Here is a 72,089-nt window from a genome sequence, read left to right as displayed (position 1 = left end):
GTAATAAATTGAAGATTGGCGTGTTGTGTATATGTTTCTCATGTGCTTGATGATGATGTTATGTTGTGTTGTGATCCATGAATAATTTACAAATGTGATTGAAAAGTATCATTTGTGAAAATTGTATAATCTGGCCACACCACTGATTCACCCCCCAAGTAGTGTCCTGGTTTCCATTGATTCTAAAAAATCTTAAAAATCAATTCCTTGAACTTGAGCATAACCTTTTCATACTAATATGGCATTATTTTGAATAACTTGGACCTCATTTAATTTATTCCTAAAACCATTTTGTGCCAATGAAATTTTTATTAATTAGTCTTGGAATTAATTCCCTATTGAGAAACCAAGAATGATAGAGATTGATGCTTGATTCCTCTTCTTGATAATTTCTTATGAATGCTAGATGCCTTCTTATTACTTATTACATTTTCTTCATCAAGAAATTATACAAAAGTACAAGACATAAATATCACCAAGAAACAAGAGACACCAAAATTTAGGCTCCAAGTCATTGAAAAACCCCACAAGGGGGAAAACCCAACACTCCTTATATTATATAATCAGATAAAAATGAGTATCCAAGGCCAACACAAAGACCAAACTACTATAAAGGTTCCAAGTCATCCCTCCTCCAAGTATCCTCCAACACGTCAAAGTAAACAAAAGTCAACACTAGTCAAACTTCCTCAAATTTGGTCAAAATAGAAAAAATTTTGGCCCTGCAATAGAGCCAAATTTTGGTCTTGTAATTACCTCAGAGATGCCACAGAATGTGTTAATAGAAATAGGTCATAAAACTCGACTTTTCCTCTCTCCTTTGACTTCCCTCTCATTTGAACTCAGCTCTCTTTCTTCTTGATTAGGCGCAGAGATAGATAGACTATGTGGTGAATTGAATTGATCTCCAAGAGGTCAAGTTGAATCTTATATATATCTAGAAGGGTCGAATAGGTGCCACATAAGAAAAATTGTCCAAGGAGGGTCAACTTGGTATTTGTATTGACTCTTTGACTCAAAAATAAAATTCAAATTATTTTCTTTCAAATGTCCAAAAGGGACATGACTCAAATGCAATTTATTTTTACTCATAATAAATTCTTTTCTCTTTTTGACTCTTTGAGCATGAAGAACATGCTTTGATAAAAAATGAAATATAATAATAATGAATATGATAAATATATCAATGATAAAATTATATTACATTATGAAGACCGACACTAGTTACAATTTCAACACCCCCTCTTAACTAAGGGGGCATTCATAATGACACAACATGATATTCTCATGTTGAAATATTCACATAAGAAATGACTTGGATTGATAAGCACCAATGATGATAGAATCATCATAACCAACATTCTCAAATTACCAAGGTCTTGATAATTACACTCTATCTCTCAGCTAGATCAAAGCACAATGCTAGAAGGCATTAATTTGGTCACCACCACCTCTCAAGGAACATACCCCACCTAGGTGTTCCCATCTATGTCCTCACAGGACCATTTCCTAGTCCAAGGAAAATTTCATCCTCTAGACCATTCTTTACCAAGTCCATGTATTCAACTTATGATGTTGTTGTAGCAGCTACAACCACCCTCCAAATTTTTCCCTTAGTTTCGTTTTGGAGCCTCCATACCAACCTTTCATAGCAGCGTGTCTTGCTTCGTCAAGTACACAAGAATTAGTGATTTTCTTGCAGAAAGACAGCCTGCCCATCAAATATTATTTCATCCCCCTCACAGGTTGTGTCTACAAACTTGGTCTAGATGCATGCTGAGTATCTCCCTCAAGAAATTGTGCAATTCTGGAGGGAAACTGGCCTTCCGTCTAGAAATTGCACAATTCTGTCTGGCAGACTCCTGAGCTCCAGAATTGCACAAATCTGTCAGTCAAGCTTCACCCAGAAAATTGCACAATTCCTCTTAGCAGGGATGCTCAGCCTAAGAATTGTGCAATCTTGGGCAGCAGTCAGCTGCTCTGCATAGAAATTGAGCAAATCTCTTGGACAGCTAGCCTAGCTTGCTCCTAGAAATGTGCATTTTTTCCCAGTAGTTGAGCAGGCTCTTGCATGTGAAGTTGGTTTGACCGGCTCCACTTGGGACCAAGTAAACTTCACTTGCATGCATGGGCTACTTTTTCTTAGAATAGAAAAAGAAACATGCAAAAAGCATCCCGAGATTTTAGGGAGCTATTTTTTAGCAGGTAGAGGTTACATGCAAAGATCGTTTTAGAATCTTTCCTCCAAGTGTCGCCTTTTCCTAGATTTGTGGCATGCATGTCATGAGCTTCAAACTTATTTATTCGACACTTCAGAGCTCATTTCTTCACATCGATCTTGGAGCTTTGACATCCCACAGCACATCCAGGACTCTTCAACACATTCAACTCAACTTGTCTTTTGCAACATTTCTGTCACTTTTTGTGTTTTCTCTTATGTGAGTGCTATTTTCCTGATTTATTTGAATGCTTGTTGTCGTTTACATGCATACTAGCTTGTGCTAGCACCGTTTTAGTTTTTGTTAGCATCTCACTGCTGTCACATGCATGAAACTGTTTTGTAGGAATGGTTGCCGATTCGGTGACCCTCTTCACCCACATGCATGTTGTTCCATTTTCTGAATTGTTCATTCACTCTTTGCATGCATGATCAATTGCTTCTGGTTACACTCACTATCTCCATGCATTGACCATCAAATTTTCTTTTAGTTGCTCGTCGACAGGTTTGGGTAGCCTTAGCTTGGACTCTACCTCACCAAGACAACATTGTGAAATCCTGAGAAGGAAGGCTCTATCTTCCTCTCTGGAAATGGCATTCCTTCCCAGGAGATATCCTCTAGGCTTGCATTTCACATTTATGAGGGACAATGGCTTCTGGCCAATAAAATTGCACAATGCAGTCACTGGGCCCATAACCACTGCTAGTTGAAATTGCACATTTCACAATTCAAGTAGCCACCAGGTCAGCCTGGATTTCGTATTGCGCAAATACAGTAGCTAACCAACCTCCCCAGACAGCCTAGACTACCTTTTTCATAGTTCTGGCAGCCAGTCAGCCAGCCTCCTAGAAGAAATTGTACAATCCTTACCTATCAATCCCCATGTATGTTGCATGTCTTTCGTCAAGTTTCCTTTGGTTTTCGCTGACATAATTCTTTCCATGCATGTCCTTTGTCTCTAGATCTAGCAGGTGTTCATCTGCCTCTTTGCAGTTTAGGATCAATGGCCTCCAAGAGAGCAGGATCAAAGGACAAGCTATGTCCTCTCATCTTGTTTTGAACCTTTGCATTTCTATCATGGACTCTTGCACTCTCCTCCCTCCACGATGTTTTTCGTATTCTGAATCTGGTACCATCACGAGGGATTTTTTTGATATCTTGTCCACATACACATATGATGGTGAAGAAAAGTGGCTTGGCCTGAATTCTTACTTGACTTCCTTTCCATGCTTCATGATGAAGATGGATGTTTAGATGAATAGGCTAGTCTTTTTCTTGCATACACACTTCGTGAATCTCCACATCGATGGCTTTGCAGCCTACCATCTGACACCATGCACTCACTTGAGAAATTTTGTGATCTCATTGAAGACACTCTCTATCATTTTGACGTAGAACATATTGACAAAAAACTGTTACAACAATGGAAGACTCCACATGAATCACCTATGGATTTTTGGCAGTGCTTCCGTGATTTGTAGTTTCAAGCTTCAAAGAGCTAGATGAATTTTTTATATCTTTAGGATTAATTCAAGTACTGTCTTAAGATATCTGCTCATCTAAAGAATAATTTTGAAATCAAGCCTCGCGCAGTATTCTTCAGTGATGGAGCTGCACAATCACAGATGGATGCGGTCACTGTCACAAGTGACTGTCCTCCATCCCCTTATCAAACATCTCCACCACTGCAGAGTGATGCAGGAGATCATGCTCACACATATGTTCAGTTGTCACATCCTCCCAACATCACTTCGCTTAATTTTTGTGCATATTTGGTTGTGAGTCCACCGAGTTGTCATATGCATTTTGTACCACAACCTCCATCTTTGTACTCAGTTGTTCCTATGGATGATACTGTCTTGTGTTCTTCCATTCCAAACTCTACACTTGTTGTGAATGAGGATCAAGCCACTGATGGAGTTGGTGTTGCACAACCAACATGCACTATCATTCATGAAGAATATGACTGGGAGCTTGAGCATCAACACTCAACGAAGGATGACTCCTTTCCATCCGAGCCTCCTCCGTTCTTCCCTGACATCTTTGGTGAACCTGCCATCCATGATTTCACATGTGTATCTTCATCCATGGATGCACCCATTGTTGATCACTTGTAGGACACACCAAATGTCAGTCCATCATTCGACAATAGAGAGGATGAGTTATTCATTAAAAATCCACTTGATTTTTCATCTGCTTTTTCTAGAAACACAAAGGATGAATTTGTTTGCTTCTCATCTACCCCTATATTTGATTCATCATATCATGAGGTTGCCGATGAAAAAAAATATTTTTTTTTTATCATGGATGTCATGATCTGTTTACTCCCATATTTGATCACGATCATGATTCTATCGCAGTTGATTTTTTGAAGCGACCAATTTATGTTGATTTATTTGAAGATGAAGTCAAAACACCCTAGACCGTTGAGGCACTTCAGCCCGAGCTGATGGTTATGTCAGGCTCTCGCTGTCGTGAGGTTGGTTTCGCTTCCAATCAGGAAATTGTTCAATCACTTGAGGCTCCTCATCACTCATCTGTATGCATTAAAGATCAATCCCACACACAGATCATGCTTCCTCCACTCAAACTGCACAATCCCATCACTCATGCATTGGAGGAATCTTACATTGCAAGCATGCATGTGCGACACAAGTTTTCTTTATTTCTTTTGTTTGCTTACATGTCACAGTCATGAGTATGCGTATGATTCAAAGTTGCACACAATGTTACACAACACTGTGACAAGTCCATGGACCACATGTCATGTAATTGCACTCACTTATGTCCTGTGGACACTTTGAAACATGAAGTGTGTTTGTCTTCATTGTTATATCTTTCTTGTCTACTGGTTCACACAACCGAGTTGCTCGCGGACCAAGCCTTCACCAACATGGGTCAACCAATGCACTGATGGCTGCATTGGAAATATCACTTCATGTGATCGGTCCCATGCACCGTTAGCTTAGGAGTAGGAGTAGTTTTGCCTTCAGTTTGTTTTCTTCAATGATTTTTTCTTACCTGCCTTGCTTGTTTGTTTTCTTGCTTGTTTACTTACTTTTCTTCCACATTTTCTTCTACTTCTGCTTTGCTTTGTTGTTTATTTTCTTATTTTGTTTGTAGGTTAGTTTCAAATGAAACCATGTCTGACTCTTGAAACAAGCTGGGTAAAGTACAAGAGGCCTTGTGCAGCTATCACTACTTGGTTATCTGTTATCCTACCTTTGTATGAAGAACTTGTTACTTTTAGTCCATGATACATCGATGGAAAATACATACTGTTCGAAGTGAACCTTGGTGAAAACACAACGCTTGCATGCTAACTAGTGTCACCTACTCTAGTTAGTTTTTTTTGGGTTAATCCTTGTCAGCTCAGTCAAGTAGAGTAAGGTGAGGGGGGAAATCTTAACAAGCATGCCAGAGGTATATAAGAAACTAATTCTCTGAAGGAAATACATCTTCTGCTCTCAATAAGTCAGGATCCCTCTTCTGCCTTTGAAATGAATAAGTGCTATGTAGAATTATGAAAAAAAAATAAAAAATGAAAAGTAAAAAAAAATAAAATGAATAAGGTGAAAGAAGAGAAAGGCTTCCTTCATAGAGAAGTGATGCAAGTAACTCTGTTGGGGTACTAATCAGGTTCGGTGGCAGTGGCGTGATTCTTGTGTTCCTCCGCGACTCCGTTGGGGTACTATTTAGGCCTACTGGTAGCAGAGCAACTCCAGAGATGAAACTAAGACTCTGACGGCTATACTGCTTCTGCACCAATATGGCCTGGAATGTGTGTCAATCGAACAAGAGCTTGGAAGATGCTACATCTTACAATCAAGCAAGTGTGGAAACCAAGATGAACTAATAACAAAAAAATACTTCCGGAGGTACTAGACTTGATTTTCATGAACAAGGTCCATTCAGAGAGTTGGAGTTTTACCGTTGTGTCGCCAACTGTTGTAGCGGCTACAAGCACTCTCCAAAATTTTTCCTTAGCTTCATTTTGGAACCTCCCTACCAACCTTTCATAGCAACATGTCTTGCTTCATCAAGTACACAAGATTTAGTGATTTTCTTACAGAAAGACAGCCTGTCCATCAAAGATTGTTGCATTCCAATCACAGGCTGTGTCTTTGGACTTGGTCCAGCTATAGGCTGAGCAGCTCCTTCAAAAAATTGCGCAATTCTGGAGGCCAACCAACCTTCCCTCCAGAAATTACACAATTCTATCTCACAGCTTACTGGGCTGCAGAATTGTGCAAATTTGCTAGTCAAGGTTCACCCAGAAGATTTCTCAATTCTTATTAGCAAGGCTGCTCAACCCATGAATTGTGTAATCCTGGGAAACAGTCAGCTTCTTTGCCCAAAATTTGTGTAAATCTCCTGGGAAGCCAACCCAGCTCCCTCCCAGAAATGTGCATTTTTTCCCAGCAGTTGAGCAGGCTCTTGCATGTATAGTTGGTTTGACCGGTTCCACTAGGGACCAAGAAAACTTGACTTGCATGCATGGGCTACCTTTTCCTGGAATAGAAAAAGAAATATGAAAAAAAAATCCCTATATTTAGGGAGATATTTTTAGCAGCTGGAGGTTACATGTAAATATCGTTTTAGAAACTTTCCTCCAAGTATCGCTTTTTCCTAGATTTGTGGCATGTGTGTCATGAGATTCAAACTTATTTATTCAATGATTCAAAGCTTATTTCTTCACATCGATCTTGGAGCTCTGACATCCCACAACACATCCAGGACTCTTCGACACATCCAGCTCAATTATTCATGGGTTAGTGGTCTTAACTTGTATTTTGCAACATTTCTGTCGCTTTTTGTGTTTTTGCTTGTGTGAGTGTTGTTTGCTTGATTTATTTGAACCTTTTTTGTCATTTACATGCATACTAACTTGTACTAGCACCGTTTTAGTTTTCATTATCATCTCAGTGCTATCGCATGCATGAAACTATTTTACAAGAATAATCACCGATTCAACGACCCTCTTCATCCACATGCATGTTATTCCATTTTCTGAATTGTTCATTCACTGTTTGCATGCACGATCATTTGCTTCTGCTTACACTCAGTATCACCATGCATTCACCATCACATTTTCTTTCAATTTCTCATCGGTGGGTTTGGGCAGCCTTGGCCTAGACTCTGCCTCACCAAGATAGCATTACCCAATCCTAAGAAGTAAGGTTCTATCTTCTTCTCAGGAAATGTGCATTTCTGCCTAGCTGTCCTCCAGGCTTTAATTGCGCAATTTTGAGGGACAGTGACCACTAGCTAAGAAAATTGCGCAATGTAGTCATTGGGCCTGCAACCACTGCTAGCTAAAATTGCACATTGTGCAATTCTAGTAGCCAATAAGCCAATTTGGATTTCTCATTACGCAAATCTAGCAGCCAGCCATTCTCCAGGTATGTTGCATGTCTTTCCTCAAGTTTGCTTTGGTTTTCACTAATATATTTCTTGCCATGCATGTTGCTTTGTCTCCAGATCTAGCAGGTTTTCATCTTCCTCTTTCTAGTTCAGGATCAATGGCCTCCAAGAGAGTAGGATCAAAGGACACTAACAGAAGTGCAACTGGAGCAGCAGTTGAGCGAGTGTCCTCAAGTCTACCTATCTATGAAGATACCAAGTTGATTCTAGACAAGGAAATCAAGTTGAAAAGGAAAGAGGTCAACGATGCATTTGCAAGCACATTTGGGCAAGACCTCGAAGACCACCAGGTGTATGTGAACATCCACAAGTCCGACTTTTACTGGATTTCATGCAGGTATCCCGTGTTCCCATGTGCAGACATGATACATTGGATCGTCTTGCACATTGCTCTTGAGACGATGACATTGAGCGATGTCAACGAGACGAAGATTGCTACTTTTAGGGCATAGGATTATGACAAGATGTATCAGATGTCGGAGCCCATGACCATCATGGAAACTCCCTTCAGCTTACCCAACAACAATGCCAACTCCAGAGACATTTTGAAGAACTTGATGAAGGAGCTGGCTAAATTCAGGATGACACCCAACCATGTCTACAAGACGAAGATACTGCAAAAGGTGTATCAATACTTGGTCACTTTTTCATGTCAACTGTATGGCCAAGAAAGCACAAAAACCTTCCCACATAATTGGGTGATCGTGCTGGACCAACTGGCCAAAGAGGGAAAAGAATGTAATTGGTCCAGTATGTTGGCTCATCAGTTGAAAGAACATGTAACAAGGGCTCGACAACAACCCAAAGGTATGCAAGCATAGATCTACATGTCTACCTACATCTTGGATGTAATCTGTGCCAATAGGAGTTCTCGGGCTTTAAGTGGGCATGGACACCGACAGAGACTGTTGTGAACACTTATTGCAAGATGTTATCCGAATGTAACTTTAGAGGAATTATCACACAACTATCCTATCATTTTGTCACCCCGGTTTCCAAGATGATATTTGAACAGGATCCACTGTGCATGTCGAAGGTAGTAATGGAGGCACTGATAGACAATCCTAATTGGCATGCCTCACCATTTGGCACCTTCATATAGATGTACAACGCAGAGAAGCCTCCACATGTTCTACCGAAGTTCTCCTTGGACATACTCATCATGCAAGAAGTAGCATATCACATCTCGATAGGATTGACAGCTAGGCTACACCGGAAGAAGAAGGCACCTTGGCCCACTCTTCCGATGTGCATTGGGTTATATGAGATCTGGAGTTTCAAGAATGTGTTTTTTGAAGTAGAGAAGATGAAGAAGTATCCATTTGACCTCCGAGGTTACAATCCGTATGACCTACATTACCTTATGAAAGATCACTGCACGAGAGTACAGTTCAACTGGATCCATGGGGCATGTCAATTAATGGGAAGAGGAGGACGCATGGAGATATTGTTACAACTCCTCCAGACTCAGTGAACTAGTCAGCTTCGCTATGGAATGGTTAGTGAAGCAATGTGAAGCAACATCCCAGAGAGCACCAGAAGTAGTAGCAACAACAACAAAGGTGAACATACCATTGTGTGACAAGGGCAAGAGGAAGATTGTTGATCGCATGGAGGAAGAGAAAAGCTGCAAGTTTTGAGCAGATCTACTTATGGAGAAAGTATCTATGGCTATAAAGGCAAAGAGGCAACAACGCAACAAGTGAAACGCATAAAGGAAGAGAGAGAAATAGAGAATGGAGGAAACAAAGAAGGAGTTGCATGAGTTGAAGAAGCAACTCCAGAGAGAATAGGAGCTCCACAAACAAGAGAGGGGAGAGAAGAAAGAATTGGTATAGGAGGGGGTGCAACTTGTGCAGACAGATGAAACAACGCCCATACAGGTAGTGGACTCATCAGAATAGTTGGCATCAGCCAAACAGGGTGAGCCATCGTAGGAGCAGGACTTCGCTAAGGAGATAAAGCGAACACTTGAACAAATGGATACGAAGATGGAGCGATGGGAATTAGAGAAAGACAAAAAACTCATGCCTCGGAACCAAGAGGTCGACCGACTAGCTTCACTACATCCAGAAGACGAGAAAGTCCCAAGCGACCAAGGAGACATTGAAATCCTTGGAGATTAGCCAGAAGGATAGATGCACAAAATCTCATTCAACGAGTCTCAACATAGAGTTATGTAATCTCACATAGTGTCTACTCCGGAAGATCATACATCTCCTGCGTAGTATGAGGAACGAGTGATCATGTCTGACATACACAAACATCCAACTGCATTGGTCGATGCTACCAGAGCTTATGCCAAAGCCACTAGCTCAAGTGTTCGCTTTCAGATAGTTGAGAATGAGTGAATGGTGAAGGAGCTATAGACGAACAAGTAGGGAGGTGAGTTGGTTACAACATTCGCTCGAGCAGAATTGAAGAAGGCAATACTAAATGAAGTGTTTTCCCTTGACATAGTCATGCGGGCATTGTATTCCAAGTTTGGTACTATGCATAAGGCAGTCATCCATCTTAATGGATGGCAGCAACGATGTGCTAAAAGAGCATGTATCTTGTCGAACGTGCATGGTACTTTTTATTACATGCAGACATGGACAATGAGATACAAGGGAGCCTCGATTCACTTTCCTAAGATGATGAAACCTAGAGTGGTTGAGCTGAACGCAAGAATCCAGATTCAAATCCAGAACAATGAAGAGCTCCAGCAGCTCACTAGTAGTCTACAGGCTTCCCATGGACGTGTATTCAAGATTATGGATGTTGTGGTGTGTGCACATGTGATCCCATCTATTGGGACTCTCACCCAAGTGAAGACAAAGGCACAGGTCTGACTAGAGCTTGACTCGTACATTGACGAGTTGATGCACATAACAACCATATCAGACTTACCAATCAGTGCAGACATCATGCAAAAGTATGTTGTTGGTCTGGCCGCGTTGAAGAGAATGATGCGCATGCTTTCAGACAAGTTGGACAGAGGAGCCCGAGTAGTGTACGCGGATGTTATGGAGGCAAGAGTGAGGTTGCAGAGAGATGTCACCTTGGAGTACATGGACATCATCGTAGACTACCGATCTTGGCATTAGTTCGCTATTATCGATCATAGCGAGGATTTCAAAGAGTTGGACTTCCCATGGTTGTCCATGTCATAATGATGTCTTGCATGGCTTGCTCGAGCCATTTTGTCTCACATGGTTACATGTGCATTGTAATGTAACACCTTTTCAAGTGTAAGTTCAAGTGTCGATAGTTGGATGTAACAATCATTGAGTAGATGAAGTGTCATGAGGGTAGGTAAATTGTCACAAAGGGGAATGTTAAGGGTCAACCTACCCTTTACTATAAATAGTCCCTCATAACTCATTGTATAGGCTTTTGGTCAGCCAAGCTTCGATAGGACTTTCTTAGAGAAAGCTTGGACAATATTGTAATGCGCCTTGGCTTCTCCATTGTGTAGAGATAGTATATCTCTTTGGAAGAGCAGGTGGTTGTGGTTGTAACGTTCCACTATTGGGACTAGCGGTTGGACATGGAAGTATTGTATGAATGGAACTTACACTTCTTAATATAATAGAGCCAACACGTTTTCATGCATATGTTGTTACTATAGTTGAACTATTCTGGTTCCTATAGTAGTGTATGTTGTTTAACTTACGCATTTGTGTATGCACTATTTTGTATGCAGTTGTATGAATCTTGTTGCAGATGTGCTATTGGTTTAAACATCACTTTATATTTCTCGCTATCTTGATTTACAATTGGTGATGCATCTTTTCTCGTGTGTTCCCTTCCAGGCTGAGTACTATGATAGGTTTCCAAGGGGCACACTCACCTCACTCCTCGTGTGTTAGAACCTCTCATGCACCTTCCTTGACTCACCGCATATGTCACACCCTTGCTATCAACATGGACATCTTACTTGCCTTTGTGTGAAACCATGGTCAAGGGATTGCCGTACAACCCACTGCTGGGACTCCTACACCAAATGGTCTGAGGTCTAATTGGGACTTCTTACCGGGGAGATCCCCTGACATGTTGGTGGGTCCAACACCATCAACATATGTTAATCATAATCAACCACAATACTTGACTCAAGAATATACGTCCCTAATGTATATCCAATCCACCATTCTCCCTACTAGTGTTCATTCACTAGACTTATAGTGATTAGTCCTAGCCATAATACATGACACATGGAGAATAAGGTGTTACTCATAATTTTCCATGATAGGATTTTCATTAATACATCTACTATTTGTTCGACATTGAAGATATACTTGTAGCTTCATAACTCCATCAAGTCACAAATCATAATGTGCTTTGACCTTCCTGGATCTTTGACAATCCTCACATAGCTTTAATCAATTGAATCCAACTTGTCATAAACTAGTCCATCAAACATTTTACAGAGCCAAACTACTTCCCATCTAATTGTAAAAACTTCCATGTTCTCTTCCTTCACAGTGTAATAGAATCCAACTTCATGTTTTTTCAAGAAATCATATCAAATCCTAAGCATAACCATCCATCAAAAACACTACCAAGCAAATTAATGTGTTCTTTTGGAGGATTTTGATAACAAGATTATCTTAGTTTTTCTGCCACACTTTGAGTAGTAATGCATCCATCCAAAATATGCTAGATTTTTCCTTCAACTCCCTTTGAAGATAATATCGCTAATTTGTGAGTTCTTCTTGAATCAATTGATTTTATTCAAGGTAAGAGGTTTTCTTTGAGAGACTTCTTCCTTACATCTTTCAAGAATTGGGAGCAATCTTTCCAACTGAAGTAAATGAGATCCTTCCTTTAATTGTAAGAACCTTCTCAAGTTTAATTTTTCATGCTTCCAACCAGTGCTTAAAAGTTGATTAATTTCTTCAAATTTCTTGCTTGTATTGTAGACTATGCTCCATTATATCTTGTTGTATATATATGCTTCTTGAAGTACTTTTCTCTACTCATTGTAGTATCACTAGTTCATTCTTTGATGCATAAATTTGAATTAGCTTTAGGTGAATATTAACTCTTTCTGACTAGAAGAATTTCTGACATGCTGCAGGCTAGATTCCAATTACCACGGATATACTTGAATATTCTACCTCTTCGCCTTACTGCCATCTGGTTATTTCCCTTACTCCTTTGAGAGAAATGTTAACTTCCTTTGAATATTCATGATGAAAACTTGTAGATATGAATATATCTATATTATTTACAAATGTAATTATGAGCTTCTTCTATACTTTTGATATCCCATAATTGTCTTGCCAAAAGAAAATACTATTCTATCTGCCATCTAAGAATAAGAACTTGACTACAAACCTGGTACAAAGGCAGACTGTTGAGCTATGTAAATTTGTCATAATATACATTAATGCTATTAATAAAGATCCTTGTTGTTCTTAACCTTAGGTTTTTTGGAGCTTCTTATCAGTTATTAATGATTAATTTCTGTCCTTTCTTTTTCTTCTTTTGTTGTTCTTAGCATTCTTGGGACAATATATCTTGAAATGTCCATATTCATGACAACCAGAGCATTGGACTTTGGACATATCCCTTTTTTGTGATACTTGTTTCCATTATTTTTGTATTGAGATCCAAACATTCCAAAGTTCTTTTTTGATATGGTTTGAAAATCTCGAGGGTTCTCATTATTTTGTTCAGTGTCAACTTTAGCCTTCAACCTTGTTTCTTCTATAACACATAGAGCCCATAGTTCTTCAAAATTTGGAGTGTCCTTTCTTACATAGATATGTCCTGCAAAACCATTCCAAGGTAGAGGTAGAGCATCAATTATAGAAGCGATTAATTCAGATTCAGATAAGGTTTTTGCAAGTCATTGAAGTTGATATTTGATTTTTTATATTCTAAGCCACATCTTCTTCTTTTGTCATTTTTTTTCCATAGGGTTGATTCCTTAGAGATATCTTTTGGTTAGTTGTGTTGATGGAATATAATTTGACCAATTTATCATAGAATTCCTTGGATGTAGACAAATTTGAAACAAAAGAAATGAGATGATCTTTGATGGATTCAAAGAGAATCCTTTGAGCTCTAATTTCTCCTTTATTCTATTTGGGTGTTTCTTGGTTGTTGTTCTTGTCTGGTACTGGAATTTTTTCTTCAATGAATTGCATGAATTCATTTTATTTAAGAACTAAATCTATGCTCTTTTTCCAAGCTTTGAAATTCAATTCTCCATCAAGATTATTGCCTTCCTTGCAAATATATGTCATTTGATTAGGAGTATTAAACATGGAGAATAGAAGAGTACTTACTTGTGGGTGAGAGAGAAAATTGTTGCAATAATATCTTCAAGAATGGATGAGGGTTATTAATGGTGTCTTCAAGAGATCTTAAAGAGAGTGATCTTAGCTTTGATAGAGATAGAGATAACTGCTGCAAGGGTGTCTTCAAATACGCCAACAAGTTGTGATCTTCATGCTGCCCTCCTTCTCCTTAGCTCTGATACCATGTTGAGAAACCAAGTATAATAGAGATTGATTCTTAATTCCTCTTCTACATAATTACTTGTGAATGTTAGTTACGTTCTTATTACTTATTATGTCTTCTTCATCAAACATTTATATGCAAGTACAAAACATGAAGATCGCAAAGAAACAAGAGATGCAAAAATTTAGGCTCCGAGCCAGGGAAAAACCCCACAAAGGGGAAAACCCAACATTACTTCTCATTTAGAATTATATCAAAATGAGATATCCAAGACAAAGACCAAGCTGCCACAAAGATTCCAAGTCAAACCTGCTCCAACATGTCAAAGTCAACACTGGTAAAACTTCCTAAAATCTGGTCAAAATGAAGATTTTTTCAGCCCTATAGTAGAGGCCAAATTTCAGTCATGTGATTACCTTATATATGCCACACAAATTTTTCATGTGAGAACAAAATTAGGGCAGAAAACTTGACTTTTTCTCTCTTCTTTGAATTGGATTGATCTCCAAGAGGTCAAGTTGATTCTTATATATAGTTGTCCTCGAGAGCGAATAGGTACCACATAGGCTAAATTGTTTAAGGAGGGTTGACTTGGTCTTTGTATTGACTCTTTGAATAAAAAATAAAATTCAAATTATTTTCTTTCAAATGTCCAATTGGGAGATGACTCAAATAAATTTTCTTGACTCATAATTAATTCTTTGGACTCTTTTTTCCTCTTTGAATAGAAATAACATGCTTTTACCAAAATGAAATAAATAATAATGAATATGCTAATATATCAATGATACCATTATATTACATTATGAAGATCAACACTAGTGACAATTTCAACATTCCAAACTATAATGTTTCTCAATTTAATATAATTAATCAGTCATGTAATTTATCTAATGTTTATCTTGAATTTTCTAAGAAAAGTCTTTGGAATCAATCATGGATAACATAACAATGTGTGCTTGAATAGAAGGGCTTATCATTTTTCTTCTAGTTTGTACTCTTGCTTCTTTATTTCCAACAATTTGATTTGCAGGGTGATGCTTTTGTACATACCTTAAGGAGGTTTTGGGTGAGAGCACATTGCCTCTTGTTTTCCTTCTTCTTGTTCTTCTCCCTATTCTTCATGTGTTTCATCTTCATATTCATTGTTGGTCTGATTAGGTGTTTTGATATATATTTGTTGCTTTCTTTTGAGAGGTAACTCCTCATCCACCTTCACATGAATGATGTCAACTATCTTGCATAACCATTTATTATAACACCTATAGCCTTTGATTTTAGCTAAATATCCTAAAATTATCCCTTCATCAGTTGTAGCGCCACACCAAGATTGTTATCATTAATTTGGATGTAACACTTACTGCCGAAGAATTTGAAGTGCTTTACCAACACTGGTTTTCCATGCCACAATATGTAGGGAGTCTTGTCACTCTTTGGCATGCGATGTGCTTTATTTAAAATATGGATTGTTCTATGAAAAAATTCATCCAAAAAAGTTTTTCGCATATTTCTTTCATTCAACATTGCTCTTGCCATTTGCTGCAATGATTTATTTTTCCTTTCAGCCACACCATTTTGTTGCAGGGTGTTTGTGATTGTGAATTATCTTCTTATTCCATGTTCCTTACAAAAAAAATCAAAATCATTCGAAGTAAACTCCCCACCACTATTCTAACTTAGAAACTTTAGTTTATAATTAGTTTGGTGTTTAGTGACGACTTTGAAGGTTTTTAAAATTTCAAATTCTTCAAATTAATCCTTTGAAAATGCAACCCAAGTTATCATAGTATAATCATCAATAATCAACATAAAGTAGCTCACCAATTAGGGTTTTAGTTCTTGAAGATCTACATAAGTTTATATGAACTAGTTGTAGAGGCCTGGTAGATTAATTTTCTTTGGTCTTAAAAGGAAATTGTACTTTCTTTCCAATTTGGTGTGCTTTACAAATTGTATTGATTGACTTTGAAATTTTTGGGAAGTCCTTTGTGACTTCCTTTTTACCGAGATTTACTATATGATCAAAGTTTAAGAGTCGTAAAATTTTGTTCCATAACCATATCTCATCAAGCTTCCCTAAACAACATTTCTCATTTTCTTCATTTAGTATATATACATTACTTGGTGTTTTTGTAGCCTTTACCACTACTTTCCCGTGTTTGATGTTTTTAAATCACATCATTTAGAGTGAAAGGTGACATCATATCCTTGGTAACACATTTGAATCACACTTAAAAAATTGTGTTTGATTCCATCCACAAAAGAGAATGTCCTCACCCTTTCCTCTTCCACTGACCAACCTAACTATGCCTTTTCCCATGATCTTTCCTAAATCATCATTTCCAAAAGTAGCAATGCTTGACATCTCTTCTCTTCATGAAAATAATTTTCTCCTATCACTAGTGATATATTTATAGAATCCATTGTCCACATAACAATGACTGCCTTAGTTTTGAGCATAAAAAATGCCACATTATTCATTCTTTTCTTCCCTTTTATTCTTCGATGTATTGGGTTCCTCTTGAGATTGCTTGATATGAGGAGTTGATTTGAATTTTCTAGTTCTATAAGTAGTTGCTTTATGTCCATAGTTATAACAATTATAATGTTCATATAAGTAAAAAAATGATGAAAAGGATTGTTGTCTTTGGGATTGTTCCTATGAGGATATACAAATATGGTCTTTGTTTCATTTTCACTAATAAGATTCATTTATTTTATTATTGATCTGATTATTTCTAATATAGGCTCTACAATTTACATTCTTATGACAAAAATTTGTACATGAATAAAAGTAATCATAGAAAATATTTTTATACATGGGAGTAATTTTCCTTTGAGTATATGATCTATTGATTCTTTGATGACTTTCTCTTTGAGGGAGATTAGGTCTTTACTGATTTCATGCTTTAACTTTGTGATTGTTCGTATGGTTGTAGCTTTCACTTCTTTGCTGCACCTAAATTTGATTAATGTCTATTATTGCCTTATTGTTCTGTTGTTCTCTTTGTCATTATTGTTTGTTATCATTTCCTTGGATTCCATTGTTGTAACGTCCTTTTAGTGATTCAATGAAGTTGAATCGTTCTTTTTCTTCAAGTTTCTTTGTGCTTGTCTCTCCTTCATAGCCCAAGCCAGTTTTGATGAGAGGAGATATTTGAAAAAATACAATTTCATCCAATTTGTTACATCCTTTAGTAATATTTAATTTATGGTTCAACGAAGCCTTGGTTTTCTCTAATTCCTTTCTAAGGGAGACTACTTTCTCCTCTATCTTTTCACATTTCATGCCCTTTTCTTTCAGTTTTTATAACATAGTTTCCTCAGTCTTCTTTACTTCCTCCAACTCTACTTTCAAAAGAATAAGTGATGAATCTTCATATTTTTTCTCATATCTTCCATACTTGATACATCTCTTTGTGCGTCTTATTCTTTTCTCTAAGATTTTATATTTCTTCTAAGGAATTGACTAGTTCTCCTTTTAGATTACTACAATTTAGTCTTCATATAAGTCATACTCATCTCACCTTTCATATTGGTTTTGTATAGCTATGAACAAGAAGTCATTCATTCTTTCTTCATCAGAAGGTTGTTCATCTTCATATTCAAAGGAGTTGATGTCTTCTTGCGTATAGAAATTCTTCTCTTTGAAGTTAATTTCCTTCTTTACTTTCCTATATCTATTCTTCTCTTTATGGTCATATATTCTTTTATTTCTTATGTGGAAATTTAGATGAATAGTTACCTAATTTTCCACAATTGAAACATTTAAACGGTAACTTACCTTTGTATTTGCCAAGCACTCTCTTTAATAATACGAAAAACTTGGCTTCTTCTTCATCACATCCATATATTAAATATTATTGATATTCTTTTGTCTTCTTATCAGATTTGAAGGCTAATTCCTTTGATGTATATATGCCTTTTGATATTATCATTTCAGAGGAAGTTTGTGTTCCATGCAGTTGATCCAATGTTAATGTGTTGATATTTTTCATTTCCCCAATGGTTGATACTTTGGCATTGAATCTACAGAAAGATATCTCAACACCATTGGAACTACAAAGGAATTATATATAGGTTCATCAAGACCTCTTATGGTGTTAACTATTGCATCCACTAAAAGAAAGAATTTGGCTATGTTCTCATCCTTATTCATTTTTAATTATTCAAATTGCATTCTATAGACTTGGAGTTTGGCTTTCTTTGCCTTACTATTACCTTTATAACAATTCTTTAACTTGTCCCATATCTCTTTGGTTGTATCACAATGTATGAATTTAACAAATTATCATTAGACAACCCACTTAAGTTTGTATTCATTTCTTTACAATTTTAAGAAAAATCTAGTTTATCATCTCTGTCAACTAGTACATATGGATTTTTATAGCCACAGAATTTCATACATTTACACCAAGGGACATTATGTAATGCTAGGTATGTGTTATATACTTTGCATGAGTGACATAGGGTTACAGGGAGTGGTAGTACCTCTTTATGGGGTTCGGGGTACTGCCCCAATTTTTTTTGGGTGGACTCACCAATGGTTTTACGTATGGTTTTGTAGATTTGGTCAAAGGAACTACGATTATGTTATAATCTAGGGTTAATGGATTGTGGTTTTATAATGAGTTGGCATGTATATAATGTATAGTAACATTGAAATGAATAAACTAAAAAATCAATCTGGTTTTCCCGGTTTTGGGTTCAAGCAAAAATATATATGTATATTTACAATTATTTCCATTGTATATTTTTTATTTTTTAAGAATTTTTTTACAAGTATTATCTGTACAAGGTTAAAGTGTTCATTTGGTATCAAATCAATTTTAGCTTCAAGGGGACGACTTTGCATCTAAGGCGTTTTTTTCTCAAGCCAGTGGTAGACCCTATTACAAGGGGAGATACGCGAGATTGATTCTTGTGATGAAAGGAAATTGTGAACAATGGAAAGATAGAGATCTATAAATTCAATGAACAAAGTTTTGAGTTGTGGAAGCTCAAGATGAAGGATCTATTGGTGGATAACGATTAATGGATAATTGTAGATCCAAGTACTAAACCAACAACAATGTCGACAGAGGATTGGACCAAGTTGGATCAGAAGGAAAAGAACACAATACGATTTTGTCTCTCAAAATTAGTATTATTGTATGTTTTAGGAGAAGATACAACAAAATATTTGTGGGATAGTTAGGGACTTTGTATCAGTCAAAGTCATTAGTAAATAAATTATGCCCACAGAAGAAGTTGTATAATCTAAGGATGAGGGATGGATACTTGGTAACAAAGCATTTGAATGCCTTCAAATACTATGGTAAATTAGTTATTATCTATTGTTATTGATATTCTAGATGAGGATAAGTGCATTAGTCTGTTATATTTTCTTCCAAACTTGTGGGATAGTCTATTTTTTTCCATAGTTTGTAATGAAACTAATTTGAAATTTGATGAAATAGTCTCATCCTTTGTATCAGAGGAGATGAGATGAAAAAACATGGAAATATATAATGGAGATGCATTGTCTATAAGAGGACTCTCCAAAAACATAAATAGAAATAAGTACTCAAGTGGGAGATTTAAGTCTAGAGGGAGATTTAAATCTCTAGGAAAATTTGTAAAGGTTTGCTGGAAATGTGGAAAATAAGGGTGCTACCAGAAATATTGTTGATCTAAAACTATTGATAAAGGGATTTGATGATGCTCTTTTTGTAGAGGCAAAAACCACCTCATATGAAGGTGGGGATGTTTACTTGGCTTCTTCAGGTACACGTGTAGATCACAAGGCATAGTTAATTGACTGAAGTGCATTCTTTCATACGAGTCCCCATAAGGAGTGGTTCTATGAGTATGATAAATATGATGGTGGTGATGTATTCCTAGGTGATGAAAGGAAGACCATAATAATAGGATGGGGAAATGTTAAGCTAAAGTTGATAGGTGGAAGGATTAGAACACCCGTTAGAATTTTTCACATTCCAATATTGGCTAGAAATCTAATTTCTATAAGCAAGATGGATGATGCAGGTGTAAAAACGATGTTTGGGAAAGATACCTACAAGTTGGTTCGAGGAGCATTGGTATTGATGAGGGAAATTTAGATTATAACTTTATACAAGATATTTAGAAATAATATTATTGATGGGTGCAACAGTTCTATTGTTCCTGAAAGTGGAGCAGAAAATATCGTAGTCTATGGAGAAAAGACTATCCTATGGCGTGAAAGACTGGGACATATCAAAGAGAAGGGAATTCAAATAATAAATGGTAATGGTATAGTAGAAGGTAGCTCTATAGATTTTTATTTCTATGAACATTATATATGTGGGAAGAAAAACCACGTGAGGTTTTCATTTGGTGCTAAGAAGACAAAAGGAATTTAGAGCTTATATATAATGATGTGCTTGGACCTATGTTGGTTCCATCATTGGGTGAATCTGTATAGTACATCTCATCTATATATGACTCTTCAAAGAATACATGGATATATTTCCTCAGGAAGAAATATGAAGTCTTTGATAGGTTTAAATAATTTAATTGTCTGGTGGAAAATAAGATAGAGAATAAGATTAAGGTGTTGAGGATAGATAATGGTGGAGAGTTATGTAAGACGTGTGGTATAACATAACAGAATACTACTCTACACACCTTAATGAAACAGAGTTACAAAAAGAATGAAGAGAACGTTGATGGAAAAGGAAAGAAGAATTTTTATTGGTGCTATATTAGGACAGGAATTCTGAGCAAAACTAGTGGATACTGCATGTTACTTGTTTAATAGATCACCTTCATTAGCATTGGAGGATAAGAATCCACATGATGTATGGACTAGTAATAAACCCTCTCTCTCATATCTCAGGGTATTTGGTTGCAACACATATGTACATGTTCCAAAGAAGAAAAGAACCAAGTTGGATAGTAAATTTGGAAGGTGCATAGTGTTAGCACCAAGTTTGTACCTTTTCTATAGGTCTAAATGTTATGATTATCAGTTCATTGTGCAAGGGGTTATGTAATGGCCTATGATTTTTTTATTTTATGGAAGGGTGAAATAAATCTTAGAAATATTTAAAAAGACTTTATTTAAGTTATATCTAAGATTTCCTTAAGTTTTGTAGAAAATTAGAGTCTATCGAATGCTACAGCTAGCACTACAAAAATATTTCATAGCGCACTATGAAATTTTGAAAATATGAGTTTCCAAACTACTTTTCAAGTGCCCAAATCATTTTTTAAGAATATTTTCCCTTATTAAACTTTGATGTGACATTTGGAAGAGTTTTAAAGCCTAAGAGAGACATTTTAAATTAAACTCTAAAATGATAGTTTGCCCTAAAATGACAGTTTCCAACATTTTTCCTGTTTTAGTCCCTATGTTCAAACATATTTAAAACAATATGCGTTGAATTACAAAATACAAAAATACTTTTTTTTTGGGAATGAGATTATTTACAAAAGCCTCCTTCATATTTTACTCAGACATCATGGTTTGGAAATTACAAAGAAATATTTGAGACCTATTTTTCCATATTTTGTAATTCTATTATTTTCCTGTTTTAGTCACTATTTGCAAATGACATTTTCGAACATATGGAGATGAATACGGAAAAACAAAAAGATTTTTTTCATTGCTAACATACCAATTTAAAAAACCCTCTCTTAGGTTTTACCCCACTAGCATGGTTTGAAGGATATGAAGGAATATTTGCAGCCTATTTTTCAATATTTAAATATTTAAATATTTCTTGTTTTAGTCATCCACTTTGGGCAAAGTTTTTGAGAATATGGAGATGAATTTTACAAATATGATTTTTTTTGTGGGGAATGAGCTGATTTAAATAACCCTCCTTCAGATTTTAAACATCTATCATGGTTGGGATATTTGAATGCTTCTTTCAAGCCTATTTTTTAGAAGTTTGCTAGATTTTTCGAAATTCTGTTTCATATAAAATGCCAAGTCAATAGCTGAAGGCGACCTCATCAAATTTGACTTAGGGATTAGACTAAATATGGGTGAAGAGGTTTTTAAGATCCATTTCTTTTGGATCTTGATGTTTATTGTAATTAATACTTTCCCAAACCTTGTGGATCACAGGTTTATGTTTTTTCCTATATAATGAATGAAAAAAGAGGGAGGTTGGACTTTGAAGTATTAATCTTTCAAGTGCCAGGAGGACTAGGATATTATGTTCATGATACAAAGATTCCTGTGATGGTATGCTCAATTAGTTTTCTTCTATGATATTTTCCTTTCTATGTGACATCATTTATCTGTTACCTTTTGATGTTTAAGTGTGATTATGTGACATAATTCATTAGTTTAATTCTCTGGTTCATATGATTTAGAAATCTACATTATTTCTCCTAAAACTTGCAGGATTCATGTTTCATGCCCTACTATAGTAGATTTTTTTCTCCTTCTACTACCATTTAGATGATGTTTGATATGTTTATAGTTTGTCATCTATCTTGACTTTGTCCCTCTTGATTCATACAGTTAAGGTCTTAGTAACTACATCTAAAACTTGATTTGTTGACCCCATTGCCCAATGGATTAATTGCTTCATCCCAACCACCACACCCAAAATCCAAAAAACATACTGAAGATGTAGCCATTGTTTGAAGACACAACCAATTTCTAAGCTTAGTGATTAGATTGTTAGAGAGAACCCTCTCTATATTGAAGGGGTTAGCCTCCAATCTACAAGCTTGGTTTGAAAAGTTTGCATTAGGGAGTTTTCTGTTACAACTAGGAAAACCCTCTGAGTGATAACACATCTTTATTGGGTATAAATATGGTTTAAAAGGTTACAACTTTTGAACCCAGAAACAAAGAAGGTTGTGTAAAATCAAGATGTGGTATTTAGAGAAGTGAAGGATGTCATGAAATAGGAAATCTTAGCAAGGGAAAAGGAACTAGAGAGGACATAGTTTGACCTGAAGGATGAAGGTACAGACTCCATAGAAGAACAAGAATCAAAAGAAGAAGAAACATGCACTCTCGTTTTCAAGAGATTAGTTCATGATATAAGGAAGCCAAAAAGGTATACTCCATTTTATTTATGTTCAATTTTTTCTTTATCTATTACTGATGATGAACTGATAAATATTAGAGAGGCAGTGGATTCAGAGGATGGAAAGCTATAGAAAAAGGCCAGGTTGAAGAAATGGAATCCTTGCACAAGAATGATGCTTGGGATCTAGTGGATTTGATAACTAGAAAAAAACCTATTGGTAGCAAATAGGTGTTTACGAAGAAGATGAATGCAGAAGGAAAAGTGGGGAAATACAAATCTTGGTTGTAGAAAAAGGTTATTCCCAGGTGTTGGGAATTGATTTTGGTGATATTTCTTCTCCTATTGCCAAGTTAGCTTCTATTAGATTACTTTTATTTGTTGTTTCTGCTTTTTATTTTGAGGTAGAACAGATGGATGTGAAGACAAATTTCTACATTAGGATCCAGAAGAAGAGATATACATGAAGCAACCATATGGATTTGTAGTGAAGGGAAATAAAGAATTTGTATGAAGGTTAAAAAATCCTTTTATGGGTTAAAGCGATCACCAAGTTAGTGGTGTCAAAATTTTGATACATATATATGGAGACTTGGCTTCACAAGGAGAAAAGTGGATTAGTATGTCTATTTTAAATTAATTGGTGAGCCTATTATTTCTTTGATCTTATATGTGGATAATATGACATTGATTGGAAATGACAAAGGAATTATCTAGGTTGAGAAGACCCAATTGTCCTCTATATTCAACATGAAGGATTTTGGTGTTACAAAGATTATTTTAGGCATGGAAATTAAAATAGCTTAGGAAAATAGGAAATTATGGTTTAATCAAAGGAAGTATGTCGAAATAATATTACAAAGGTTTAATATGTAGGATAGTTAACCCATGAAGGTTCAATTCTTGTATATGTAAAGTTATTCATAGAATAGTGTCCCAAAACAAAGGAAGAGGAAGAGGACATGTCTCGTGTTCCATATGCGAGTGCAATTGGAAGTTTGATGTATTCAATTTGTTGTACAGACTAGACATTTCACATGCAGTGGGAGTATTGAAATTTTTTACGTACAAACTAGTCCCATGAGCATTGAACAATATAAAATTGGGGTTTTAAGTATCTGTGTGGCACTAGTGATTATGGTTTTTTCTACCAAGGAAGAATAGGATTGGACATTGTGTTGAACATATGTGGCTTTGTTGATGCATATTGGGTTGGAGATCTGGATCAAAGAAGACCTACAAGTGGGTATGTATTTAACTCATTTGGAGGAACAATCAGTTGGATGATAAAGAGACAATATGTAGCGGCACTTTGAACTATAGAGGTTGAATACATGGCATCCACTCATGCAATCAAGGAAGAAATTTGGCTATGTATATTGTGTTCTGGTATGCGATTGGTATAAAAAACTATAATGATAAATTGTGATAGAAAAAGTGCAATTTTCATGGAAAATAACCATGCTTATTGTTCAAAGAAAAAGCACATAGATGTTCAGTATTACTTTTTGAGGGATATGGTTGAATAATAAATGGTGTTTTTGGTAAAGGTGGTATAACAACCCTAGTTAAAAAATCCATGTAAATATAAAAATCTATGACCATGATCCTGGGACACGTGTTCTAATATGAATGGTGGAAAAACATCCTAGTGGGTGTTCATTCAGTTTACTATGGCTAAGGAAATTAGCAATGGCTTTAGAAAGGCAAGAGGGATTAATTGGCATTTTATTTACGAAAATAATGGAAATTAGGAGAAAAGGAAGGTGAAGAGTCATATGTTTCAAGTGAGGAGGAAACTGAAGGAAAATAATGGAAAATGAAGAAAATAGAGGCCTCATTGATAAAAAGGCTTATGAGGATCAGTTGGAAAGTTTCTTGCTCGAGTTATTTACTCAAGTTTTTTAAAATGTATCTTTGTTCCACTGTGAAATTTCATTCATGATGAGTTATGGGAAGTGACCTGGGCTCTGGGATTGAAAAAGTGGCACAAATCCCAAAGACGCAGGCACAACACTGGGCAAAAAATTCCCCAAAAGCTCCCTTGACCTTGTTGTGGGAGTGTCCATAGCCTCGCAGATGCACCCTTTTTCATATCAAGGGAGCATCTAGGGGTTTTATGCACTAAAAATTTAGTTGGTCTCAGGGGCTAGTTACATGAGTGATTGGGACGGCTCATGGGAGTTCTGTTTCTAATGTGGAAGGTCTGTGTGATGTGTTCCACCTGTTCCACTTCCTTAACTGACACATAGGGATTAGAATCATATGATACTAAGTTCTCATCATATTTTTACCACAGTTGGCTGGTTACTTGGGTAGATGTGGGAGGAGGGTGTTACAGGTGGACACTTTGAAGAATGTTGTAGATGCGTTAACAAAGTTTGTGAGCACTAAGAAGTTTTCTTGGTGTAGATAAATAATGGGTGTTGCGGCGCTAGATTGGTTAGTCCTTTGACCCCTTAAGTGAAAAGAAAACAACAAGTGGGAGAATTTTGGGTATGTTTTATTTTATTTGTACAAGTGTTGGGGGGTTGTAGGGGGGCAATATCCCCCCTGCACGAGATTTAGGACAAAGCCCTGATTTGTTTTTTTGGGTAGACCCACCCATGGGTTTTCACATGGTTTTACACATGGTGGTTTTTCTCGTGGTTTTGTAGATATGGTTAAAGGAACTACAACTATGTTTTAATCCAAGATTAATGGATTGGGAGTTTATGAATGATTTGGCATTAATATAATGTATTTTAAAATTGAAAGGAATATAATGAAAAATTGTTATGAATAAAATATATAAAAATAATATAAATAAACTATAATCATAATAATATTTGTTTTTGCAGAAAAGGGGGCTAGAAACCTACCCATATACATGAAACAACTTGCAAGTCACATATATCAAAAACCCACAGTTCAAACTATGGCCGAGACATTAGAGACCATTGGAATTGGAGCTAGGATCCCAAACTTGAATGGGATGTCTATCCTTCTAGCCTTACTATGATGGGCCATGTCTTCAGGGAATTGAACTTAAGTGGGTGGGATGGAAAACCACCATCCCTACCACTCGAGCTAAGCACCCATTGAAAATAATCATAATAATAATTAATTAAATAATAATTAGTTACTGAAGAGGCATGTCTCTAAGGACATTACCATTCATGAAGGGGCACATACCTAGGTATATAAATGGGCCCTCCTTTGTAACCACCACATCTCATATGAATTATTTTATATCCTATTCAATATATATTTCTATCCTCAATGGATGTCTTCATATTGAAAGTGTTCTAGAGCATTTAACTTATTTACGTACAATCTTTGTTCATAACATTTGGTATCAGGGCCTTGCTCTCTGATCCCGGCCTTTGGGCAATGGCCATCAACCCATCATCAAATTTGTTGCCATCGCGATTGAAGTGTTTCACTATATAGCGTTTGGAGCTTCTACATTTTGCAGGTCATTATTTAGGCCATTGGAATTAAAAAAAATACACTAAAGGGAAAAAAGAGGGAGTATATCTATATATATATATATATATATATATATATATATATATATATATATATAGATATATATATATATATATATATATATATATATATATATATATATATAGATAGGATTAGAGGAATTTAAAAAAATAAAGAGATTATATAACCCCCCTCCCAAAAAAAAAGAAAATAGAAAAATAAGGCCAAAACACAGTCGGTCCCCTCTAAACAACTATTGATGCCACCGCCAATGCCCTACTTACATAGCCACTAGATCCCCACCTGCCACACATGGCCACCAACTCCTAAACATACTATCCACTGTCATTGCAAAATTCTTTCGCTGCACGCAACCACCGACTCTTGAACATACGAACCACCTTTGTTGCACTCGCGCAACATCATAGCCGACAAATTCCAATGTCTTCCCTTGGAGTAGATAGTCATCCATAACATGCACGTTAATCCCCTATTATAGTTGTCCATATAGATCATTACCGCTTCCATATTACTTAATTACATAAGATTTCTGGTTCACATAATTTTTAAATCGCTACCATACAACAATATGTACATCTCATTAAACAGGTGGAAGGTATACAAATAAGAATATTTATCAAGTTTTATTAAGAGGGAACAATCACACACACACACACACACACGCGCACATGCACACACACACACATCAACCACCAAACCTTTGTTTTCAACCAGTAAAATCATTGACAAAACAAATAGTTAAAGAGCCAAACATCCTTGATTGTTTATGCTAGGAAAAAGATAACCATACAGAACAATTGATGGTGAGACTATGAGCCACATCAACTATGCAATTATAGGTGTCTTTACATTGGAAAAAGTCACGACTCCCACACCAATTTGACGTATCTATAGCAAACATCATTGTTTTAATAATAGTTTACTAGAGTATTGAAAGAGATATTACATAGGGTTTTATATAGTCATATATATAAGAGAAGATTATACTTCATAAATAATAAGGGAAGGTTACACTTCATAAAGAGTAAGTATATCAATTTATATATATTACAAACAAATATATAGGAAAAAATAATAATTAAAAAAGGGATTAATTAAAAAAATAATAAATAATGGATAATTCCAAATTCAATTCCAAAAATTTCCAATCAAAATGAATAATTAAGGAATTAAAAAAAAATAAGAAAAGAAAAAGATACATTCCACAAAGAGTTGTGGTTTCTTTTCAAAATGTCCTTTTTGTTCAAAGTGATATTCTAATTGCTAAGGGTCATTTATAAATCAAAATGTTGAATGTTGCAAGTGCCATGTACTTGGGTACTCATCACCATATGTATTTGTGGAAATATGGATGTCAAGGTGATGGTTATCTAAAGTCTCAACTTGAATGCAGGGTTTAGAGTCTTTTGACAGGTTATCAAGATTGTCAGATTCATGATCAACTGAGAGTATATGATCAACATTTTGAAAGAGGGAAGAAAGTTGGAACATATCTCCAACACTTTGCTCCTCTCCATGTGAAATACAACTACCATGTTCTTTATTACTGCTTGAAACAATAGGGTCAACATCATTAAGAGTTGAAATAAGTTTATCAAGCGAAACATGAAACAAGGAATCATGAGAGATAAGTGGTAAAGGCTTTAAAGTATCCTTAGAGAAAACCAAATTTACATTTGAATCAAATTCAAGATTGGAATATGATCTTGAAAGCCAAAGGGATCAACTTTCACTTTAGGCTCCATGCAATTATGGAACCATTCCAAGTTTTCCTCAATAGGATGTGGATCATGAGAAGTGGATGGAGGTTGAATGGACATATCAATAGTTTGATTTTTCAGATTTCCCAACTTGATCATTAATATTTACAAGCACCCTGATTGGTACTAGAAAATGAGGACGTGTTTAGTAGCTACAACCACCCTCCAAAATTTTGTCATAACCCGTTTTGGAGCCTTCCTACCAACCTTTCACAACACCTTGTCTTGGTTCGTCAAGTACACAAGATTCAGTGTTTTCTTGCACAAAGGCAGCCTGTCGATCTCATCTTGATGCATTCCCCTCACAAGTTGTTCACCCGGACTTGGTCAAGCTGCAGACTGAGCAGTTTCCCCAAGAAAATTGTGCATTTCTAGAGGGAAACTAGCCTTCCCTCCAGAAATTTCGCAATCCTATCTGGCAGCCTGCTGGGATCCATAATTGTGTAATCTTTCCAGTCACCACTCCCAGTAGGAGTTGTGCAATTTTCCCTAGTAGGGCTGCTCAGCCAAGAATTTTCGCAAATCATGGCAGCAGTCAGTTGCTTTGCCTAGAAAGTGTGCAAACCTCCTAGGCAGCCAACCCATCTTTGAGCCAGAAATGCACTTTTTTCTCAAGTAGTTGAGCAGCTTCATGCATGAGCAGTCTAGTTGATGAGTTCCACTCGGGAGCAAGGAAACTTGACTTGCATGCATGCATGACTTGCTTTTTCCCAGAATATCAAAAGGAAACATGCAAAAGGTATCCCATTATTTAGGGAGCTATTTTTAGTAGTCGGAGGTCACATGCAAAGTTATTTTAGAGGCTTTCCTCTTAGTGTCACTTTTTCTTAGATTTTTGGCATGCGTGTCATGATCCAAACCTTATTTATTCGACGCATCAGAGCTCATTCATTCACATCGATCTTGGAGCTTTGACATCCCACAACACATCTAGGACTCTTCAACACATTTGGCTCAACTATTCACGGGAAGTGGCCTCAACTTGCCTTTTTCATCATTTCTGTTGCTTTTTGTGTACTCGCTTGTTTAAGTTTTGTTTTCTTGATTTGTTTGAATGCTTACTGTCATTTACATGTATAATAGCTTGTCCTAGCTTTGTTTTAGTTTTTTTTGCTATCTCACTGCTGTCACATGCATGAAACTGTTTTGCGAGAACGTTCACTGAACTGACGAATCGCTTCACCCACATGCATGTTGATCTATTTGTTGAATATTTCATTCATGTTTGCATGCACTATCAATCAATTCTACTTTCACTTCGTGTTGCCATGCATTCACTTTCTTATTTTCTTTCAGTTTCCCGTCGGCGAGTCGGGCCAACCTTGGCCTAGACTTTGCCTTCACTGGGACTACATTGTGTAATCTAGGGAAGGAAGGCTCTGCCTTCCTCTCCATAAATGTGCATTTCTTCCCATAACTATCCTTCAAGACTGTTTTGTGCATTTCTAAGGGATAGTGACTGTTGGCCCAGAAAATTGCGCAATGCAGTCCCTGAGCCTGCAGTCACTCCCAGCTGGAATTGTGCATTGCGCAATCCCAACAGCCAAAATTGCACATTTCACAGATCCAGTAGCCATTCCTAGCTCCGAGATAGCCCAGACTACCTTTTGCACAGTTCTGGCACCCAGTCACCCAGCCTCCCAGAAGAAATTACGCAATCTTGCCCATCACTTTCCCAGGTATGTGATGTGTCATTCCCCGGATTTGATTTGTTTCCACTTATAGATTTATTTCCATGCATGTTACTTGTATCCAATATTTCAAGTGTTCATCTGTCTCAATGGCTTCCAAGAGAACAGGATCATAGGACATTGATGGAAATGCAGTTGGAGCAGCAGTTGAGCAAGTGTCCTCTAGTTTGTCGATCTATGAAGATACAAAACTGTATCTAGACAAGGACATCAAACTGAACTGGGAAGAGGCCAGTGAAACATTTGCTGGCACTTTTGGGGAAACCCTCGAAGACCGTCAGGTGTACGTGAAGATTCACAAGTCCGGCTTGTACCATATTGCATGCAGATATCCCTTGTTCCCATGCGCAGACATGATACACTGGATTGTCTCTCACATTGATCCTGAGACGATGACCTTGAGTAGTGTCAGTGGGACAAAGTTTGTGACCTTCTGGGAATGCGATTATGATGAGATGTATCAGATGCCAGAGCCCGTGACTATCATGAACACTCCATTCATCTTACCCAACAACAGTGCTAACTCCAGAGACATTCTGAAGAATTGGGTAAAGGAGCCAGCTCGATTCAAGTTAACACCCAACCAGATCTACAAGACAAAGATACTGAGGAAGGCGTACCAATACTTGGTCATATTTTCTTGTTGACTGTATGGCCAAGCAAGCACATAAACCTTCCCATAGAGTTGGGTGGTTGCACTGGACCAACTAGCTAGAGAAGGAAAACCATGTAACTGGTCTAGCATATTGGCTCATCAGCTGAAGGAACAAGTAACGTAGGCTCGACAGTCACCCGAAGGTGTGCATGTAGAGATTTACATATACGCCTACATCCTAGATGCAGTATGTTCCCGACAGAGGTTCCTGAGCTTAGAGTGGGCATGGTCACTGGCAAAGATTGCTGTGAACACATATTTCAAACTGTTGTTCGAATGCATCTTCAAAGGAGTAATCACATGGTTTTCTGATCATTTTGTCACCCTTGTGTATAAGATTATATTCGAATAGGATCCACCCTGCATGTCAAAGGAAGAAATGGAGGCATTGATAGGCATTACAGATTGGTATGCCTCATTGTCTGACACTTTCATCCAAATGTTCAGTGCGGAGAAGCCTCTGCATGTTCTTCTGAAGTTTTCCTTGGATGTACTTGTCATGCAGGAAGTAGCATATCACATCTCGGCAGGATTGACAGCTAGACTGCATCGGAAGAAGAAGGCACCTTGGCCTGCTCTTCCATTGCGGATTGGGTTATATGAGATCTAGAGTATCAAGCAAGCGGATTTCAAAGTAGAACTGATGAAGAAGTACCCATTTAACCTCTGAAGCTACAATCTGTATGACCCACATTGCATTGTGAAAGATCATTGCACGAGATTTCAGTTCAACTGGATCCATGGGGCATGTCATTGGGCTGAGGAGGACCCATGGAGATATTGCTACAGTTTCTCCAGACCCAATGAACCAGTTGGGTTCACTGTGAAATGGTTAGTGAAGCAACATGAAGCAACATCATGGATAGCACCAGCAGTAGCAGCAGTGGCAACAGAAGCAAGCATACCAGTGTGTGGCAAAGGTAAGAGGAATATTATCGATTGCATGGAGGAGGAGAAAATCTGTAAGTTTCGAGCAGATCCACTTGTAGAGAAAGCAACTATGGCTATAGAGGCAAAGACACAGCAATGTGACAAGCAAATTGCACGAAGGTAGAGAGATAAGAAGAGAATGGAAGAATCAGAGAAGGAGTTGCATGAGCTGAGGGAGCAACTCCGAAAGGAACAAGAGTTTCGTAGATAGGTGGGGGAAGCGTAGTAGTAGTAGATATAGCAGAGGGTGAAACATGTGCAAACAGACGAAGCAGTTCCTGTACAAGTAGTTGATTAGTCTAAAAAACTGGCATCAGGCGAACAAGGTGAACCATCGCAGGGGCGGGACTTCGGTCATGAGATAGAACAAGCACTTCAACAGCTGGATGGAGAAATGGAGCATCGGGATTTGGAACAGGACACCGACCTCATGCCTCACCACAAAGAAGTCGACTCACCTACTTCAATGCATCCAGATGATGAGAAAGTATTAAATGACCAAGGAGGCACTGAGATCGTTGGTGATCTGTCGGAAGAAGAGATGCACAACATCTCATTTGATGAATCCCAACATAGAGTTGTGTAGTATCATAGAGTGTCAACTTCGGAGGTTCATACGTCTCCTGCGCAAGTTGAGGAATAGGTGATCATGAATGATGTGCGAAAACATCCAACTACATTGGCTGATGCAACGAGAGTGTATGCCAAAGTCACTAGCTCAAGTGTTCACTTCCTAACAACAAAGAATGAGTGAATGACAAAGGAAGTACAAACGACCAAGCAAGGAGGAGACTTGGTGATAATGCTGAACTGAAGAAGGCAATACTAGATGAAGTATTGTCCCTTGACACAGTTATGCAAGCATTTTACTCCAAGTTTGGTACCGTCCACAAGGTAGTCCTCCATCTCAATGGATGGTAGCAACGATGTGCTAGAAGAGCACGTATCTTGACGAAATTGCATGCTACTATTGATGCCATGCAAACATGGATGATGAAGTACAAGGGAGCCCCACTTCACTTGCCTAAGATGACGAGGGTTAATTCAGTCAAGCTGAAAGCATGTATCTGGAGTCAGATCCAGAATTATGAAGAACTTTCGCAGTTCATCGCTAGCATACATGCTTCCCATGCACAAGTATTCAAAATTATGGATGTTTTGTTGTGCACACATGCGATCCCATCATTCGGACTCTCACCCAGGCGAAGACAAAGAAACAAGTCTGGCTCGAGCTTGATTCGTACTTCAATGAGTTGATGCGCATTGCCACTAGCCCAGACTTTCCCATCAGTGAAAACATCATGCACAAGTATGTTGCTGGTCTGGCCACCTTAAAGAAAATGATTTGCATGTTTTCGGATGAGTTGGATAGAGGAGCCCGAGCAATGTACCCGGATGCTATGGAGGCAAGGGTTAGGTTTCAGGTAGATGTCACTACGGAACACATGAACACCATCAAGGACTACAAATCTTGGCATCAGTATGTTATTGTTGATCAACATGAAGATGTTGAGGAGTTGGACTTCCATGGTTGTATAAGTCAGAGTGATGTCTAGTCTGGCTTGCTCAAGCAAGTTGTGTTCGCATGGGTACATGGGCATTGTAATGTTAAGTCATGTCAAGTGTAAGTGAAGTGCCAATAGTGGATGTAACAGTCATAGAGTAGGTGAAGAGTCATGAGGGTAGTTGAACAACCACAAAGTGGAATGTCAAGAGCTACCCCACAGTTTGTTATAAATAGTCCCTCATAACTCATTGTAAAGGCTTTTGGTCAGCCAAGATTCTGATAAGACTATCTTGGAGAGATCTTGGATAGTATTGTAACACGCCTTGGCTTATCCACTGCATGGAGCTAGTACATCTCTTTGGAGGATCAGGTGGATGTGGCTACAGCGTTCCACTATTGGCACTAGTGGGTTTACATGGATGTATTGTATGACTAGAACTTACACTTCCTTATATAATAAGAGCCAACACGTTTTCATGCATATGTTGTTATTGTAGTTGGATTGTTTTGGTTGTTGTAGCAATGTATGTTGTTTAACTTACGTAGTTGTGTATGAATTGTTTTGTATGTGATTGTATGAATCTTTTTGAAGATGTGCTGTTGGTTTAACCATCACTTTGGATTGCTAGCTAACTTGCTTTCTAGCTTGTGATATCTCTCCGCTTGTGTGTTCCCTTCCCACATGAGTACTGTTACAGGTTTCCAAGGGGAGCTCTCATCTCAACCCACCTGTGTTAGAACCTCTCATGCACCTTCCTTGACTCACTGCAATGGTCACACCCTTGCTACTGATAGATTTATCGTACTTGCGTTTGTGCGAAATCACGATCAAGGCATTACCATACGATCCACTGCTGGGACCCCTACACCAAATGGTCTGAGGTCTAATTGGGACTTCTTACTGGGGAGATCCCCTTGACATATTGATTGGTCTAGCGCCGTCAACATTTCTTGGGCTAGAAGGAGGGATAGATGAGAAGTTGTGTCCTCTCATCCAGTTTTGAACCTTTTCTTACCTTTCATGGATTTTTGCACTCTTCTCCCCCTGTGATGTTTTTTGAATCGTGAAGATGTCTCCATTACGGGGGAGATTTTTGATCTCTTGTCCACTTACACGTATGATGGTGAAGGAAAAGTGGCCTGGACGAAATACTTACATGGCTTTCTCTCCATGCTTCATGAGGAAGATGGGTGTTCTGGTGAACATGCCAGCTTGTTGCTTGCACACACACATTATGAATCTCCACGTCGTTGGCTGCTCAACCTACCAGTTGACAGGTTGCACTCACTTGAGCACTTCTGTTATATCATTGGAGACACTTTCCATCATTTTGATCTAGACTATCTTGACCAAAAACTGTTACAGCAATGAAAGGCTCAGCATGAATCAATTATTGATTTTTGGCAGCGCTTCCGTGACTTGCAGTTTCAAGCTCTGAGGAGCTAGATGAAATTTTCCTATCTTTGGGACCGGTTCGAGTATTGCCTTATGAAATATGCCCGTCCTAAGAAGAATCTTGAGATCAAGCTTCACTCAACATTCGAGCACTATCTCGACTAACTGTCTGCCTTCCCTTCATTAAACAATTCCACCACTACCGAGTGATGGTGAGGATCATGCTCACACAATTGTTCATATTTCACATCCTCCCAACATCACTTCACTTAAGTTTCACACAAATTTGGTTGTGAGTTCTTCAAGTTCTCATATGCATTCTATTCTATGACCTTTGTCTTCACACTCGGGTGTTCCTCTAGATGATATTGTCTTGTGTTCATCCATTCCAGACTCTTCACTTGTTGTGAATGAGGAACAAACCACAGACGGAGTTGGTGTTGCACAACCAACATGCGTTTTTATTCATGAAGAGTATGTGTGGGAGTTTGAGCATCAACACTCAGCGAAGTAGGACTCCCTTCCATCTAATCTCCATCTGTTCTTTCCTAAAATATTCATCCATGATATCACATGTGGGTCTTCATCCACGGATGCACCCATTGTTGATCACTTGTAGGTGATAGTCCTTAGAATCTCCTAGGCTGAAAAGGAAATCGAGATGGGTAACCTCAAACAACTTCAACTCAGTAGCTAGCCCTACTGAGCATGAGAGGGATCTCTCTAAGTCTCTTATCAGTGATATGAATTTAAAGAAAATTAATTTTAGGCTAGGTATATGTATTTTTTTGTTTGTTTATGTAAATTTGGGTTTTTAGGGTTTGTTGAACATAGGGTTTGGAGCCACAAATAGGTCAAGGTTGTAGGAGTGCAGGAGAAAATATGAGAAGGAGCTAGATATCAGAAACCATGGTGTATTTTTGAATATTGTTAGTGTAGTATAGAGGAGAAAGTGTAGAATAAACCAATGAGCATAAGTAAACATGATTTCATTAGCTTAGGAAGACATAAACATAACTATGAAAACTAGATAACAGAGCTTGAAAAACAAGAATTATGTATATTTCACTATAAGGCATGCATAGAAAGAAGAGATATCATGTAGATAAATATGTTTAAACCATTAGAAAAAAAATAGAATGAATTACAAGCACCATGAACTCACTGGGATAGAGTTCCTTGAAAATAGCTGCAACCTGTCTCTATATTAGTTGAAAAGATGATTACATGCAAGCTTCCTTCACAAAAAGTTCAACCTGATTTCTCTTCTCCTCAAGAGAAATCATACATATAGACTCTCCTAGACCACTTGTGAACCTTCAGAATTCGAATTCCTTGGTGGAGGAACTGACTCCAAGATTCTCTCAACCAATAGGTGAGAGTGAGAAGGTGAAACTCAAACACTTCATGGAGAGTTTGTTTAGGATTTTGCTTCCTTTATGAGGTCTAATAACATCAAAAACAACCTATGATGTACATTTATTCATGCCTACATAACCTAGCCTTGAAACTAGTGCCATTACATGGAGAATCTTGAATTTGACTGAGTCAAACTAGAAACTAGAAATTTTACACAGTGAAATTTTCAAATTAAAACACAAAAAATTGCAGAAGCGCAGCGCCAACTTTGAGCTGATTTTAAGGTACCTTCCAGGGGTCAAAATACAAAACTGAGAGAATGGTCAACTATCTCTTCAAGTCTAGTTTCCAAAACAGTTTTAATTTTTGAATTTGGACCATGGGAAGGCCTTCAAATATCCATTCTCCCAAGGGAACTCCCTGTGCGTAGTGCCTGTCAAAAAGGGTATAGAATGCTAGTGTTTTGCCACTTTTTTGCATTTTTCTCCAAAACTAAGCCACCTTTACAACATCTTAGCAAATGGGTTTTTAGAGGATGGCAAGAGCTTTCCAAAATTGTAGACCTTTCCTAAAATGGAGGCTTGAGGAAAAATTGCAGCGCCAAGGTGCTTCGCTTCTAGAGTAGCTAATTTTATGAATTTAGCCCAAAAAATTCTTAAAAAACTTAAAGTGCTCAAATTTTGTTCAAAATTGGATGGAAGCTTTAAAAATATGTTTTTTTAAACCTTCATATATGCTTCAGCAAGCATCTCCAAGTTTACCTCATCCTTTTGGTCTTTTTTGGCTTCTTTAAGCTTGTTTTCAAGTTGCTTAACCTTGACATTGGCGATCATGTTTTGAGCTTGATAGTGGTGTATTATATGTCTGAGCAACTGATTATCTCTGTTTTCCTTCTCAAGCAGCTTCTCCAAGTGTTGATTTTGTTGAGACAATATTCCTTGTCTTGATTGACCTTAAGAGCAATCTTATCCTCCAGGGCTAGATCTTCATTCAATAGAATGTGCTCTTCCTCTTCTTGCAATGCCTTCTTTAGGCCCTTTGTTCTTGGCCTCTTCCTCTTACTTTTTCCTTTTTCTCCTTCAAGCTCACTTGATTCCATGATCTCTTTTCCCTTGACAACCTGCTACAATAACTTGGCTTGTTCTTTTTCCATGATCAATCCCTTTGCTTTGAGCTGACTATTCTCATGTTCAAGGAATGAAATGACATATTTTTCTCTTTCCATATTGCTTGTAAGCTCCTTGATTTGATAGGCTTTATCTCTGATTGTCTGTTGCATGCTTGAAGTCTGATCCTCTGGCTCTGAATCAACTAGCTCAAACTCATGCTCAACTATGTCATTATCTTTCATTGCCGGTCCCTTCTAGGCTTGGTCTATTTCTCTCCATGAGAAGAAAACACAAGCCTCTATCCTATCTTGTACACTTTATTCACCTCAGGTTTAGGTGCTTGAGTTTTCTGAACTGATTTTCTAGAGGACCCCACCTCCATTTTCTGTTTTGGCACACTAGAAGACTGAGCGACTACATTGGCTTCATGCCATTTCAGGGTTGTTTCCAAAAAAGCTTCCCCAACCATACCTTTCTTTGTAAGTTGGTGAAGGACAATGGTTTTTATTAGATTGTGATGAAACAAGCTTGGGGAGTGCTCTTTATTTTTTAGTTGTATCTTTTCCGATAGGTAGTTACACATGTTGAGTGGCTTTTGAGAGGTGAAATGCATCAGGAGGAGAATATGATAAGCATACAACTTGGAGAATCTTCCTTCACATGTAAAGAACTTCATGAAAATCTTCATCAAAGGGGCATATTTCTCCAATAAGTATCTGAAAGGCATAATGTGAGCATGTTTTTCCCTGTATGGTGTTTTTAAGAAAGGCTTGTAGTATTCAAGATCTAGGCTCATTCCTTTGAACCAATAGTCACCATTGTCTGGTAACCTTGTTGCAAGTGAGATGGAGGCCACTGAAAAAATGAACTCAACACCAACAATGACAACACTTTCACCCTTCAACTGAGTTGCCACCCAATCTGTTAATTGTTCATGAAACCCCACCTCACTCACTCTTTTTCAAAACTCTAAGCAATGTACATCCTCGAAGCATTGTTTGATGAAAGGATAGGAGTTGATTTCATTACAATTTTATGGCTCATATCTGAGGATCTTCCCTCCCTTATGATGTCTTTTCCTCTCTAGTGAAGATTCTGCCTCCATGATGACAAAAAACCCTAGCAGTAGGCAATGAAAAATAAAGTGTGAGGTATGAATGGAAATGAAGTGATGTGAAGGTGGATTTTGAAAAAATGATAGAGGATGTTTGAAAAAGGTGGATATGAAATTTGGAAGCTGATGAAAATGAGTGAAGAAATAGTGGAAGAGTGATCTGCTTGCAAGGAGGAAAAACAGGGTTTGTAATGAAAAAAGCCCAAAAACCTCTAGGAATGAGCTAGGGATTTACTTGTTAGGGGGTAAAACATTATTTTGAGGTGGAATGAATGGTTAAAATGGTCTATTAAACATGTATGCAGTTGCAGGACAATATTTTACATGTTTTAGAAACCAAAAATAAAATGGCCATTATCACCCTATCATTTCCCATGCAAAATTTCACTACAAACCCTAATTTGAAGAATCATTGACATGAGATGATTTTTGAAAAGAAAATGATAGATAATGATGGTGTGCCTACCTGTCTCTTGGCTTAGAAGTCAATGCAATTAAGCTTGCAAGCCAAAAAATGAAATTTGGGAGAGTTTTGGGTGAATTCTGTGCACTCTATCCTGAGCGCAGTGCTTTGTTCTTGAGCGTAGTGCCTGTGCGTATCGTAGTTCTTCTAAGCGTAGCACCTCTACTTTGAGCACAATGATTTGTTTCTGAGCACAACACTTCAATATTTTTTCCAAATTTTCCTAGGGAACCGACTTTTTTACTCTCTTGGATGGGATAGCTCGATACTCAAGAGTGAATAGGAGGTAAATGAACCAAGTTTGAGGGCTTTTGAGTTTATATAGGGAAAATTATTTCTCTTGTTAAAAAAGCAATGGCACCCACCATCCTTGAAAAATTGATTTTTCACTTATGAAAACAGAGTCACCTTTACCACTAAAAGCCTGAGCTGCCTTTTACTTTCCCGAGTGTTGGAACTCCTTTTAGAACTTTTTGAACATGAGAACATGATGAATGTGTGAAAATTCACAAATCAATACCCAAGAGCTGCTTGTCATGCTCTATTCACTACTAGATTTATTCATGAAAATGATGGACCTTGGAAAACCTAGCGACCTAATGAATGACCAAAGACTAAATGGAATGATGATGACGACTGACATGTTTTTATTATGACACCTCCATAAAAGTGTGATAGGTGATCAGCATGAGTTAATTTAAAAAATATTGACCTCATCTCGAGACTGACCAAACAGTGACCAAATTTTGCTGTGTAAACCTAGTGACATAAAAAATTTGATTTGGATAGTCTCGACAAGCATAGTAAAAGAACATTTGGTCCAAGTGACAGGCTAAAAATATTGACACTAACATTGGCTCCAACTAGGGATGGCAGCTCCTTGGAGGTTTTAAGAACACCGTAGACCAAGTAGCCTTATCCATTAGGCAATGGAGTCAACATACATGAAAACAAACTTTTGACTCAAAACTGACTAACCTTCTGACAAGACAAAAAGTGAAAGTGAAATAAAAACCAAAATAGTGGCTGACCTAAGAAGCCTTAGGGCCTTCACTTCGGGCTTCAAACTCCTATGATAGCCACCTAAATTGCTGGAAATAAAATACACACTAGTATATACAATGATGATGAATTTTCAAGACCTTTTTTAGACATAGTAGTGCTTGAGAAGCCTACCATTGGTCGCTCCTCCTGAATAATCTCTTCCATCCATTTCTTCTAATAAGAAAGCATTCTTCCCTCTGAAAGCAGAAATTCTGTAAGGTCCCTTCCATAAGTTTTCAAACTTGCCATGTTTTCCCTTTTCTTCATTTCTAGCATCCCACCGAAGAACCACATCTCCTAGATTGAAATTGTCTTCCTTGGTCTTGCGATCATAAATCTTTTTAATCTTCTCCTAGAGTTTGGATGTGTTTTGAAGAACCTCTTCCCTTGTCTACTATAAATGAATCATCTGATTTATCCTCCTTTGTATGTCATTAGTCTCACTATCTACTTCCTGTAGAATTCTCATGACCAGGACAACAAGATATGAAGGAAACACGATATCAACTCCATACTCCAGTTGAAAAGATACATAGCTATTGATTTTATAGTGCTAACCCTATCCGCCCACAAGGAATTGATGAGCTTTTTATGCCAGTTCTTCTTGTTCACCTCTAGAACCTTCTTGATGATGTTAACCAAGGATTTATTGGAAGATTCAGCAAGACCATTCCCTTGCAGATGATAAGCAGTAGAATGTCCTAACACAATATGGTATTTGGCACAGAAGTCCACCATTATTTTTGACTTGAAAGCATCAACATTGTTTGTAATTATTTTCTATGGGCAACCAAATATAGAGAAAATATTAGACTCAATGAATTGAATGATGACAAAATCAGTAGCTGTCTTGGTTGGGATTGCTTCAATCCACTTTGTGAAGTTGTCGGTGGCTGTCAATATCGATTTACGTTGTGTTGAAGATGAAGGATGGATTTCGCCAATGAAATCAAGACCCCACTACTGAAAAGGAGCTGAAATTAAAATGGGCTATAATGGTAATGGCAAAATCTTTCTCTTTCCTTGAAAAATCTGACATTCATGGAATCTCATGACTATTTTATATACATCAGAAAAGAGGGTGGGCCATGTTGGCTTATGGGGGTCTGACCCAGGTTCGGAGTTATTTATCCAAAAAAATTCCTACACTACTGACCCTTTTGGCATTAGCCCACGGAGTGCAGACTGAAGTCTCACCCGAAGCAGTATGGGGGAATGTTGGAACCAAGTTTCCGCACCCTTGAGATGTTTTTGATGTTGGTTTAGTCCAAGTAGAATTTCCTTCGCGCAGGTTGCTTTGTGCACTATTCTACCCTTCAGTACCTTGGCAATTTGTTATAATCGAATTTCACGTAGCCCTAACCAGGGACTTAAGTCCTTTCACGCTACTACGGTAGCGAATTGTGCTATTTCCCAAACTAGACTAAGTATCTTACTTATCTTGGTGATAATTCTTAATTATCTTTGCACAAACAGATCTTCCTACTTGTGTTCACTTAATCAATACAATTATACACATTTGCGCATCATATAAGCATTAGAAGTGAAATTTATAGCCAATATAACAGATGCATAAACAGGAAATAGATACACAGAAATGGTAAAAAATTCTCTTTATTAATAGTTCCAACTGTTTACAAACTCGACTCGCCTTGTGCACTCAGCTGCAGGGGTCCGTGCACTCAGCTGCAGAATACTAGGCCTCTGCGCACTCAGCTGCATGGGTCCATGCACTCAGCTATGGACTACTAGGCCTCTGTGCACTTAGCTACAGAGCCTCTTCCTACTCTACGACCCAAATCTAGACTTTACACTTTAGATCTATCTCGCATACATCATATGTTCTCCACCTTCGATTAAATCCTTTTTTTCTGTTAGCTACTTAGAGCCTCACTCTATTTATACAATCCCATGGTCCATGGACCATGGGTAGATCTTCTACAGCCGACATTACAATAACAAAATAAGGGCAGACAACCCTATGACTCTTTAACAAACTACACGCTCCACGCCCACAAAATGTGGAGTCTTTACATTGGAATTACAAAATTGACCAAAATCTGGGCTCTAAGCCCCAAAACTTCCCTTGGGGGATCCCACGCCCAACATGACCCCAACACAAACATCGCGGCTCACCCTCGAGTCACTTTATAGGTGCAGATATCTTTGTATGAAGACCTCCCAACTCTAATTGAATCGTTGCAAGTTCGGTAGTGCACTGAGCGGCTGCCTGCTGAACTTCCTCGATGCATTGTTCGGTGACTGCTGTTGTTGAATTGCTACCCTAAATCCTTTCCTGAGTTTCTTGTAGCTGTGCGAGATTTGCTTCAATAGAGGTTGCAATGGTATAAGACTCATCGATCCATGGCTATAAGTGCACCTTCAAAACTGCCTCTTTATGCCGAGCAGCATCCACCTGCTCCTTGAGTGCCTTTTCCTATTGCATTCTGGCAAGCCTCTATGTAAGGGAAACCATCTACATGGTCGATTTTACCTCATTGTATCTCTGCTGTAGCTCATGCGCCTTTGTCTCTAGGCGCCCTATGTTCGAGTCCTCCTACAAGGTGGTTAGGACCTCAAACGATTGCTCGAACAGCTTCGTGTAGTCTGTCACTGCACTATCGACAGCCACCATTGTTGTTGTGATCATAGTGGTGCACTGTTCCTTAACCTTCGGCGGACTTGAAGGCTGAACCTTCAGCTGCATTTCTACTATCTGAAGGTTCAACTCTAGCTGAACCCTGGCCAATTCACCTCTTGCGTCGTGCATCCTTGCTGCTAACTTTTGGACATGCACCTCCACCGGTTCCTCTGCTCCAAGGCCTCATTGCACTGCAGGCTCAACTTCTCAATGTTGATGTGCTACTCGCTCATTACCTGTATCGCGTGACTCTCCCTCGCCCATAGTTCTACAATGACTCCATCCTATAAAATATAGAGCGTCTCCCGAGGGAGCACAACTATGTTTAACCTGATCCCTTTCAAGCTGCTGACCATAGGCCTGTCGTACTCATTTTTTGTAACGAGTGCTCCATCTAGAAGCACTATTGTGTTGTTCATCCTGGCATACAGCATTTCCTCAACCACCGATGTGCCGACTGCGACACTGGTTGACACTATGCTAGCTTATGGAATGCGCACCTGTGACTCCTATATTTGCATCTGGACAGCCCCCAATACCATCTGGTTTTGCTCCTCAAACTGTTGGAGGGCCTTTGCGGTGACATCCCACATCGTTTCACCGATATCATGTAGACCCCCCTCAATGAGGGTGATTTGGTCAAATTAAATTTTTGAGGCCTTTTTCTTCTTGTGCAGCCCTACCTGCTCTCGTGGGTGCGAACGTTTTAGCTAGGTGGACATTGTTTGCAGGACTGCACCACCTTGTTTTGTGTCTATTTCTGGCTCGGGTGAAGGCGACTTCTGTCTTTCACGCTCTTCTTCTACTGTCTTCTGCTACTCCTTGGCTAACTTCGCAACATCACGTGCCAACTAGGCCTTAGTCATTGCTTCTTCCTTCCTGCACTTTTTCGCGAGCTGTGCCATCCGCAATTTCATCTCTTCCTTCTTCCATTGTGTGGTCGAATTCTCTGCTTCCACCGGGAAGCTAGTTGGAGCAAGGCACTCTAGCAACCAAGACTCAAGGACCACGAAGTTGACATCTTCAGTCACCAAGTAGGATAACTCATGCCATGTCTTCATGGGGTCCTTCCGTGCCTTGATGAAGATATGGTGGAAGTCTTCTTCGAACTCTGTGAAGATCTGCAGACTATTATAGACCATGGGCGATAACTGTTGCTTGCGATTAATACCCATCCTGATGTTCATCTCTAGGAGCATCCAAAAGATCTTGCTCTCCCTTATTCTCTGTGCATCTCTGGTTACCCACAGTGAAGCGTACTTTGCTGCCTCTGGAAGGTCCTGCGCGATTGACGGGAACTGGCTATCTTCGGGAAACTCCTAAGCCACTAGTACCATCGAGAATAGGAGCCATGCATAATGGAATGTTTTACCCTACTCCTGTGCCTCGTTGCAATTCTCAAGGAACTCATCGCATAGATAGTTTTCCCAGTTGAACTAGACCCCTTCTACACGGGCACCTCATCTGTGCGACACTTCCACATCACCTTTGCTGCCAATATCTATGTCGTGACCTTGACAATAGGTTTGTTGATGCTGGAAATAATGTACCCTTGTTTTTTCTTTTCCAACTAAACTTCTTTTTCATGGCCTCTACAATGGCCAAATCGTCACTCTTTCCTTCTGAAATGTTTGTTGGGTCCTCCCCTATGCAAGGGAGTCATGTAATCTTGTGAATCAGATGGTCTGTGATGGGGATGGGCTCCTCCAGCCACAAGCACCAATCGTGCACCAAGCAGAGAAGCTTCCTGATGACGAAAATGGTCACTCGGGCATGATGGTAATGCGGCACCTAGAGCAGGTTTAGCAACCTTTCTTTCTCAACACCTCTGACCCATTTGCGCAGCTCTAACTCTATCATTCCAGTCGGCACGTTTGTCTTCTAGCACATTAACTTCATGGTCACTAGATGCGAGAAATTATCATGGCCCGCGAGGTCCCAATCTTCAAATTTTAATAAGGGAACCCGTGCCAAGTGTGCTCCTTCAAAAATAATATCATCTCAGAGTAGCGGAGTTTGCAGAGAGCTCTTTCTCTCATCTATATCCTTGGGAACCTTTACTTTACCCTTCTGCGGAGGAACATATGCAGGAAACCCGGTGAGAGGGTCCGCACCCTGGGTTTCAACTTCCATCTCTACATCCTCCTCCTCCAACAGGATCTCTTCAAACTCTTCCTCCTCGTCGGCCTCCAAATTAATAACCTTCCCCTTTTCCTCCATTGTGAGCTTGGTCCTTAGCGGATTTCTAGGCGAGACGCGCACTAGTACCATGGCCTACCTATCCTTCTTAGGTCTCGATGTGCGCGATGATTTAGGGATCTCAGCGAATATCCCGGCACTCTATGGGGCTTCCACTTCGATAATTGCCTAGATGGATTCCTCGACAGTCATTGATTTGGTATCCATGACTTCTTCGAGCACTGCCATAGTGCGATTCCACAGTTCTCTCAGTGTTTCTGGTAATTGTTTAAGAAATGAATTTGCCTTCAGAATATTGAACAAGTCTCGATTCATGAATATCTGAGCACGCAACAACTCAGTTCTCAAATTTCCAAGTGTTGTTTGATGAATATTCATTTGTAATTTATAGCACCTTTTGAAATTGAATTCAACCATTCACCCCACATTCAGTCCATTAATGTTAGATTGGTGGCAAATTCTCAAGAATCAAGCCCACAAAGTTCACCTTAAATGCCTGCTGCCCGCTCCATTTGGTCTCAGACAAAGAATCACATCATGAATAGTGACTTTAATGGTCACTTTCTTGCTGACCCATGTGGTATTGCAACTACCCTCACATTGTCGTGGACCCTATGACACTTTTCTATTGCGTGCAGTCCTATCATCGTGCAGTTCCCTGGCAGAGTAGTTTATAGTCCCGTGACTCTTTTCAGCTGCCTGGAGTGCTAAGACTATGTTGTTGTTAGCTAGTTAGATGGTTGGGCCACTTGTATATGGCTTCAAATGACTGCCATTCACTTTTCTTGGGAAGGGTTCTACGTTTATCTTTACCAACTATACTGCAACACCATTTGTAATCTCCTTAATAACATACGGTCCCAACCAATGCATTCTGAGCTTCCTTGGAAATTTATCAAACTTACTGTTGGGACTCAGAAATGTCATATTTTCATCCACCTTTTTCCTTACATTTCATCATCCCATTAACCTGTTATCATATCACTTTCCTACATACACTTGGGTTTCACCTTCTTATTTTCCATTTTATTCATTTTTGTAATAAGTGAATTTATGATTAATTATTAGAAAATGTACATATTTTTATATATCTCAAGAATATGTGAGTTTTGTGATGTGTAGGAAATATGTGAAGAATTAATATCTCCTCCACCATGTCAAGGAGATAATTATGCAAGCCTTTTTCTATGGAGAAAATCATGGAGGCATATCTTATCCTAAGGAGAAAATCATGGAGGCATATCTTATCCTAAGGAGAAAATCATGGAAACATATCTTATCCTAAGGAGAAAATCATGAAGACATATCTTATCCAAGATATGAGAGAGATTTATGGGATCATGTTTGAGAGATTTGTGTGATGATATCTTGTAATAATGGGAAACTAGTTGAGAGTGCTTGAGAGAATATTTGATATGTAATTATGGAAAGGTTATCTTCCTCATGTATATAAGAGAGTGCTCTCTCTTCATTGTGATAATGAATAAGGAATAATAGAGAATGGAGATTAACTTTGATTCTTTCTTGATTTGTAATTTAGTTCTTGTAATATAATTTGACATAGTTTTATTTTTGTGAGCTCACATATGTTGTTTGCCATTCACTTCTTCACATGTTGTATTTATTTTCCTTTATGCAATTTCATGCTTTCCTAGTTAGTGTTCCAATACTTTAATTTGATTTCAGTAATTTAGATTAGATTAGATTAGATTAGTTCCACTTCAGTCCTGCATATATAGTGCATGTGTCTCGTAATTCTACGGACCTCGGATTGATAAATTAAATAGTTGGGTAAGTACTACAACGGAATTAAACGAACATAGTTTCACCCAACATTTTGGCGCCGTTGCTGGGGAGGCATGATGGATTGAAGTTTAGTTTGATTTCTTTTATGCAAGTGTGTTTAGACATGTTCCTAACTCTGAGGTGTTAAGGCGGTAAGACGTGGGGAACAGCCTACGCATCGCATTCGAGATACCGTAATGGGCTCGACCTCTTATGGATCAGGGCATGTAGGGTGTGTTTACATTTATGCAAGTGTGAATTTTGATTTCTGCAAGTGTGTTTGATTTTCGCAACTGTGAAGAATGTGTGATGAATTCATGGTTCATGGTTATAATTGAAGCATTCAATTACTCAATTAATGAGCAGTCCTTGTAAGAGGGTTTAATTGAGTATTGAATTCAAGATTATTTCTGTGGTCCTTTTGTTTTTAATTCAATTTTTAGTGTGCTGATTTTTATTTGTTTTTCTATTTCAACATGGTTTTATAATGAGTGTTAGCTTGGAACTACTCACTCAGATCCTTGCAGAAGTCAGAATCTCCTCTTCCCTGGAAAAGGAGATCTTGACAAAAATTGAAAGTTTAACTACTCCCCAAGAAATAGATGAAGATTCAACATCTGAAGAATCCTGTGTATCTGATGGCGAACAACCATTCAAACAGGAGACCGAGGAAGAAAAGCAGCAGATCGGAGAAGAAGAACAGGAGTTACAGCATAATCTAAGTGAGAATAATTGTGCTTATCAAAGCTTCATCGAGCAATGGTTCCAGGTAAGTACTAGATTAGATTCATTTTTTAATTTTTTAGTTGATTTGTAGTTATAGCAACCAGACTCATTCACTGTCAAATATTTTCATCCATCATTTGAAAACTTGCTACTGAATCTATTGTTGTCACTGCTACGTGAATGGCTTCATTGGAAGTTTAACTACACGTAACTAAATTGTAAATTCTAATTAGTATAGAGTAGGTAGGCTTTCAGTTTTAGTTTTTGCTTTCATTTTCAGTTCTGCTTTTACCTAGAATAAGTATGCTCTCCTCCTACGTCTTTGTACGATCTCGAGGATCAGAAAATAGGTTTCAGTTTTGCTTAGAATAAGTATGCTCTCCTCCTGCGTCTTTGTACGATCTTGAGGATCAGAAAATAGGGATGATTTAGGCGACCAATTTCAGGAATAAATAAATGTTTGCACTATGCTTGATCAAAACATCTTTCAATATGCAAATCATTATGTCCATTTGTAAAAACATTAAGAAAAAGTTTAGTTTCTTTCTAAACTTCAGTTATTCATTAAATTAAAAAATAAAAATTAAAAAATAAAATAAAAAATAAAAAAAATTTGTAATGATTTAACCCACCCCACTCAAATCCACACAACAATTTCCAGTTCGATCTACTCACCCCCGAATAATCTGTCCACACATTTGTGATGTTCTACACTTAAGCGCACTATAGGTGTTCCATTATTGTGCAACTGCGGGAACAAACTGGCATTTCACATTAAATCCCGGACCATTTAACATGCAAGAGCATATGCTCATAACAATTTTTGCTTCTGTTGGAAGTAGTGGGGTCTACGGCTCGAATTCTTTACCTTCATATGGCTCACTCCATCACCACCCACGCCAATTGATTTTTATTACCACAAGCTTCACGAAATCGCACCAGTCTCAACACGTGATTTTAAAATGGATTTTTTTGCACAAACCAGGATGAATTAACAAAAACTGAGACATGGGTTTTCTCCGGAATGGGGGTAATTAGGTGACTTGCGAGAAATTTCCTGAAATTTGCAGTGGTTTAGGAGAAAATTGGGTTTCTTTCGAACCGAATTTGATAGATTGCGCCAAAATCCGATTTTCTTTGTGGCCAGATCTGATTTTCGTGGTTTATTGACATATTCCTTCAACCGGTTCACAATTGTCTCTGATTCTCTGCCACTCCATGAAACTTTGTGAATCCTGTCACATGGATTTTAGTCCCGGGCGGCCCCTCTAATCCCATTTTCTCACTTCTGGATGTCTGAAGCACAATTCACCGGCCCCGAATCCCAATTTCCGCTGCCCATGACAGTGAACAATGTGAATGCTGCCAATTCTATAAAAAACGCTATCATTTAGGAAATTGGCACTGCTCAAATGGATGTTCTAGAGCTAGTCGAAATTCAAATCTTCGAATCTTCCTTTGAACATTTTAATAAATAACGCAAGAATTATGGCATGTCCCTTTCAGCTTTCTCAGGATGGCATCGAACTACAGTTTGCTACAAACCCCATTGGGCATTTTCTTCTGACAAATCTTTTGCTGGAAAATTTGAAGAAGACAGCTCAGAAAACAGGCATTGAAGGTAGAATTATTAATGTGTCATCAGAAGCGCATAGGATGACTTATTCAAGTGGTATCCGGTTTGATCAAGTAAATGAAACCACGGGGTACTATGCGTTCCTGGCATATGGGCAGCCAAAACTTGCCATGCTAATGAGATTACAAGGAGACTTTAAGAAAGCGGTGATAACGTGACTGCAAATTCAATTCATTCTGGATCTATTCCCACTAATCTTCTGCGTTATAGACAAACTCTTCTTGGATTTTTAATTATAAAATTTGCTCTAAAGAACATTCCGCAGGAATGCATTTCACATGCAGGGTTTGTGAATTTTGTGAAAACATGTACCATGCTCGAGAATGTTTCCTTGACTTCCATACGCAATTTGCAGGATTCAGGTATCGCGGCCATGACTAGAGTTTGTAATAAGCTTAACGCTATTTGTCGGATGATACCCTGACAAGCCTTAAAAACTGTGAGACTTACTCAGTTTGGTTTGGTAAAAATAGGAGAGAATTGTCTGACGCTTGTGAAGTTTTCACTCGAGCTTGAGCCTTCCTTCGACATTACCCTAGCTCTCCCAGTCACTCAGTTTTAGTGCTTTGTAAAGTAATCTGGGGTTCGAAAGATTTTTAGAAACCGCCATATCCATGTTTCTATATACTTTTGTTACAGGATTTGATGGTTTTTGTGAACTAATTTAAAAAAAAAAAAAACGACGCTGGTTCTAATGTATCCGGTTCACAACAGTATTTAAGTTCGGTTTGAAATATTCGTGTGCCTTTAATTTGTTTTATTGTGTTGCATTGAAAATAGGGTTTGCACATTTGTTTGTTGTTGGAGAGCGGCATTTGCCCTTTGTATTAAGGGAAAGAAAAAGATTGCTATGGCGCCAACCCAATTCCAACAAAACTCAACTGCAACTAAACAGAGTCGGCAAGATTCAGACAAGACCGGAAAATTCCACCCCAAGTCGCAATCTGATAATTTTATTCAGCGCCAGAAAGACAAGTTTTTTTCCCTACAACAAGGTCATCGGGCAGTGACAGAGTATTGCGACCGGTTCATGGCATTAAGAATTTATGTACGTTGCCTCACCGTGGACCAGATATTGCTCAACAGGTTCATAATGGGACTGAACCAACAGTTACGACCGATTGTTCGCATACTGGAGCCATCAACCTTTAATGAAGCAGGTTGTATAGCATTGCATGTTGAACAGCGACAAGAAGACCCTCATGTGAACTTTGAAGGACTACTCGAGGAGACCCTGAAACTTCGCTGTTAGTGGAGGGAACCATAGCATAATTACAGAAATCGGAAACCACTCCCTGCAGAGTGGCCAGTCTCTGTTCTTTTCTGTTGTCTTTGATGAAGAATAATGTAGGCACATTGATCTTTGAATTGAATCTTTTGTGTGAAAAAATAATAAAACAAAAAAAAGAAAAACACAAAACATAAAATAAAAAGAAAAAAATAAATAAATAACAAAATAATTGCCCTCATTCATTCATACACTCACTACTTGTTCCCTAACAAATACAATGCTTTTTCAAATGTTTTAAATGAATTTTTCTGCAAGCCACTAAAAACATTTTGACAAAGTATTGCACCATCAATAACTACATTGCATGGGGACATGCAATAGTTCTAGTTGGGGAGGGAGTCAAAGTATGTTGGATTTATTTTTGTGAAATTTATGGGCAAAAGTTAGGATGTATATACTAACACATGAAATGAGATTGGTGTTATGTGTAGGACAACGAGAAGCTTATGTAGAAAGCTCAACATTACGATGCGACACCTTTTTCATCCACAATTAGAGTTATTAAAATGGACATTTTGTAAATTCTTGAAAATGCGCTAATTTGTTTTTGAGTCACTTCATACAGGAATGATCGATGGAGATGGCACACGAAGATGACAATTTTTATGCAGGAATGGTGCTAAGTTTTTCAGAGTATTCAAAGTGATTTTTCGAAATCACAATGAAACATGCATCATTGGACGCTTGAAGGAACAAATTCTTCACTGCACATACCATGACATTTTCCACTACACACCTTTTGCGTCATGATTACTTCCCTTTTTCCTTCCACATGCCTAGACCTTCCTTGTGTTGCAGCCCATCTTCCATTTCCTTATCTTTCACGACTTCATGCACGCCTATTTTTCTGAATCGCATACACCCCTTTATCCTTTTCAGTTTAGTTTTACCTTTTAGTTTGCCTTTTGAATAAAACTCATTCCCTTTCCATGATCACATTACCTTGATTTCCTAGCCATGCTGATCCACACTGCTTGTCCGTGAGTTCTTTCCATTTATAGTCCTACCAAATATTTTTGTACAAACTCGCGTTGACTGATGTGGGATTCCTTAAGGCCCACCTTTCAACAAGTCTTGCCCCATCGACATCAGCACCTTATTTGGGAAATAGACTAGAGTTCATTTTGAGTACCTAGAGGCTTGCATGCCTTAATGGCAAGCTCTCTCGCTGGCGATCATGGGAATACATCAATGTCCCTTGATCTTCAGATCTTGCAAGTGGCTCGACCTCGACACATCCATTCGCACTTCGCAAGATGTACTCCGGTACCTTGGCACTCATTGACATCAATGGTGAGTTGCCTCGCATTGGTTAATGGCATGCATCAATGGCTGGTAATCCAATGATTTCTATTCATGCTCGACATCGACACATTCATTCGCATGTTTAGAATTGTACCATCAGGTTTGTAGCGGGTGAAGACTATACACTTTTTCATGACTCCTTCAGCAGTTACAGCAGTATGCATTCTGATCTATGAGAGTACCATAGTACCACTTTCAACTTTTATCTTTTCCATGATTCAGCATCAGCAGTTCAGATTCCTTCATTCTCCAGGATCCAGTTACATCAGTCACATTTTCCCGATCCAGCAGCAGCAGCAGCTACATTCCTATTGCATACTTCATCATTCTTGGGTAAGTAGAGGTATGTTGTTTTCTAATCTTTAATCATGCAATTCCTTATATGCTAACTTGAATATTTTGGAAAATTCCCTCACCATGCTACATTTCCTTTCATGCGCCATGTTAAGTTGCATGCGGACATGCAACCAATTCAGTTGAGGGGGGGAGAACTACATTCACTACATATTCACTGCCATGATTCCATTCCTTCACCACTATCACTCCATTTACCATTCACCAACATTTATTTTCCAATGATACTTTGTTGCACTTTGTTTCATACGCAATATTGGCATGCTTTATTAATATTACAAAAAGGGCTTTCTTATGCACATTATGATTTCCAGTGAATGTTTACATTATTGAAGAAAAGAGAACAGAAAATGAAATGAATGTTGTTAACACAAGAACCAACATTCTTTGTATTCATGGTTGTCACACAAGAACCAACCATATTCATGGTTGTCACACAAGAACCAACCATAAGAAAATGTAAATTGTTACCAATGTCTCTCACATATCCTGGAAACATTTAAGACATCATCATGTAAAGCCAAAGTTCAATATGCCAAATGTTCTTAAAAGATACCCATGCATGGTTGCATGAGGACATGCAACAAGTTCAGTTGGGGAGGATGTTGGGACTCAAAAATGTCATATTTTCATCCACCTTTTTCCTTACATTTCATCATCCCATTAACCTGTTATCATATCACTTTCCTACATACACTTGGGTTTCACCTTCTTATTTTCCATTTTATTCATTTTTGTAATAAGTGAATTTATGATTAATTATTAGAAAATGTACATATTTTTATATATCTCAAGAATATGTGAGTTTTGTGATGTGTAGGAAATATGTGAAGAATTAATATCTCCTCCACCATGTCAAGGAGATAATTATGCAAGCCTTTTTCTATGGAGAAAATCATGGAGGCATATCTTATCCTAAGGAAAAAATCATGGAGGCATATCTTATCCTAAGGAGAAAATCATGGAAACATATCTTATCCTAAGGAGAAAATCATGAAGACATATCTTATCCAAGATATGAGAGAGATTTATGGAATCATGTTTGAGAGATTTGTGTGATGATATCTTGTAATAATGGGAAACTAGTTGAGAGTGCTTGAGAGAATATTTGATATGTAATTATGGAAAGGTTATCTTCCTCATGTATATAAGAGAGTGCTCTCTCTTCATTGTGATAATGAATAAGGAATAATAGAGAATGGAGATTAACTTTGATTCTTTCTTGATTTGTAATTTAGTTCCTGTAATATAATTTGACATAGTTTTATTTTTGTGAGCTCACATATGTTGTTTGCCATTCACTTCTTCACATGTTGTATTTATTTTCCTTTATGCAATTTCATGCTTTCCTAGTTAGTGTTCCAATGCTTTAATTTGATTTCAGTAATTTAGATTAGATTAGATTAGATTAGTTCCACTTCAGTCCTGCATATATAGTGCATGTGTCTTGTAAGTCTACGGACCTCGGATTGATAAATTAAATAGTTGGGTAAGTACTACAACGGAATTAAATGAACATAGTTTCACCCAACACTTACTATCATACAAGAGAACCAAATCATTCACCTTGAATGTGCGCAGCTTAATGTGTCAATTGTGCCATGCTTTTTCATGCTGCCTCTGGACCTGCTGGTGAAATCTAGCCAAAAATTGTTCTTCTCCGAGCTCATCCAACTGCGCGAGCCTCTCCTCCGGGGCTCCACGGTTCATCATACCTGTGAGTGCTACTATGCGCAGACTAGGCATGATGTATTCCATAAGAATTATGGCTTCCACTCCATAGACAAGCCTAAAAGGTGTCTGTCCCATCAGTTTCTTGCATGTTGTTTGATAAGCCCATAACATTGCTGGTACGTGTAGGTCCCATTCACTTCGTTGCACATTGCATACCTTGGTCAGCACGTTGCATACCTTGTTGAGCACTTCTGCACATAGAATCTTATGCGTGGTTTCTCTTCCTGCATAATGCTTTCCCAACATTAAGATCCATTTGCAAGTTCCCCCCCCCCCCCAACGCGTGCCTATTGACTAGGTGTTTTAGCGCAGAGTACATGTGCTTCTGCGTAGGTTGGGGATTTTGTCCATAGGCCTGCGTCCACCTGGCCAGATGCACACGCGGGTCATATTGTCCATCATATTTGTCTGCCAGTCACATCTTAGGCTTCCAAAATCGTGTGCGCATCATTCTCCTACATTCGCGCCAACCATCAAAGCTTCCTTTGTGCATACCCCACCATCTCGTGGGCATAGCGCGCAGTACCCAGTCTAAGGCCTGGAAGCGTTGCTTTTCCGACACCTTATTTCAGATGCATCCAAGAAGGTATCTACCTCATTCAGACCATCATAAGTAGGCATATCTCTTACTTTTGTACACGCAACACAACAACCTGGTCGTCATATTGCAATTCAACGTAGCTACTTCGTGTAACCGATTCTGCCATCATTTTATTTCTTCATCAGAATCTGAAGTGCAGGAGCTCTCGCGCTCCCATGTGATCCACCCATCCATGGTGGGATTTACACAGTCTTGGTCTCGCGCTGTTATCTTATAGATGTATTCGAAATCATCATCGCTCTCATAGTCACAGATCGGCTCTGTATAGCATGATCCTTCAGTAGGGTCTAGGGGTAGAATTACGCGAAATGACTTCTTCTCAAAAATCATTTTTCACTTCTTCAAATTGATTACCCCGTTCATGTCAGTGGCCTAGTCAATTCCTAAGAGCGCGAGGTAGGGATTGTTGTCGTCAACAATCTCTATCACTTCGAAATCTGCCAGCGTGCTTGCTCCCTCAATATCCATAGTTATTCCCTGTAGTCGCCCCATGGGTATTATTTTCTGCTGGTTCACCATCCTTAGCTAAATTAGAGACCATTGCAGTGCAGGTCTCCCCATTCACTCCCATGTCTGTTTCGATAGAACATTCGCATTTGATCCCAAATCCAAAATGACTTGATCCATCTCATATTCTCTGATTTGCACAGTGAGTCTCATTTCACGGCCTATCCTTGTCTTATGCTTTCCAATATTCTGGACTACACGTGGTTCTCCTAGTGCGGTCCGAGTGCATCTGTTGATGAGTTCCTGTAACCCTTTCATAGCCTTACTGTCGCTGTAACTTCATACACGTTTCAAGGAAAGTTATCAGCATGGATGGGTCCATTTTCGGCTCCGGTTTATCTTTGCTTCTTCAAGTGGAGGCATCAGCAAATCTCTTCTTAGATTCCATGAAGGTTTCCTGAGCACACTGCAAATCAAACTCAACTTCCTTCACCGGAGCTTCGCGAACCCAAGTACTATCTTCTAGCTGTTTTCCTTTGTCATCTCCCATTGTGATTCCACTTCGGAGCAAAATGTTTACATTTGGGTCTTCCTCGCGCGCCTCAAACCTCATCATCTGCAGGTTCTGAGTTGGGGGAGACGGTAGTGCTCCTTTGTCACGTATCCTAGCTATCAGCGTAGGAAAATCTTCCATCTCATGATAAAAAAAATCCAGTATTTGCATGACGGGTGCGTTGGATTCATGTAATCACGGCCATAATGTCCTTGCCCTCCGCAATTGTAGCAAATCAACTATCTGCGAATTCTACCAGGTCCTCCTCTGCCTCAGCCTTGTACACGCCCCTGAAATCATGTTCGCGCCATTCCTGTATTCTAGTCAAGGGGCCGTGTTTCGGCCTGAACTCTGTAGGTGGACGTTCTATCCATCATCAAATCATAACTTCTACAAGTACACTCATCATGTCCCACCGACGTACAAAGTTGCAAAACAAATCACGCGAAGTTTTTGTATACTTCTGTAACAAGTGACAATTGTCTGTGGCATGTTTTCTAGCTATTTGACAAATTGTGCCCAACAAAGCAGGCGCCACACTAGGTTCTTCTTGAGCTTCTGGCATTAAAGTCATCGGTCCTCCTCCTGCGAGGTAATCCGTAAAAATTGGGCAGTGGTCTTTGTCATGACCCTGACCCTTGCATTTTTCATACCATACTTCTTCGTGCACTTCTGGCTAAACCATCCTGTCCTGTTTCAAACTCTGCATCTCAAGGCACAAATTCTTCAGCTACGTGTGGATCTGATGAACTCCTAGGTTAGGATCCTGCAACAGGGTCTTATGAAGCCTCATGGAAATCTCCAAATCCTCTACCTGAGTTTTTATATTCTGTTGTGATAGTGCACTCCTTAAATGTGGTAGTAGCGAAGCTATAAACCACTCGCGATGCTGTCGATACGTCAGATTCATATTGGCTTCGCGAATCGTGCATTTCAGCCTCTGATCCAGCTCCCAAGGAGCATCGTAATCACTTTAAATCCAATGATCGATTGCGCTTCAGACTTAGGCCTACTAAATAATCAACACTATTTGAATATCCATGACTGTCGCATTTAGTTTATCGTTGGAATACTCAATATACCAGGTGAGCGCATGATCCTGCAGAGCACTGACCAGTGTCACTTTCTTTATATGGTCATCTGTAACACCTTGCGCTTCTTATACAACCCTTACAACGGACCAGAATTAGTTTAGATCCTCATTTCCAAAACCTTTGAACATAAGAAACTTCACTATGCTGGCCATGTTGAATCACGGTGGTGGCGGAGTTGGTGTGGGTGAAGATGGAGGTGATGACGATGAAGCCAGTGGTGGTGTGGGTGGATGTAGTATTCGCAGAATTCTTTTTCTTATCAAATGAATAGCACTTCGCAGAGAGACCTTCACGAGCTCTTCCTCGTCCCCTCGTGGAGGTGAAATCAAGGGTCTATTTTTTGGACCCTTAATTCCTCATTCTTGTAAACCTTTCCACTTTGCATAGCCCCGAACATCAAGGTAACTGCATAACCTGCTTTTTGCACAACAACATTTTAATCCAAGTATTCAAAGACTTTACATACTTACCTCGTAGTCATTTGAGAAAGCGTCGCTCTGCCTCGTTGTAGCTGACTGAGGTGTTGACCGCGAAATCAGTAACAAATCCTCCTATAACCTGAACGAGCCAATGATCAACGGTGCGCTCGATCTTATCCTTTGACGCTTCCAACCTTCACACTAGCTCTGGGATCAACACAATAGGACTGTCAAGTTTCCACCTTCCTTGGCTATCTGCTATCTTCGTGATCCACTCGTATAGCTTAGAAGGGAAGGATGTGAAAAATATTTTGTGGATCTCTGTATACAGGTAGCTATCTAGCCACTCTTCTTTTCATAGTCGTGGGTTTCTGTTCTCCTACGCCACAAACTCGTGAATTCTTCTGTCCAACCAAGCCTTCGATCTATTTGTTAGTTGGATTCCAATGATACGACATCACACATCTCTTATGCAGATTCCAGTCTTGGAAATGGAACCATTTGTTGGCTTATGGGGGCCTGACCCAGGTTCAGAGTTATTTAGCCAAACAAATCCCTACACTACTAGCCCTTTCGGCATCATCCTGTAGAGCACAAACTGAAGTCTCACCCAAAGCAATATGGGGGGATGCTAGAACCAAGTTTCCACACCCTTGAGATGTTTGTGATGTCAGTTTAGTCCAACTAGACCTGCCTTCACGCAGGTTTTCTTCGTGCACTGTTCTACCCTTCAATACCTTCACGATTTGTTATAATCGACTTTCACACAGCCCTAACCAGGGACTTAAGTCCTTTCACGCTGTTATAGCAGCGAACTGCACTATTTCCCAACTAGACTAAGTATCTTACTTATCTTGGTGATAGTTCTTAATTATCTTCACACAAACAAATCTTCCTACTTGCGTTCACTTAATCAATACAATTATACACATTTGCGCATCATATAAGAATTAGAAGTGAAATTTATACCCAATATAACAGATGCATAATCAAGAAATAAATACACAGAAATGGTAGAAACTTCTCTTTATTAATACTTCCAACTATTTATAGATTCGACTCACCCTGTGCACTTAGCTGCAGGGGTCTGCGCACTCAATTGCAGACTAGTAGGCCTCTGCACACTTAGCTGCAGAGCCTCTTCCTACTCTATGACCCAAAACTAGACTTTACACTTCAAATCTATCTCGCATACATCATATGTTCTTCATCTTCGATTAGATTCTTTTTTTTTTGTTAGCTACTTAGAGCCTCGCTCTATTTATACAATCCCATGGTCTGCAGACCATGGGTAGATCTTCTACAGTTGAGATTACATTAACAAAATAAGGGTGGACAACCCTATGACTCTTTAACAAACTACGTGCTCCGCGCCCACAAAATGCAGAGTCTTTACATTGGAATTACAAAATTGACCAAAATCTAGGCTCTAAGCCCCAAAAATTCCCTTGGGGGATCCAGCGCCCAACAGGCCAATAGAAGCTAGCTCTTAAGATCTTGCTTGTTGTAGTTTTCCAAAAGTGATGACTGCCACAGTCTCCTTTATGGAAATCTTTAATGACATCCTTAGCTTCATTTTCTACCAAACAATTCAGCAGCACACCCCCAGGATCTTTCCAAAATAAAACACCATCTAGAATACAATATTTTGAAGCCTTTAGTTTCAATGATCTAGCTTTACCTTTGGGGACTTCCTGTGGGGGATTCAAGTACTAAAATACATAGACAATGTCAGAATACCAAGGTGAGGACATGAACATATCTGACACCTGTAGGAAAGGATCGTCTTCTTCTTGTTCTTCAAAAAGTGCATCAATCAAATTTATGTCTAGTGCATGTAGATTTGATTCAACCATGAGTTTAGCCAAACCTTATCCTTTAATGAGCTTTGTAGGCTTTATCTGCAAGTCATACTCTTATCATGGATGCAATCCCCTTTACTCTTCTGCCTTCAGGATTTGTCTGCATAAGAATTTCTTTACTGCCACAATAGGAACATAAGCAATGGTGTGAGAATGTAGAATATAAACTCGGAAATCCTTAAGAGCTTTAACCAAATCCAAGGCCTACTTTTCAATGATATTGTATTTTAGTGTTGCATCTCTTATAGTAAGACTAAAAAATGCTATGGGTTTCTCATTTTTCTGATCTTTGTTCTGCGTTAGCACTGCCACTAATGTATGCTTAGAGGCAAAGGAAAAGATAATGAAATTTGAAGTGTAATTCGAGCTAATCAAAATAAGAGCATTAGATAATGCAAAATTCACTGCATGAAATGATTTCTTAACCTATAAAGACCACTTTACCTCAGTATCCTTCTTCAACATGTTTGTCATTTCTTTCAAGTGCTCAGCTAGATTAGGAATGAATCTTCTCAGAAAATTGATTTTCCCATTGAAATATTGAATCTATTTCTTGTTCCTTGGGAAGTATAATTGTTGAATTGCCTCCACTCTTGTAGGATCTATGCGGATGTCATCTTTAGAGATGATATGTCCCAATAGCTTACCTTCTTCCATGGCGAACCAACTCTTCTTTAGGTTAAGTGAGATGCCAAATTTTCTGCGTTTCTAAAAAACAATTATTAAATGATGTAAATGATCTTCATTAGATTTTGAAAAACTGTAAGATCATCTAAATAGATAACCAGAAATACATCTTTTTCATTTGCAAAAGCTATGTCCATAGCCCGGTGAAAATTAGCTCCTGCATTCTTCAACCTAAAAGGCATCTTTGCATACATGAATGTACCCCATGGCATTGTGAAGGTTGTCTTGAGCTGATCATCCCTGTGTACCAGAATTTGGTTGTATCCAGAGTATCCATCTAGAAATGACATACTAGAGGACCCAACTACCCTATGTAATATGTGATCCAACTTAGGCAGAGGATAATTGTCTTTCAAGGACACCTTGTTCATATTTCTGAAATCAATACATAGACGAATTTCCCTGGTCTTCTTTCTTACAGGCACTAGATTAGACACCCATTCATAAAATAAAATAGGGACTATGATTCTGGATTGATAAAGCCTATTTACCTATTTCTCAATCAATGGTAGCAACTTGGGATTGATCCTCCTTAATTTCTGGTGAAATGGATTTTGATCAGGCTTAATAGGAATGGTGTGATGAATGATACTTTTGTCATAAACTTTCATATCTGAATATTCCCAAGCAAATACGTTATCGAATTCTTTCATTAAAGATATGTACTAACTTTTTGTTCAGGAGATAAGGACTTTGATAACTTGACCATTTTAGGATTATCAACTGTGCCCATGTTTACATCTTCAACTCCTTTTTCTATAGGAACTATGGTGGGCTTCTTGGCGACATCATCACGGTCAAATAACTCTTCTAAAGGCACCAAGACTCTTGGAACGTTGTTGTCCTTGAGCTGTAATACATCAATATCAGTTGAGTGGATGTCCGAATCATTCAAATTATATGCATCATCAATGTGAGAATTCTGAAATTCTCCTTCCAATTGCAAAAAACTGTCTATCCGTTTATCATCCCCAAACACTTGCCAAAATCTCATGTTATCGGGAATAGATGGGCAATGTTTGACATGGATAGAGTACTGATCTAGGTGAATCTTCAGACACAGTTTCATGGGGAAAAGCTCAAAATTTTTAAGTGGTGGAAAGGCAATGAACTTGACATCAGATCAAAGTGCTCATCTCCCTGATTCCAACGGTGTGAACGACACTCCAATCCGAGTTCGGATGAAGGATATAGAAGTAGTCAAAGTTGGGTTGACTTTTGATGACTGGGCAGGTTTAACAAGGACACAATTTTCACATTTTCCGGCAAACGGAATCCGGCCAACTCTGGCCAGATTCTAGGCGAAATCGTTGCCTATTTAAAAAAACTCCTTCGGCTTAAAAATATAATTTTTTAAAAATGGCCATTCTTGTTATTATAACAAAATAAAAGGGGTGGCATGCCACCAACCCTGCCACCCCTTAACCACACCACACACCATAATATGTTTGGTGGAGGGGCGGGCCATGACCCCCAACCCCTCCCACGGAATTGCAACAACAAACGGGGTGGGCGCCATGACCCCGCCACCCCACAATCCACACTACAGAGCATATAACGGATGCGGCCATTAAGGTGGTGGGAAAACCTTGGGGCATTGACCCAACCACTTAAAAATGGGATGCGATGGAGATGGGTATGGTGGGTGGGCCCCCGAAGGTGGGCCCGACCCAACTAAAAACTCTAATTAAAACAAAAGATTTGTTTGGAAAATATTATAACCAGGATTTTGTTACGTAAAAAGGAGGAGGCGGGGTTCATGGAAAATTTTAGGGGCTAATGTTCGCCCAGTGGGCTAATTTTCCATGATTTGTCCACAAAAAAGATTCGCCAATTTCCAATTTTATAACAGATGATTCGCCCAAATTTTAGAATATAAAATTATTTTACCTTAAAAATCGCCAAAATTATATAGAGACTATATATAAAATAATTATAAATTTGATTAATTTTACAAATATATCAATAAACATTTATAATTTGCATATTAGGGATTAGTGAGATTCGCCAATGTTTTAAACTTCAAGAAAATTTTCCATCCTTAAAATTTTCCTTGGCGGGGTTTGACCTCCCGACCTCCTCCCTACTAACAAGATCTTCAACCAACGCACCATAATAGAAACTTGGGAAAATCCGCCACCCATTTTTTATTTAAACCCAGTTTTTCAGTGTGCTCAGGCAGAGGAGGCAGTGCTCGCAGTTCGAGGTAGAATTTTGCAGGAGGGCCAAATTTGCATTTTGTCAAAATTTGACAAATTTTATATGGTTTCAACACTTCTTGATGCCACAAACGCAATGGCACTGTTTGTTTCTCCATCAAAGTTTTGCATTTTTCAGCCATTTTTTTGTATGGAGGTATAAGAATCTTTGTAACTGATGCTTGTACTGTTCTTTTTCATGCCACTTAATGAATGAAGGCCTCCCCATTAATCGAGCAGGGCTCGAAGTCATAGTCCAAGTTGGACGAACTCAATTATCAGGTCTTTTTTTCTTCTTTCATGCTTTATGTGGTTCTCCTATTCTCTCATGTGCACATTAAGTTTTCTATGTTAAGCTACAATTTATGCATGTAATTCTTTAACACATCTATAAGAAAAAGATTTTGGATCAAGTGGTATCAAAGTAGGTCTTTTTAGATGTGAATTACATGTTTGTATGCTAACAAGAAACAGGCTCCAAAGAGGTGAAGGGAAACTAAAGTCTTTCGATCCCGAAGTGGGGCGTGCCAATCGAAGGAGAAACATGGCAAATGAAGAGGCTCATCATGAAGAGGAGCACAATTTCCGCAAAACCTTATATTCAATGGCAGAGAATGTCGGTTAGTTGCTTTCAAGGCTGGAGAAATCAGAAGAACAAGGTTCCATGCATGGAAATGGTGGAGAAGAACCCGTTCCTTCTCCTTCCACGAGTGAAATTTCTTCTTCCTCTCATCACCATAATTGTAGAAATTCAAGGGATGCATCTAAGAAACCTTTCTTTAAATTAGATGTCAAATTTGATCTTCCCATGTTTAACGGTGAAAGTAATGCATAAAATCTTAATAATTGGATTAGGAAGATTGAAATCTACTACAGGATTCAACAGATTGATGAGGATGAGGAAAAGATTCAGTTGGCCTCTCTTCGGCTGAGTAGCACCACTCTCATTTGGTGGGAGAGCAAATTGCGAAGCAGTAAGAGTGTGTGTAATCTTCTTTCCTCATGGCCTAGTTTCATTTTTGCATTAAAGGAACAATTCTATCCCTTGGGTTATAAACAAAAATCCTTAATGGATTGGAAATACTTAAGGAAAGGCAGAGGTTAGGATGTTCAAAGCTTTACAGAGGAATTTAGAAAATAGGCACTTAATTTGGACATTGCACTTGACTCACCTGAAGTAGTAACTAAGTATATTGGATCATTACATAGTTACCTTAGACATTCATTATTATTGTTTGAACCAACTACTATTAACTCTACCAGTGTGAAGGCAATTCATCTTGAGAATAGGGGAAAAAATGAAAGAGATGATCATTTCAAGAAACCACCTTTCAAACCTCCAAATGGAAAACCCAAAGTGAAAGGAAAAGGAAAGGAGAAGAGGACGACATCAACCAATAAATATGAAGGAGAAATACCTTATTGCAATCACTGCAAAAAGGAAGGTCATGACAACGATCATTGTTGGAAACAGTACCCAGAAAAGAGACCAAAGAAGTATGGAGGAAAAGGAAAGTAGAAGACAGTGGCAACTGCGAAACAAGACCTTGGATCCGATTCCGAAGATGAAGCATTGATCACCATAGTAGGAACAAAAGGTACTCTTACACCTCATGTTAATTCTGAATCACATGAAGGCACTAGCTCAATAGATAAGTCTCTTCCTAATGAACGAAAGAGAATTGAGCTATTTCATATTAGAGTTATCATAAATCATACAAAAGTAGAAACTATATTTGATACTGGATCCCAAGCAAACTTAATTTCATATTCCTTGGTAAAGAATCTAGGCTTGGAAACTACACGACATCCAAAACCTTACCCACTTGGATGGATACATGATAAAGCAAAACTGAATGTAACTAAGCAATGTAAGGTTAAATTTGTGATCACTTCTAAGTTAGTGGATGAGGTAAAACTTGATGTGATACCATTGGACATCTGTGGCATGGTGTTAGGGAGTCCATATCTATATGATAGAAAGGCAATCTTCTTCCATCACGAAAACAAATACCAAATCACAAAAGATGGGGTAGAATATATTGTAAGGGATCATCAAACTAAATTCAATGCCAGCCTTGTACGTGCAGGACAAATGAAGAGGTTGGTGAATTCCAGTAAGGGTTGCATGCCTATGATTGTAAGGGGAAAATATGCAGAATTATCTAATGCTTTTCAGGGTTGTGATCATGTGCATAAAAAGGAATTATGTGAATCAATTTCTAACTATGATGAGATGTTTCAGGAACCAAAGGGATTACCTCCAAAGAGGGAAATCCAACATGATATCCATTTGCAGCATGGCGATCCTTTACCAAATATTGGCATGTATAGGATGTCAACCATTGAGATGGAGGAGATCAAAAAGCAGGTGCAGGAACTATTGAACCAAGGGGTCATCAGACCAAGCACTTCTCCATGCGGCTCACCGATTGTCTTAGTGCCGAAGAAAGATGGTACATGTCACACGGAATGAGTCGATCTTGCGAACAAGATAGACCTTCCTAGAATCTAACGATATCTAGTGACAAGCAAGCTAATCAAAAACTATCTTTCTCTAAATATGCATTTACAAACAAAGGCAAACAAGTGTTTAGGCCTACCTTGGGTCCAATGCAAGTTTGTAGAAGCCTCGCTCCTTTGATCCAAATGAGCTTCCTCGTTGCGAATCTGCAAACACAACAAGCAAACAAATTAAATAGCACCTGAAAAGCCAATATCATAAAGCATACTTAACATGATGATCAAGGAATTCATGAAACAAATGACATAAGACAATTTGTTGAGAAAAATGAATCTGATTGTATTAATTCAAATCAAAGAAGAACTTTACAACCTGTGCCTTGATGATGTACAAGCTCCTCCCAGGGTCCAACAAGAAGTCTCCTCTACTTTGACAAGTTTCACTCTCTTCCCAATGAAGCCAAAAAGGTATGTGATCTCTCCTCTCAAGCTTAACTAGGAAGTCTCAATTCCGCCAGCATTTACCCTAAAAAATATTCAGCTTTTAACCTCCCTAGCAACCAGCCCAATGCCTTAATTATAGTGCAATGGAGGGAAGTTACTAGGTCCTCCTTCAAAGGGATAGCTCCTCTCATCAAGGGATTAGCTCCTTCTCTTTTGGGATGCATGAACCACCTAAGAGCGACCAATCCATGTCAAAATTCCTTCTAGAATCATCTAGAATTAACCCAAAGTGAGTTTTTTAGAATAAACTTGCACCTTTTTGACTTTCACAGGGGTCCACACCAACTCCTTTAGGGACAGAGTGGGCAGGTCCGTAGTTTTTGTGAATAGGAGGTGCGGGACCGCAGGCAACAGTGAGAGAAAGTGCGGAACCAGAGCTTTGTTGATTTTTAATGTCTTTCTCCCATTTTCAAATCTTGACTTGAAGAGCTGAGGTCTGAGACTTGCTTAGGAGGACAATACAAGTGATGATAGACCCATACTGACTGCAAATAATCATGGTGACAATATTTTTGTGTAACAGATTGCCCCCTAAAGTGCGAAGTTTGTAGTAGATGAGGATTTCATTTATCATTTAGGAAGAGTGAAGTACTTTATCATTTTGAGGATCATCTTGTGGAGAGCCCCATCGGAAACTGTAAAAACATTCAGTGCAAGATATATATATGAGATCATATCATTGCTGAGGTAGGCATTCCCATACTCAGATCAAAACTGACTAGAAAACTAACTACTGCTCTGATATAGGAATGAACTTGTAATACATCACAAGTATAGACTCATGTGGACATAGTATGGACGCAGCCATTTGTTTATGAATAGTCCACAATATAATGAATACAAAATTCCTCGAAGCCTGGATTGTGGAAACTAGATCCAGGGTCTTCATTTCTACTTCCCGAAACAGTACCATTCTATCCATGCAAATGAATGTATTGAAGTCGAACATGGTAGAAACCACTTGATTACCAGTCAATGATGTAAACCGTTAACAAGTGTGAGAGAAACCACCAGTGATGTCAATGGCTCTCAAAGTACCCAGTACAATCCATGAGATGTGAATAGATGTGTTGATGTCAAACATGTCACGGAATCCTTTGATCGAAGGTCAATGATGCAACCTGTCGTCAAATGCGAGAAACCTGCCATTGAGGCATGCAAATCCCAAGGTACTGACGATTTCTAGATCATCTTTCTAGATAATGAGCTGAAGTCGATAGAAAGCGATCCGTCGTAGGCAAGCCCACAACACGAAATCATAGATCAAGGTGAAGAAATTTAGTTGCAAGGACTAACTCAAGGATGGTCAAGATGGATGACAGATATTTTGCAGATGAATGGCTTATTGGCAGTGACCTCTTGAACACATAATGACACAGTAGATGGTTTGGTGACAATTGACCCAAAGTTAAAACCCAGAAACTGGCTGAAGACTTTCAAATGTGGTTTGATCAACTGTTAGGCAAAGGATTTCCCAACCCAGGTGACTAAAAGTGTCGCGTTCAAGAGTGGTTACAAAGTATGACAAATAATCTCATTTTTATCTCTTTTCCCCCACCATTTCTGGCAAGTACCTCTTTATTTTTGACAAGCTTGAAGAGGATAACATTTGCTTGATTATAAGCTCATCGTTCGGATGAGTCCAACTTAGTTTAAATTCGAACCTTAAGAAGGAGTGGTTCGTTCCTGTTTGTAATTGAATAGGTCCTTTACTGTGGAATTTTAACGAGTCCAGTATAGGAGAAACTCGGGGTTTTTCAATTTTAGAGAGTCTGAAAAACTTAAGAAGACTCCAGGGTTGACCTTTTTCGTAACTTTGTGTCTCCCAAGCCCAAAAAAGTATAAAATAATACTTGAGAGAACCGCTTGATCTTTACGACCAAGGATTATTTTTCATAATTAGTGCCCCTGATCTGAAAAAGTAAAAAAGCGATTGTTACACAGTAATTTGTCACTGTCTCCCTGTCAGTCACCCTACTGTGTCAGGAGTTCACAATAATCAAGTTCATGCCTTCTGAACTGGCCAAAAACCCACTTTTCTAAAGTTTTCCTCATCAGCGCGTCTGTTTCTAAAATACCCGCGCTGACTGGCGCTTCATAACAGACTGCGTGCGCTGCCAGCGCGGAAGCACACGACTTCTCCGCGCTGATCGAATTTCATGACCAGCGCAGCCTCTGTTTGTATTGACCCGCGCTGACATGGCCCTTTCCATTATGTCTTTGCGACGTCAGCGCGCCAGACCAGTTATGCACCCGCGCTGATCCAGTTTGGGTGAATTTGTTCCAACAGCCAGCCTTCCAGATAACTCCAGACTTGGTTGTTGGCCTTGTGAGTATCGCCTCCCTTCTATGGCATGTCTGTTCGACCCTTTGCAACTACTTCCCTTGAAGATAAGCTCATCCTTCCACCATTCAAGGAGACTCCTTCTCCTATATAAACCTCTACCATTACCATGAGCAGCTAGTTTGGAATAGCTTGGATTGTGTGGAGCTTATAGTGCTCAGATTGCTACTACTATAGGTAGTTGGTGTGATAAGTGTGGAAGTGTTTGATAGCTTAGGGAAGGTTGTGTTGTGTTGCTTGTGTGAGAGAGAGAGTTTCTTGTCTTGGGAGAATCATTTCCAAAGGTGAATGCTTAAGAGACTTGCTGACTGGCCCCTCCTGAGAAGGATATCGACGTCAGAACATTTGGTTGTACTCTTCTCTGTTATTGATTAATAATAGATGACTACTATTATTGTTCCATTCTCATTTGTCTCTGCAATGGTTAATGTGAATTACATCCTTTCTGACTGATGTATAATTGCTTTTATTAGATTTCACGCTTGTGTTTGTCTTCTCTTCGTGTGTGCAGGTATCTATTCGCGGAGATCGCGGGGGATCGTGACCAGCCAGAGCGAAGGAGCGAAGGTGGCATCTCTTCATCAAACAACAGCGTTGGAATCCAAGTAGGTGTTCTTTGCCTATCATTTAATTGCAATTAGGAACTTGCATAGTAGCATTGACTGATTGTTGCTAGACCCATTCTGGGCTAGTAGGGATCGCCTCTATCCGTAGAGGGGATTTGCCTCTCCAACAATTTGGTGACTCCGCTGGGGAATTCAGCCTTTTGTCTCTTGTGTCCATCCTTGTGTTTCAATTTGATTGTTCTCTCTTTTCAATTTTGGGGATTAGTTCTCTGTTTTTAGACTTCCTGGGTCAGTCTGGGAGGTGTATGAATTGTTTGAAGAGTTCTGGCCTTGGTTTGGGAGTTCTTGGCTTGTTTTTGCCTCTTTTTTAACCTCAGCGTGGTTTATATCAAAACAGTTGCGCTGACAGCGCTTAGCTGTTTCTTTAAACCTGTTGTCATCGCGCTTGTACGTAAAACAGTCGCGATGGTTCCGAAATCGAACCAGCGCGCTTAATCCGTGTCCTTCCGCGCTGACAGCGCCAAGTTGCTACGCGTGACCTAGTTTCAGTGCACAGTTGCTGAATGCTACCCGCGCTGATCCTGTAAAATTGAAATTGTCTCAGTTTTACCTCCTGAGCCTGTTGGTTTGGCTGTCTCCAGCTCTTTCTACTTGGTTTGTGACTTGATATTCATTGTCTGAACTATTGCACACTTGCTTGCAAAGCCTTGTCAGACGAATTTCATTTTTGCGTCCCGTGACCTAGTGCCATCATCCAGTTTCCACTGGACCAACCTTGTTTTTGTTTGCTTGTTCACTTGTTCACAAAAGTTCGTTGCTGCTTGCCTTTGCTACTACGTAAACCTTCCTTTTTCACTTTCTTTGCTTGGTTGTTTAGGTGATTGTTCTCGAACCAGTCCTTCAGTTGTTTCGGCTACTCTTCGCCACCCAGACATAGATTACGATTGCTTGGGTTCAACTAGCTCTTTCCACGCTTGTTGTGTGTTCCATTGAGTGATTTTTGTTTTCTTTACTCGGTATTGCTGTCTCTCAAAATTCATTGTAAGTGCATTATGTCATTGAAAAAGAATCGAACTAATATCTTTTGCATTCAATAGTTAATCAAAGGAAGAGCATTTTGTTGATTTGCATTCTCAAAAGAAAAGTCTCATTTCTTTGTCATTAGCTGCATTAGATTGTTTGATTGTTTGGAGTTCGTTTTGTTTGATTGAAAACTCTTAACCTTCCCATAGTTATAATTCATCGAACGAAATGATGTTCTTTGGCATATAGCTTGCATCTAGGTAATTGTGAGAGATCATACGATAGGGCCTGAAATCGAAACTTAATTTCAAGATCAACCATAAAATGAACTGAATAAACCTAAAAGCGCATTGGAACTAAACGCAAACATCTAGAGGTCTAGGTTAGAGACGTGTTCCGGCGTCTTTAAACATAGTCACTATTGTTTCACATTACGGTTGGGTGATTCCTCCTTCTGTGACTCGATAGTGGTCTAATACGGACTGTGCTCCCACGTACCGTCGCGTATATAGGGAGACCCCACTAGGCTTTTATCCTTGATCCATAGGAAGCCGAGTCTACCGCCTTGTGAACCGTAACGCACTGAACACAACATTCGGGAAGATTGACTGCAGTACGGAAAGTCCTTGGTTCTCATAAGATTGCTAAGGTGTATAAGCAGTTTTACGGGTCGCTTGGTAAACCCTTTACCTAGAGTCTCCAGAGCAGTCACTTTTGATCCTTTTCGGACTCCCTAAAAGAAAAGGTGCCTGTGAGCGTGTTGTCACTTCGTGCTCATTAAACATTCGAAGGAGACTGGAGTCATCTTTTCGTCCTTTTCTCGACTCTTGAAACATGAAAAGGTCAAGTTTGGTTCCTGTGTCTTAAAAATTTATTCGACCACGATAACATCACCTGGTTAGATCTTGTGTGCGTTAGCTTGAGTAGGGTTTTTATCGTTAGTTTTCTTTAGGTTTTCTAAGGGGTCTTGTCATCCTGGCTGACCCGTCAACTCCCGGTCTGAGTGATCAAGGTTATCCATCTTTCGTTGCTCCTGAGGTACCAGTTGTAAGCGATACTCTTCCCGTTGTTCCGAGTATCCAGCCTATCAACGTACGTGCCCCGGGCGATGAAGATTACATAGAAGATTGGAATCCTATCTGGGAGCCTGACAGCGACTATACCCCTCGTACTCCTCCCGGTATGTCGTCTCCGATGTCCACTTCCCACATGGATGAGACATCTCCCAGCACAGGTGAGACACCCGTGGTGACAGATATTGAAACTCCGATCCCAGCTACCTCTCCACTCCCTCCACGATATCAGTCAGTGAGGGATAGGATAGCTGCTAGAACTACTTCTACGACTATATGGGATCCTAGTCTTATTGCCACCACGGGGCCCTTTATTTCGCGACCTCTTAATACGCCTGTTACCTCAGGTCTTAATACGCCTGTTACCTCAGTTCCTACCAATCCGACCGTTTGTGTAGCGCACTCGACTCCGGTCGTTAGTGCCGTGTCAGCGTCTTCGTCTGTGAACGTTGGTGCTGGTCCTTCTCACAATCAGGGCCAGCCAGGAATTTCATCTGGAGTCGTTGATCCTATGCAGAGTCCTCAACCCTCTTCTGGTGGTGTTCCAGGAGCAAGGCCGTATGATGCCCATTGGCAGCCCATTGTGGACCCAGATTACCAAGGTCCACTCTTTTATTATGATGCTAGCGGTCAGTACCTCGAGCACGTTCAATCCCTGCCTCGTCAACCTTTCGTTGAAAACTCGGCACCGTTAGACGTTACGTATGATCTCGTTACTCATACTTTTCGCGGGCGCCGGAATCCTCCCGGATAGCCCCAAGGACCGCCAAATCAAGGCCAGCCGCCTTATGTGCAAACCCCTCAAGGGCAACCACTTTATGGCCCGCCTTACCCAGGACAATCTGGGGGCCCGCAGGGACAACCCTACCCGAGACAACCCTCGGCCGTTGGTGGTCCGTCGTTTTCCTATCAGAGTCAACCTTCTGGATACCCAGGGCAACCTGGTACCCAGCAAGGTTACCCGACTGGATAACCAGGGCAGCCTTACATTCAACAAGGCCAACCCGGTTTCCAGCAGGGGTACCCATCTGGACAAGCTGGGCAAGTTTACACTCCTCAAAGTCAACCAGCAGTCCAGCAGGGATATCCTCTTGGGCAGGGGGGGAAACCCTACTTACAACAGGGCCAACCTACTGCCCAGTCTGGTCATCTTTCTGGTCAAGCAGGGCAACCCTACGTTCAGCAGGGTCAACCCACTACTCAATCCATGCATCCTTCGGGGCAAGGGTGCAGCCTGCTATACAACAAGGCCAACCCGCTGCTCAGCCTATGCACCCAGGGGGGCAGCCTGCTATACAGCAAGGCCAGCCCTCTGCTCAGTCTGTGCACCTTGGGGGGCAGACGGGCCAACCTTCTATGCAGCAAGGTCAACCCACTGTCCGCCCTAATCATCCATCTGGACAAGCTGACCAACCTCAGGGTCAACCAGCTGTTCAACCGGCTCAGTCATCTGTTCCGCAAGGACAACCCTTGGTGGTCCACGAACAACCTGGCACCCAGCAAGTTCATCCTGCTGGCCAGCCAGGTCCATCCCAAATCCAACCAAGTCAACCTTTGGGCCAGATGATCCAAGCCCAACCGGTTCAAGGACATTATTCTGGGCCTCAAACTCAAATGGGTTATCAAATGCAAGGTGGGCCACAACCTCAACCTTCTTACCAGATGCAGCCTCCTTATCAGGCTCAGTATGGGACCCAGCAGTCATATGGCTACCAGCAACCCCAGGGGCAAACTCAGTTTGCTCCTTACCAAAATTATCAACAACCGCAGGTCACTCCTTACCAAAATTATCAGTATGCTGCACCTGTGGGGCAAGTTGCTAATACATGGGGAGCTGGGGGGCAGACACAGGGACAAATGTCCGCATATGGCCAGAATCCGTATGGACAGAACTCCTATGGGCAAGGTCCCTATGCACCAGGCCCTTTCGGGCCAGGTCCATCCGGACAGAACCCATGGGGGCAACCACCACCTGGTTGGAACCCTAATGTTGCCTCGAATCCGCAGCCACAAATGTCCTTTAACCCTCAGTTACCGTTCTTAGCGACGTTGGAACTACCTGATGTGTCCAAGTTAACAAATGATCCTATTTTGCATAATCCATATTGGCCACCAGTTCCAACCAAAATACCAGGCGATTTTCCGAAGTTTGATGGCAAAGCTGGTGAAGATCCTTAGGCCCATGTAATGACTTATCACCTCTGGTGTTCATCGAACTCATGGCTTGATGACTCTATCCGGCTCCGCCTCTTTCAGAGAACTCTCACTGGTTCAGCCGCTAAGTGGTACATCGAGCTGAATCGCGGCATGTTTCAAGATTTCAACTCGTTGGCTATGGCTTTCTTGACTCATTTTCAGTTACCCATTCGGTACGAGACTGGGACACATCTCCTCACGTCTCTCAAACAGGATACGGCTACGCACATCTCTGATCATATACATGAATGGAGAAGGCGTCGCCGCCTGATCAAATTTTGGATTCCTGATCAACTCCTGACCGATTGGTTCACGACTTCCTTTGTCCCTAATATTGCAAAAGACATCGCAATGGGAGCGTGTGTAACTGAAGAGCAAGCAATCGCACGAGCTCAGTACCTCGACTTAGTGTATTCTCAGTCGGGTACTTTGTATGAGTATTTGCCAGATGCCTCGAGGTCTGGATAGCCCAAGGCTCCGCCCAAGCCTTCTGTTGATGGAGTCATTGGTGCTGTGAATTCTTCATCAAAGAAATCGGCCGCGAACCCTAGGAAGCAGAAACAGAACGCCTCTAACGAAAATGCTTCTCAGGGCCAATCAATTTCTGGGAGTACCTCCGAGGTAAACGCCGTTCAGTCCACCGCGAAGGACAAATCCTCAAAAGGGAAAAAGAAAGGGAAAGCTAAAGATAAATCTGGACAGTCCAAGCAGGATCCCCCTAAGCCTCCCTCCGAGGAAGGAGCCAAGTGAAAACCTAA

At 39.2% G+C, this 72,089-nt stretch overlaps 1 pseudogene; it reads left to right on the top strand.

Moving 5' to 3' along the window:
• Positions 1-48,273: 48,273 nt before the first annotated feature.
• On the top strand, positions 48,274-49,041 carry LOC149250825 (short-chain dehydrogenase TIC 32, chloroplastic pseudogene; annotated as a pseudogene).
• Positions 49,042-72,089: the final 23,048 nt, after the last annotated feature.

Source organism: Pinus tabuliformis, chromosome 7, assembly GCF_031772625.1.
Source record: "Pinus tabuliformis cultivar Carrire ecotype Pingquan chromosome 7, CPIR1, whole genome shotgun sequence".
In the NCBI taxonomy this organism is placed as follows: domain Eukaryota; kingdom Viridiplantae; phylum Streptophyta; class Pinopsida; order Pinales; family Pinaceae; genus Pinus; species Pinus tabuliformis.
Note: the sequence above shows the minus strand (reverse complement) of the source record. Positions and strands in the feature narration are given on the sequence as shown.